Raw genomic sequence first — 60,948 nt, 5'->3', positions numbered from 1 at the left:
AGGAGACAGAAAACAAACAGCAAATTATAACAAAGAAACTAAATAGTGTGATAGAATGTTGTGCACTGTGAACATAGAAATAGAGCAGGGTAAAGTATATAGTGACTGTGAGGATTGGGATGCAAGTGATTTTAAAGTGGGTGGTCAAGGCAGGCTTCATTGAAATGACATTGAAAAAGAAGCAGAGGAGATAGTTAACCATGCAGGTATTTGTAGGAAGAGCATCCAGGAAGTGGGAATAGCTTATGCTAAATCCTAAGGTGTAGGTGTGGCATGTTTGAAGACTAACAAGGAGTCCATTATGGCTGGAGTGAGATAGAGTGAGCCAGGGATGATGAGTTCGGGGGGGTGATGGGAGCCACATCAGGAGGGCTTGTAGGCCATTGGAAGACTTTCGGTTTTACTATGAGTAAAATGGGAAACGATTTAAGGGTCATGGACATGTGTGAGACATGACCTGTGTTTGAAATTGATTATAGGAAGCAAAGGTGTAAGCTAGAAAATGAGGAGTGAGAATAATAGTTCATGAGAGAGATAATAGTGCTTGGAACAGGGTGCCAATAGGGGAGGTGTTTTTAACTACATACATGTATATGTATACTTTTGTGGTGATATATGTGTGTAATACATACCTACATGTGTTATGAATACATATAATCTAAAGAGGAAACTTTAGGTTTATATCTCATTTGCATACATAGATACATTTCTTGGCCCTTATTTTTGCCTTTTCAGAGAGCTTTTCGTGTATTATGATGCAAAACAACAACTAAATAGAGAGAAGGGGCTGGTACCATTATCATCCTCCTCCTATGTGTCGCCTTGATGGAGAACTTTATGGGGACAGAGCCTAAGTGGAAATTGTGCTTAGAGTCCTTGTGGCCCTGCCACCACAGAGATGGGGATTTTAGGGCCTGGCTTCCCAAGCACTCACAGGGTCTTAGAGAAAGAAACTTAATCAACAGAGTTGAATGGGTGGTAAGATGAGTTCCACATAATCCCCAGTCTCATCGAATCTGAGCATCTCTTAATAAAACTCACAGTTGTTGTGGGGAAGGGATATGGGGCTACAGCCTCTTCAGCCCGCTGAGCTACCACCTGCTCCCGGCAGGGGCTGCACCGTTAATCCCCTGAGCATCGTAGCTTATTTCCCAGACTGCTTTCCCTTCCAAAAAGAAAATAACTGCTGGTCTGTGAGCTACATCAGAAGCTCTCTCCAAATGCCATCAGAGCCTCTGGCTGCTGCCTGTGCCATGCTTCCAGTGACCCCAGGGTGGACCACTTTCACCAACATTCCTTTTAACAATACCTGCTTGCTCATGTTTCATTGTCTCAGGCCTGCCACAGTGAGGGCTGCTTCCCTCCTCTACACCAGGCCTCAGTTTACTTCTGTTTATTTTATTGCCATGTGATGGTGATTGCTGGATATGAGACCAAGACTGGCGAAGAGCATTTCGCAATCTTCCCTTAATTTGTTGTTAGATGCTGGGTCAAGAAATCCCCACATCTTGCTGGCGCTGATATGAATCTGCCTGAATGGGCTGTGTTTGGTTTTCCTAGTGTGTCCCCAACAACTACTGGGCAAATACTTAATGATACCAGTTACCTCCTGCCAATTAGGCATCCAGCCCTTTCTGAGAATATTCACTCTTTGACGAGCATGTTGCAAACACCTCTGCAGTTGGCGGTTTGTCTTTGCTAATTGTGCTGATAACACTACATCTGCTGCTCCACCACTGTCCTCTTCTGCCCTTCACTATCCTGCTATCTGCCCTGGGATGCTGACCCTTGCATCCTACATCCCCCCAGACTCCTTTGCAGTCCTCTGTCTAACTCCCTGTTGGCTTCAACCACAGTGAGACACCAGCAGGATGCTGGAGCTGCAGGAAGGAGAGAGAGGTCAAGGTGTTTCTTCCCTGCTCTCCGGCTTTGGACAGCAGTTCTGGTGTGACCATTTCTCTATACTTGCAGCTCCTAACAGCTGGGCCCTCTTCTAGGGTTCTGGCTCTCACTGGGTTCTGGTAACATCTTTCCTCCCGCCCTTGCCCTTTTAGGCTAAGGGTGGCAACAGCCCCTGCTATACAAATATTTGGGTGCCTTGACATCTCTTGTTGGCTTCCTTAAATCTGCATTTAATCCCATGATTAAATTCTTTTCAAAATCCCAGCTTGATTGCCTTGCATTTCCTGCTGGAGCCTCATCAATGAGAAGTTCTCTCTGAAGGTAGGGGTGAGATTTGGCCATAGATATGGGGGACTCTTTCTATTATGTCACCCAAGGTTTCTCTCCTTACCCTTTTCTGGTGTACAGTTTGATTAGGAGACTTTACCACATCACTTCCAGGGATGGGAATGAAGGTCATCTGCCAATGAGGGCACACTGGTGTGGGCTTGAGGCAGTGGGGGTGGGGGGCTGAAATGAGAATGTGTGAGCAGTGTCTTGGGGAACCCACAGACTGGCTGGGGATATAAGACATCACATACCATCAAAACAATATAACTAATGATCATGAAAAAATGATATCCTTATTTATTGAGCACCTAATATGTGTTAGGCACAGTGGCATATAGTAGACTGTATGTAAATTGTTGCTGATTCTCACAGTACCTTGCAATGTAAGTATTATGACAGCTACTTTACAAACAAAGAAGCCTGATACCCAGGGCACCAAGTGACTTGCTAGATACTACTGTAGCTGGATTTAAAACCAAGCTTTTTGGGCTCTAAACCATGATTATTTTTGCAGCTATATCACATCTACTCATGACATAGAAAATCATACAGGTTAATGTGTGTGAACCAGGGTGCCAGTGGGATGCAGCTCAAACTCTGTGTGCAATAGAAGGTCATACCCAGGAAGAGCAATGTGGGACATGAGAGATTTCATTAGACAGCAAGATTTGATCTGCACCTTGAAGGAAAGAAATGAGGACATGTGGAGAAAGAGAAGAGTGATGAGGGCACAAATGCTAGTGCTCTGTCCAGAAGTAATGACTCTCTGACTTAAGGAACTGAGGAAGTGGCTTCCCAGGCCTTGTGACTCTCCCTATCTTTCTTTATGTTGCCTTTAGTGCTGAGAATTATCACCCTTCTCATCACTTCCTATTCACCTAAGTCCTTGCAGCCTTCCCTTACTAATTCTTGGAAATATAGGTGAATTCTCCATGGCTTCCAGGTGGCTGAACTCGTAGGAGTTTTTCAGTTCTTATCTTGCTTTCTGCAATAAATGAGCATAAACCTCCTCCTATAGGATCTTAGTAAACATCTTTCCTCTTGTGATCTCCAGACACCACTTTCTCTGTAGTCTCCTTCTTTCTTTCTGCCCACTCACCACATTCTTCTTTCTCCCTCTGTTCTTCTTCTTTCCTATCTCAACTCCTAATCTCAGTCTGGCTATCATTCCCCATCATGGAGCAAGCTCTGCCATCAACATGAAGCAGTGGTTAGAAGTGTGAACTCCAGACCTAGTTGACTTGGGTTTGAGCTTTTGAATCTTCCATTTGCCACTTCTTAATTGGGCAACTTATCATACCTTGCTGTACCTCCACATTGGGACAGAACCTGGCACACAATTAGCACTGATGAACATCAGCTGTTTTCCATTCAGTTGTCCAAGCAAGAAACCTAGATGTCACCCCAGACAGCTCCTTCCTCCTCATCCCACCTCTCATCCAGCACCAAGGATCCCGATCTTCTGATTGCCTCTCAGAGCTGCCTAGTTTTGGTTTTCTTCAGATCTGCCCATATCAGAGCCTCATGTGGGGTTTGAGTCTTAACTGTTCTATTTGCTTTCAGCTTTCCTTGCCTTGATCCAATTTTTACTTTGAAGCCAAAGTAATCTTTCTAAGAAACAAGTATGACCTCACCCATGCTTAAAATCCTACTGGGATTGCTACTGCCTTCAGGATGGAGTCCAAACGCCTTGGAATGTAATGGAGGGCCCATATGCTTCCTTCTCCCTTCCAGTCATACTTCCCATCTCCTGCAAGCTTCCCAACATCAATTCCATGACCTAACCGTACAGTTTCCTAAAGCTGCTCATTAAACATGGATCCAATCCTGCTGGATGAGACTTACTGGCACTGAGTGCCCCAGGAACCTGCATGTCTGACAAGTACTGTACAAAGTCAGCCAGTTTTCACTCTGCTGATAGTTCTTGGTTCTCTCTCTCCTCCTCTCCCTGCTTCCTTTTGGCCTCACACACTGAGCAGGGCCAGGTTTTATTCTAGCAAACTTGGGTAACAATAGATATGATTGTCAGCCTCCCTGGGGCTGGCCAGGTTTTTATGAAATTAGACATATTTGTCTTGATGTTTAGGAGCGAGCATGAAATTCAAATCTGTGTGTTGGCATTCCGCGGGCTGGGCCTTTAATATTCAATGACATAACTTCATTGCGGGTTTGACAACACTATATAGAAGTTGTGCTTACCATTGAAAATTAAAGCCACTGAAAGCGTTGACAACAGCAAAATTGTGAATGCTTCCCAGCTCCCGAGGTGATTGCTATTCCAGTTTGTCTAGAAGTGCTTATTGTGTTTGTAATACCGTCAGTTCCACTTAAAGATGACTTGAAGTCGATGCCATACAGGTAAGTACCAAAGAAATCTCTTCCTTCCTCTCTCCACTTCTCCATCGCCTCCCACACAATTTTTCTACTCAGGGTCTATTTGCCTTTAGTTATAGAGCCCCTGATTCCCTCAAATTCTGAGCCAATTGATTGTATTTCTCTTTCAAGTTCCCGGGTTAGCTAGACTTTCATTTTTTCTCCTGTTCCTTTTCTTTTTTCCCCCCTTTTCTCCCACATGATTATCAAGGAAATTGAGTTATAGTGACTTACTCCACAAATCCCTTGTGTGTGTGAATGACATTTTCTTGTGTGTAAAGGAAATGTGTGGGGTGATGAGGAGTATTTGGCATCTGAGGTAGGATTATTTGAAATTAATGCTAAGAATAAGGAGAGACTACTGTATTAACTGACTTCATGTCAAAAAGGGTAAAAAGAAAACTTAAAAATAATTGTTTAATAATGGTCTGCTTTGCTATTGGTGGTAGTATTAAAGCAGACAGATTGACAGACAATGCTGGCAAGCCAGCGTCCTTCTTAGGTCAGTTTCTTGGTTTGGTCTTTGAAGATTTCCTTCCCCTTTTGCAAACTGAGGCAGAATGGTTTTAATCCATTTTTATTTTATTTTATTTTATTTTATTTTATTTTATTTTTGAGAAGGAGTTTCGCGCTTGTCACCCTGGTTGAAGTGCATGATTGTGCTTGCAAGATCTTGGCTCACTGCAACCTCGGCCTCCCCGATTCAAGCAATTCTTCTGCCTTAGCCTCCCTAGTAGCTGGGATTATAGGCACCTGCCACCACGCCTGGCTAATTTTTGTATCCTTAGTAGAGATGGGGTTTCACCATGTTGGTGAAAGGCTGGTCTCAAACTCCTGACCTCAGGTGATCCGCCTACCTCGGCCTCCCAACGTGCTGGGATTATAGGCGTGAGCCACCTCATCTGGCCCATAAAATATTCTTTAGATAAACTTAAGCAAGCTGAGATCCTTGGAATGGTAAACTATGATGCAAATAGGAGAGCTGAGAGGACTGCCAGGGCTTTGAAAGCAGTGATCCTGGAGAGACCCTGTGGCTGATGGAGGGGCAGTATCTGCAAGAACAGTCTAGCATGAGGGAGCAGCTGTGTGGCACGCAAAGCAGCAGGCTTGGGGAGCCAGCATTTGGGCAACTCCCAGGCTCTAACTTCCTGCTTCCATCAGCATACTTCTCATTGTAATTCACTTTCCCACTTTTCCAGAGCCTGCTGGATAAGCAGTTTCCCACCACAGACCATGAGCATTCTTTTCTGTTGCCATCCAGCCTCAGGGTTTGAAAATTATGAACCCCATTGCCGGGGCAGAGCAACTTTGGAGTGATTTGAATGGTGATCAGCAGGTGCAAATATCTGAACACCATATTCTTCCTGGACACTTTATAATTCTTATTAGTTTGGCATAGTCTTTCCTGACTTTTCAGAAGGACCATGTCATTCAGTGGAGCCTTGCATTCAGATAACCTTCTAAGGAGACTCACTCTGGTACTTAGAGATACCATGTTTGTAACTCTTAAGCAGCCTGTTGAAGCCTTTAATGAGTTGCTGGCACCAAAAGAATTCGGTTGGATTAAGGAACATGGAGAGATTTTACATTTTTTATGTATTTAAAGTAGAGGATTTTTTGTTTGCGTATTTGTTTGTTTGCCTTTTGTAAACTTTCCCAGTCAACACACATCTTGGCTTGTTTGTTCATCTCTTTAAATGATACAGCAAATTTTGGTCTCATTCTCTGTCCGTGCCACTCCTCTCTGTGCATGAGGTGGGTGTTGTGGTCTCTTGGGTCGATCGGAGGCTTGGAATGGGCCTTGGTGACCATTTCCTGAGTTTTCCCTATTAAATTTGTTCTTTGGTGCCTAATTTCTCCTACTATTAGGACTATGATTTTTATTTTATTTTAAAAAGCTGGACTTTTGTCCCGAACTTTGAAACATGGCATTGTTCCATGGAACTTTGAATGTGAGTGATTTAGACATCATCAAAATGCAACTTTATTTTTGTTTCCTGACACTTGTTTAAACTTATTTAGTGGGAATAATTTTCCCTATGCTCAACAAGAAACTTGGCAGGTCTCCGGGCTTTTCAGCTAATTTGTAGACACTAGAGAGACCTATGGCCATTATCATAGCCCACAAACACAGGCTAGAGCTAATAAATAGTATATCTAGTCTCATGTGATGGTCACAACTCTGAACTGGAATTAACATTACATTTTCTTCCCTGCCCTGGCTTGGACTGCTTCAGGCTGGAAGCCTGGGGTGGGAGATGGGGGATGGTTCTTTGGCTCTCTCCTGTTTCCTGATTCTTAGCTCATGTTCTACTTGACTTAGTCACCAGCTGTGTAGTGAATCTCACAAGGGTGGAGGCATGGGAGAGAGGAGAACTGAGCTCATGAGACACTATCTGCTTTGCTAAGGGCATCATGGTCTCTGGTGGTGGCCAAGGAATAGAATTGATTTCATTCTCTTGAAAGCACTTTCATAGGATCTTACAAGGTTTCCTGCTGGGTCTTGTGACCTAAGGTTTTTGTGACCAGTGTGTGATTCCCTAACCTATCTACTTCAGGTAGACACTTGTGACATCTTCCTTTGCCATGGGCATCTGATGGTATAACTCCAGCCTCTTTCTGCTGATGGCCTGCCTTCCTCCAGGCAGCTTAATTAGTTAGGACCCAAGAAGGCCCCAGGCAGCTTCTCCCAGTCTGACCCACATCCAGTTCATGAGAAACACTCGTGCATCTCTTCCTCTATTCTAGAAGTGAAGGCCAATCCTGGTAAAGTGGCCCTCACCACTGGGGCAGTTGGTCAACTCCACCTTCACCCTGTAGATTTTCAGGAAGGGGTCAGATCATGTTCCAGTATCCTTGACCTTCACAGATATGTCAGTGGACATTCCTCTGTGTCTTTGAAGTATAGAAATACATTTCCAATTTCTGCAAGTGGTCCCATTGGATAATTCCTCCTTAGGCCTGGGGAAATCTATATGCTATATTTCTACTCTCCCTAAATACCTGACTGAGCTGAGGAGGTCCAAAAATTGAGAAACTACGTTCATTTGTTTTCCTTTGTAAATTCTGCATAAAGAGGTGATGTTGAAATGAAGCAGGATGTGTCTCATTCTGTCTTACTGCACATGTTTCTCTCTCACAAGGGCCTTACAGTCTAAGGAGGGGCTTAAAAAAACAGGAAAAGATTTAAAAGCTATAAAGAAGATGCTACAAGTCAAGTAGCCCCAAGTCCCAGTTATACAGACAATGAGTTCTATGGTTCAGGTTAGGGTTTGTGCGGGTTGTAGAAAGGGGGGAAATGAGATGGAGTCATAAGTGTGTGTTCAAAGCTTTCAGTTTTAGTCTTGTTGCAGTCTACTGCTTTCCTACTTGAAATTCAAGATTCAAACACTCTGAGATGATGAGCCAAGCTTCAAGGATTCTTCTGGCTGGAAATGACTGGCTGAGAAAATGTATCCAGGGTCCAGGCAACTCCTGCAGTGAGGAGCTGAAGATGATGAAATACAGCACTTATAGTAAGCACCACGTGCATGTGAACCTTGTCTTATCAGCCTACGTGCATTTTTGGCCAGTTCCAGAAGCCTCCTTAGATACTCGGTACATGGGAGAAGAGGTAAACTTAGATCAACAATATTCATTTTTGCAGAAGCACTTAGATGTCCCATTGATCATTGTTCATTCAATATACACATATATTCTCTCTCCCCCCTCCCCACCCTCACACACACATCATGCACCACTTTGCTCAAGACTCTATTCCAGGCATCGTGAGAGACAGTTAAAGTCTCCCAGGTAGCTCAAGAGATGATAGACACACAGCAAATAGCTATACTCACTGCTGAGGACAGAATATCTCAATGTGAGAACAGAGAGTACCTGGTTCAACTCAGCCAAAGGAGAGACGCCTTCTTCCTGTCATTATCCAGGAAAATTTTCCGAGAGAATGGCAACCAACTGTGTCTCACCTGGACTTCACCACCTCTCCAAGTACTGGTTTATCTTCTAGGCTGAGTCATGGCCTCTGGGCTCTCACAATGCACAGGTACTGATTGTATTCAGTGCTGGCAAGTCTGACAGGGCCTCTGAGTCACCATCCCCTACATTGGAGGAGTCTAGCACTCTGAGAATTTTTATGCTATGCTTGGTAAGTATCTAGCACATTTCCTGGCACATAGTAAGTCTTCCCTAGGGATTTGTGGGTTGATTGAGTGGGAACTTGAGAAGGAACTTCTGGGGTCATGCTAATGCAAGGTACCTCTGGCTTTGACTCTGACAAAGGTGAGGTCCAGGAGGTTTTGTTGGGGAAGACAAGGCCAAGCCTGTGAGGGTGGTCCTAACAAGACAGAGATGCCACTTGAGGACCTTTGTTCTCTGGGCTTTCTCCCCACCTTCCTATCCATTTTGCATGTATTGGCTTGATGTCTCCGTTGGGGAATTTGTTTTACAGCCTCCCTCCCTCTCAGAGGCAAATTACTATCTCTGTTTTAAAACTCTCACCGAGCCTCCATGAGGGGCATTTTGCATTCAGGTGGCTTTGGGGATAGTGACTGAGAACTACCTTGCCAGAAGGTTCTACTTTACATTCATACTAAGTTTCTCTTGTTGGAACTGAGAGTCAGTTTCTCCATTCCTGGTTTTATTGAACAACTTCCCACTGACCTCTTTTCTGGCATGGCTCACCTTCCCTGGGGTGCATTCAGTGATGAACCCAGAAGTTCTTCCCCAGCATTCTGCCTTCTGTGACCTTCCTTACAAGGGTGCTGGTGGTCTCCCTCCCCTTGGAATCAGCCAGTGAAATTCCAGGGTGCGTGGAGGATACTTTCCATGGGGCATCTGATTCACCATTGTCTGAATAAGGAAATCTCTTCTTATGTCAAGGTTGGGAGCCCCTGTGAGCAGCTGGAGGGGCTTTCCCTTGGAGTGGAAGATCCCCAAGTCCCTGAACTCATACTGCCAGGTAGGGTGACTTCCCAGGGAGCTCCGATCTCCACACTAGACTTAGCTGCCTCTCTTGCCACCAGTCTGAGAGGCTTCTAAGGTTACAGACTGAATCTACTGTTTAATTTCTAACCTCCCATGGCTCCTAATTTAGGACTCGCCTATGGGGTCCAACCACTCAATTAGGGCAGGCATTAATGACAGTGGCTGCTTCTACAGTGCGTTGCAGGAGGCAGCAGCACGTCCCCAGTCCAGGAGCCATTCATTCCTCCACAACGGCCGCCTTCAGGATTTCTTTATCAGGTAGCACCTTGGTAGTCAATACCATGGTAAACATCAGACAACATTGACTTGAGGACAATGGGCTAGGCCTTGAAAAAATGGGGCAGGTAGGGGAGCAGGGCACCAGGATGGAGGAAGGGGCAGCTAATGGTCAAACTGAAGGCAACAAAGAACATTTTCTCCAGTTTTGATATTTTGCCAAAGGTGACCCCTGCAGTCCATCACATCCCCTCTGCAGGGCTTCAACCACCTACTCTAATTTTCTAATAATATGAATAGCTACTCTTTATGGAGCACCACCTCTTGAGATGGAGTATTTTTTTTATTCCTTCTTCACAAATGAATGAATGGAGGCTCAGGGAGGTTAATGATCTTTTCAAGGTGGTACAGCCAATGGGTGGTGGAGCTGGTATTAAATCCAAGCATGATCTCAAAACTGTTGTTCTTTACCACAGTCATTTTTTCCTACTGAACTCTCTCTCTCTGGTGCACTCTCTCTCTTGCACTTTCTGTCTCCTTTTCTGTTCTGAACCTGGTACCGACATGAATTTTAAGCTAGGTTAAGATTACTGATCTGTCTGGACCATTCATTTGCTTCCATTAAGAGTCAGGCACGAAGAGTGGCAGGAATAACCTGGTATACATTTTACGAAAACCCCACAAGCTTTGAACACTCTGATTCTGTTCAATCTTTTCTCTCCCTCCTGTTCTTGGCAACTGTCCCTTAAGCCCGTCTGTTCTCTGCCTCTAATATATTATGCTGATATTTTATTACCAAACAATTACATCCACTAATTTGAAAAGGAAACGAGCAGGAAATTGCAATTATAAGAGTAAAAGCAATGCTCTTTTATTTCTCCCCTTTATGCATACGAAATATGGTTTGTCATTGCTGCAAAACAGACTTTTCTCCTCTTCCATGGCTCTTCACTGCCTTGTCTTTAATAATTGAGCAGAAAGCAGAGTAATAATTAGATTCCTGATACCAGGGGAGATATCCATAGATTTGCAGCATGTGGAGGCTCAGCTTGGAGCCATGGGGCCCACAACCATGCCTCCATGGGAGAAAGCATACTTCAGGCTGTTTCAGTTGAGTACCTTCCACATCCATGGTCTTCCATGTAGATTAAATATTTGCTCACAATTATTGTTTCCTTTCTGCCTTTGCCATGCTTTCCCACCCCATTGACTCTGGGCTTGGCCAAGACTTCTTTTGGTCAATGGAATATGAGTAGATGTGATGTACAGCTCATTTGTACTACACAGAAGCTTTCAATGTGCCTTCAATATTTAGCCCTACTTCTCTTGAGCAACACGCAGGATGGTGGCTGCTCCATCTAGGTCCCTGAGTGATTACGCTGCACAGAAACACCCTGCTGACTCCTGATAGATATGTAGTGAGAGCAAGAAATAAACGTTTGCTGTTTTAAGCCACTGAGATTTGGAGCTGTTTTTAAATCACAGCATAGCCCAGCCCATCCTGACTGATATATCTATGATCTCATTTGACTCTCATTATGTCCATGGGATAGAGAAAAGGCTGATCACTCTGGGTGGTGTCAAGGAAAAAGCGTGTGATGTGGAATCAAAGGGACCTGGGTAAGAAGGCTTTTCCCATCATTGCTGGCTGTGCAGGCTTATCCAAAACAACCCAATCTCTCTGAAATCCTTTTTCTTTATCTGTAACATGAGAATAATAAAACTTACCTTGAAGATCCCTGCGGATCAGAGTCAATGTATGCCAAAGGTCCTGGGTAGAACCCATCACAGAATAAGCAACTAATACAAGATAGTTGTTTTTTTAAAATTAGTATTTTATTTATTTTTATTTTATTTTAATTATCACTCTGTCAATCAGGCTGGAGTGCAGTGGTGCCCTCTCGACTCACTGCAACCTCTGCCTCCCAGGTGCAAGCAATTCCCCGGGCTCAGCCTCCTGAGTAGCTGGGACTACAGGCGTGTGCCATTACACCAGGCTAATTTTTGTAACTTTCGTATTTTCAGTAGAAATGGGGTTTCACCATGTTGGCCAGGCTGGTCTCTAACTCTTGACTTCCAGTGATTCACCTGCCTCGGCCTCCTAAAGCGCTGGGATTACAAGCGTGAGCCACCATGCCTGGCCAAAAATTAGTATTTTAAAATCTCTTTTTGACATTATTTCCATTGAACATATGGGAATGCTGAGCCTAAATCTGTCGCGGGGACCTGCCTAGGCAAATTAAATAACAGAGCTGGAATACAAGTTTTGATTTTCAGACTTTGTGTCCAGAGCTTTCTCCCTGGGCTGATAAGTATTGCCGGAGTTCCACACTCTGGAACTGTGCTAAGGAGGCCAGAGGGTTGCGGGGCAAGTGTTAAGAATGAAAACAATGCTTCTCCAAGGAGTGCAAAGTCTACATAGTGAGATAAGCTAAATAACAGAGTTAGTTCCAAAGAAGCAGCTGGTTTTTTTAGGGCACACAATATTCTGATTTTCTAAACTTTGAATGCATAAGAGTCACCTATGTAGCTTATTCAAAGGCAGACTCCTTGGTCCTGCCCTAGAGTTTCCACTTTAATACTATCCTGTATTAATCAGAACAGAGTGGGCTTTGGCACTAGGCTCCCTGGGTTCAAATCCCTCCTCTGGCACCTACAAATTAATTACACGATCTTGGGCAAGTTATCTAACCTCCTTGGGCCTCGGTTTCTTCATTTGTGAGATGGGGGTAACATTACCGGTTGTCTTATATGACAGTGAAGATTAAGTTAGGTAAAACGGCTAAAAGACATGGCACTTAGCAGACACTCAGTAGGTGCTACCCATTAGTATTCTGATGCAGGATTTCTAAAAACTGTGAGTCTGGGAACTTCCTTAAGGAATGGCCCAGGACAACCCTTTTCTTTGATGTCCTAAGTGAGTACCCTTTTATGGGGCTTCTTGAGACAATGGCCTCAACCCTTGTGGTGCCTACGGGGGAATTCCAATCATGGAGGCTTTGATTGTGGAGGCATAGTTGAGACCAGCAGTACATCATGATGACTTTTAAATCATATGTATGCTGCTGGCTTCTGCTCACCCATGCAAAGGTTTGTCCCTGGTAGAAGATGTCCATGAGCAAACTTCATTTGGGAACCATCTCTGGCTGTCAGATGGGCAACAATCCAGAGAGGTGCCTGGTTCTTGGTGCCCTGAGGCTGAGTCAGGCAGGATCTGTCTCAGTGGAAATGTTTCACTTATTGCTATTGCCCTGTGCCAAATGCCTCATTTTGCCCCTTGATAATCATATGATATTAGCGTCCATAAGAGTCACATTTACCAGGAGAGAGGTTTTCTCCTTCTTCTTTTTAAATGTCTTTGAATAATTCATGTCCAATTTAGAAGGATTAAATATGGTGTGTTCTCTCACTCCAGCAAGAGCTGGAGGTGAAAATCTGGTTTCTCAGACTGCAGGGGCCAGGCTGCTGGGAGCCCTCCCCGATTCAGCCTCTCTTCACTGCTGAGAACTGTTCGACTCAAGGCCTTCTGGCCTATTTTTCACTGTTGTCTCACTTGCCTGTGAGGGGCTCTCCAGTTTTTCTTACTTTTCAAGACCCACTCCTGCCACCTTCTACGGAACCCTTAGCAAGCCGTCCTCCCATACCCGCAGAGATAGGGAGCCTAGGCCATGGGAAGGCAGACTGGATCTTCTTTGGGAAGTACAGGGTCTGGAGCTGGGAGGGCTGTGCATTCCCTGGGCGAGGAGACTGCTGCCTCATATGTTCTGCTGTGGGCCCAGAAGGAGCTAAGGGACAATGCAAAGTAGGCTCCTCTGACCAGTCTGCCTACCTGTGCTCAAATTCTGGCTCTACAACTCCTTGCAGTTGGTGACCTTCGCCAATAACTTCATTTCTCTATTGCTTCAGCATCCCGATCCATACAGGAAGATTGAGAACAAGCCCTTCTCATAGTGTTGTCCTGAGGATGTAACACAGGAAATATAGAAACATAGCAACATGGAAAACATACATAGAAACCACTTAGAACAGGGTCTGTCTGACATTTGATAATCTCTCAATTAACATTAGTGGTTATTATTATGCATCCCTTAGATCAGAATTTGAAGTTTATAATGAGGTATAGGTTTTATTGTGTTTTATTTTTTCAATTAAAAATTAATTTTAATTACATAAGGAATTCATGAATACATTCTCCTTGTAAAAAATTAAAACATTACAGTGGAAACTAAATATCATTTGACTACCCCCGTTGCCAAGCTCCCTAGCAGTTATCCGTTTTAAGTTTGGTATGCAGCTTTCTATGATTTTTAAAAAGACATATATGTGTACATATATGTACTTGTAAAAATCATACAATATATAAATGTCTATTATAAATGATATCACACATGTATGCATTTTTTACTCAACATTGTATCTTAGAGATTATTTTCTTTTAGAACATAGAGATATGCTATATTCATTTTAACAGGTTTATGCTAGTCTATAAGGATACCACATTTAATTTAGTCATTGTTTAAAATTTCACCAGTGCTGCCATAAATATCCTTGTAGATGTCTTAATATATGAATATATCTTAAAGATTCCTCAAGGATTGTCATTTTGCTCATTTTTTAAAGTTCTTGTACAACCCAGCTTCACCATCCATTTATACTACCAAATTTAATTTTGCCAATCTAAGCAGTGTCAAAGAATATGCAATTTTATTGATGTTTTAATTTGAATTTTCCTTATTCCTTAATCCTAATAAAGTTGAGCCTCTATATATTTATTGCCTACTGGTATTTTTTGTTTTGCGAATGACCTGTTTGGTTTGCTGCCTGTTGTTTTATTGAGTTAATTTCCTTTTTCTCACTTTTTTTTTTGGAGTTTTAAAAACATATAATTTGGACAGTAATCTGTGTTATATTTGGTGACATTAATTTCTTCCATCCATTGTTTGTTTTTTGTCCTATGTATGTGCTTAATTTTGATTTGGCCCATTTATATTACCCTGTTCCTTGATGACTTTTGCTTTTTTTATCCTATTTATAAGAAGACTCTCCTTATCTTCAACATCATAAACGCAGTTTTCAATATTCTCTTCTATTTTTAAAAAGTATTAAGTCTTTCATCCATCTGGGCCTTATTTTAGTAAATGATGTAAAGTAAGATCTAATTTTATGCACTAGTCATTGAGCTAAGAGCTTTACGTGCGTGATCTCAGTCACTCACACTATCCGAAAAGTTTGGCACGCTCACATCCATCTTCCGAATGAGGAAACAAACTGAGAGAGATGCAGTCATTTGCCTCAAGGTCCCAAAGGTCAACATAGAGCGGTCACCTGAAATGACATCCACCACTGAGATGACCCAGGTCTGTGTGTACCCAAGTGCCTCCTCTGGAGTTCCCTGCAGGTTGAACATTGACGGATCACAATGAGAGGAGGAATTTGGACCAAGTAGAGAAGAGCCTCTCTCATGTAGGAACTGAAATTACTGAGCATCTCTGAAGACCAGGGAGACAAGCTCCAAAGCAGGCAGCTGACCTATGAAAAGGACAAAGAATCCCACAGTCTCAGCACCACCACTCAAATGTATCAGCTTTGGGCACCGCTAACTCTAGGCTATGAAAACTTCTTTGGGGGCATCCAACCCAGACAGGTCTTGCATTTCACTGAGTAGAACACCGGTCCAGGCTTGGCTCCTCTCTCTTTACAGCAGCAGGGGGCCAGCAGGCTGCGAGCACAAGCTCTCCTTCATTACCCATTTCTGCTGGGCCCCTGACTGGGGAGGCTAAATATGGGGTGGGGGTGTTCCAAGGGTCAACAAAAGGAGGAGGATGAAGGGAAAAGCCGGCCAGCTGAGGGGAAAAGCTCTTTCTGCTATTACTCTGCCCATCACACAGCCCCCCACCCACTCACCTGTATGGGCTGGAAGCCTGGCCCAATTGTTTCATCTTTCCCCAAAGAAGAGTGTGAAACACACACTTAGAATGCAGAGCGGTGGCTCCAGGCACCCTCGGCATTTACTGTAAATCACAGAGACAGGAGAGAGATGAGTCCCCACCTGCAGAATCACTGAAGCAGCTACTCTGGGCATATCTTACCTGAAAACGGTTTTCCTGCTTCCTCCACAGCCCATCGGGGTTTGGGGGCCAAACACAGAGAAGCTATTCCCTGGGGCAGCATTCTTGAGTCCTGGAAAAGTGTTTTTGATATGATCCTGACATCAAGACCCTCTTAAATGCTGGCATTTTCTGACCTTCCTTAGAACTATTTTCCCCTGAAACCATGCCTTCCATGCCCGCCCTCATGTCCTGTGGTTTTTTTTTTTTTTTTTTTTTTTTAATGTTCTGCCCTGATTATGTGTGTTTATTATCTTCTTCCCACTAATAGACGTTAAGCTCCTTAAGGGAAGGACTGGTCGTCTTTGTGGGAGATCAGTAAATTCTATTTAATTTCTTTTTAAAAAGGTACAAGGAAAAAATTCAATCTTCTTTTTAATAGATCTTTTCTCCAAATCAGCTGCTTTCTTCTCTCTGCTCAGAACAGAATGTAGTCATTCCCCTATTTAAGCCTTTATTCAGGCCATTCTCCCCATCTGGGATGCCCTTTCTTTTCTGAGTTGATGTTTAGACTCTCAGTTGTGTTGCTCAAGCTGCCCTTGATATGCTCATTTTAACTGCATGTCGTATGCTATATAATGGGAGGAGAAAGAAGAAGTGGCCCTTTCTGTGGGGCTTCCCCTGAGTCTCCCTCTTGGCCCTAGAGCTGACCTTGCGTGTCCCAGCCATGGAAGAGGCTGTGCACAGCAGCTCAGCAGGCCTGTGCTCCAGACCAGTCAGTCCTGCCCTCTGCTCTTCATACCCAATCCCATCATCATCAGGCGGGTGACGCCCTCTAGATGCTCCTACTCAAGCACAGATGCTGCTTGGAAGGGATGGGGGGGCTCACTGGGCCCAGGCTGTCAGCATACCAGCCCACCTCAGTTAATCAGACTAACTCGTGTATTCTGTTGGCTTTGTCACCTTGTGGTGGGCAGTTTCCTACCCAGATCCTCCAGCTTTCCTTCCTCGAACCCAAATTCACATGATAGAGCTTGTCCCCATGCAATTTGGATTTAGCAGACATCTCTACTGGTGGATTAATGGGAGAAAAGCAACATTTCCTTTACTAAAATGTGTTGAATTTAAAAAGATTAAAACATGATTTCCCTCCCTCCACCTACCTCAGTGAAGGTGTCTTCCCCTTAGATAAACGTCGGGCTTATTGATTATTGGATTATACATGTTGGTTTCTTGAGGTCATCAGGCAAGGACACACCTGGATGCCCTTTGTAGGGCGCCATAATTTCCAGTGTTGACTGCAGAGAAGTGGATTCTCTGCAGGAAAGGGGAACTTCGAGTGGGCTGGGCCTCTCTTGCCTTGCTCCCTTGGCCGTGGAGCTTGTGAGGGTCCCAGTGAACTTGAATTAGGTCCCATGTGGTGGGCTCTGTTGCCTCACACCAGCATCCTGTTTTGTCAGGCTATCCCAGTGGTGCCCAACCTCTTAGCTTATTTTGCTTATTTTACCCTGAGTCTGGTTATGTTCCAGTTTGGGCAGAATGCAGGTAAGATGTGTATGTGCCCAGCCTGGCTGTGAATGTGGTAGTGAGCGAGAGTCTCCCCAGGACAGCCTGGCTCAGCGGCAGGTGCAGGTGGTCAAGGTTCAACTTCTCCCTGTCCCTTGTGGGCAGTCTTCAGCATTGCCAGCCCTGAGCGATGTGGGTTTATGTCAGAGGGAGAGGTGGTTTCCTTGTCAATTCCCTGCAGGATTACTTTAGGAAGAGTCCATTTATTTTCCGCACCTGCATGAATGATCGTATGGGAAAATGTGGCATAGGGTGTAGTTTTACAGCAGGGCAGATAGAGACAAACTCTGCTGGGGGAATGGAGGGAGATTTCAGGGGTTTGGGAGGTTTGAGAGTGAGTAAGAATTTGCCGAGGACAGAACCGCAAGAGCACATGACCATTGAGGGCATGTTTTGTCCCCAGAAGAGAGCTGAGCCAGTAAGAGGGTGGAGGCATCTGGGGAAGAGATAGGAGGTGGGGGTGGGGGAGTGAAGAGCCTTCAGGCTTTAGTGACACACAAAACCTTGAGTGTGACCAGGAGTTTGGATTTCTGTCTATAATAGAGAGTGCCCTTCTGAAGGCAGTATAGGTTGGTTTGATTTAGAAAACCCACCTAGGAGGCTGGAGTGATGAAACTGGATTGCATTTTTCCAGGAAGAAGACCTCCTTGAGAAGAAGGTGGGTGAGTGAAGGCAACAAGCAATTGACACGGATCGAGCATCTACACTGGGTAGCTTTGTGTGCGGCTCTCTCAGGGCTTGTGGTCATCTATAGAGGAGCCCAGCAAGTGAAGAGTTTTCTAAATCAAACCAACTTATACTGCCTTCAGAAGGACACTCCCTTTTATAGACAGAAATCCAAACAGAATTCCAGCATAAAGAGGAGTTCAGCTGCACAGCAATGACTTCTTCAGTCGCCTTCGGTTCCTTGTTGAGGGAGGGTCTGTGGTCACTGAGGGCCAAGGGCCGTAGCTCTCAGGTTTTGGAAGTGGCCCCTTGAAGAAGCCTGTGGGAAGTGATTTGCAGCTGTGATTCAAGTCAGGTCAACCAGGAGTTTCAGAGTTCATGATGAGCCCAGGACACCCTCTTTCCTGGGGGTCAGCTGAGGCAGTAGAGACTGCACACCTGCACTGGGGGGCCCATCCTCTGTGCAAGGGAAACAGCCCAAATGCCCAGGACTTTAATAGGATGGCAGTGTTGCTTAGACTCCCAGGCAGTGCTGTCTAGGTGGGAAATGGGCTAGGACACGGATAGGTGAGATCTGAAGAGGTAGAGAGCACAAAATGCAGGCATCCCTCAAAAGAAACACATCCAAATGGTTTTGCAAGTACCATTAGCTAATGTGGTTGAGTGTCTTTATGTGTAGAATTATGTAAGGAGTACTGAAGGCAGGTCAAGACCAAAGTGAAATGGTGCCCCTGCTTTCTTGGGGCCCACTTGCTATGGAAGACACTATCACTCATTCATTCATCCCACAAATACTGAACTCTCACCATGAGCTGGCTGTGCACTAGATGTGGGGACATGACCCTAAAAGGGAGGGAAGGCATAGCAAACTAATATAGTGAAGGGGATAATCTGTATTGGTTTGAAAGGGGTAAACTCTCTAAATAATACCTGTGAGGTCTTAGGAGGCTGGAGTGATGAAACTGGATTGCATTTTTCCAGGAAGAAGACCTCCTTGAGAAGAAGATGGGTGAGTGAAGGCAACAAGTAATTGACACGGATCGAGCATCTACACCGGGTACCTTTGTGTGGCTCTCTTGGGGCTTGTGGCTGTCTGTAGGGGAGCCCAGCAAGCAAAGGGATACTTGTCGTACACCATGATGAGAGTGACAGTCACACATAAAATAGTGCTGGGAAGAAGGGAGGAGGGAAGGAGGGAGAGCAAAAGGAAGGAAGGACTCATTAAGAGACCATCGGTGGGCTGTGTGTGTGTGTGTGTGTGTGTGTGTGTGTGTGTATGTTATAGGGAGGGGCCGCCTCAGGGGACCCTGTGTTTCTGTTAGTCTCTGTGATGTTGACACTGAAGCCATGAACACACAAAGATCACAGACAGAAGGAGGAAGAGCTCTGGCTCTAGTTCCTGTGAGCTACTATGTGTTTCAGAAAAAGCATTAGGGAAGTAGGGAAATGGCTTTTTGATGCTGCTGCTGCATAAACAGGTTTCCCAGGTACAGGCGAATTTTAATGTGATGTTAAAAGACAAAGAAGGAAGAGATGAAGTGCTCAGCCTTTCAGGCCTCTGTGTTGCCTCCTGAAAACCCATCTCATGAAAGTAGACCCAGGAAAGGAACCCACCTGGCGGCAACTCCTGGGGGTTGAGGGGCAGGCTGGAGGAGGGGAAGGCAGGAAGGACATGCTGACCACTTAGGTCTCTGGCATCACACAGGGAACTCTTGGCCAGTCCTCCAGGGAAATCCCTAGAGGCTGAGGCCTGGGAAACCAGCTTCCTAAAGGGCACCCTGTGCCTCAGGTTCTGATTTTTCATTCAGTTTACATAGCCTGTTTGCAGAGCCATCTTAAATATCCTTGCAGTGCATCTGGGGCAAAGCTTAGGGCTGCCAGCAAGGTCTCCCTGCTCCGTGCCTCTGCCCATCATTCTGTCTTGGCTCTGTGAAAGGCTGCCTGAGGTATTTTTCTTGCTTGGCTTAAACATTATATCATTTGGGTTAAACATCACCCTCTTTGGGACCCTCCTTAAGTCTAATTTATGCATTGTTTTTTTCTGGGAAGGCTTCTAGAACTACCCTACCTTCTGCCTTGGGGCTCCCAGGGCTCTATGGGAAACATGATTACTGCACTAAATAGGCAGTCCTATAGGGGTGTGCTGACTGAAATACTGCAGCCTGAGCCCCTCATCCCTCCACATATATTATAGTTTCTCTGCCGAGGCAACCAGTGCCTGTGCCCACCCTGCCTGTGGGCTCTGAAGGCTGGCATGGGCCCTACTCCTCACTGGGACCCTGAGCCATCCTCAGTTGGTGCTGGCTTAAGGCCCCAGCACAGAAAACACATTCCGATTTGTCTCCACAGAGTAACTATGCTTACTGCACACCTTTCATTCCTAATAGGGAGGATGAAAACAAGCATGAATGCATAGGAACATATTGGATTCCTAAGGATTGGGGTGATAGAGACAGTGAGGGAATTAATTAGAGAAGGGCTGGGGATCATCAACCTGATTTGCTTTCTAATTTTATAACCCTGTTGTGCCTCCCTGAATAGCCGCGGTAAACACAATCCCCTGGTGGTGGCAAGGGCTTTATATCTAAGAACTGGAAAACTACCAAAGGGACTCTTCCCCTGAATCTCTTCCCTGGAGATCCATTCGCCCCACAATCCAGAGAATGTCAGTCTTCATGGGATGCTGAGATAGCTGACTCGATTCCCCACCCCCTCAACCCCCATCCAACCCAGAGAACTCAGTCCTGAAAAACAAAAGCATCAAGTTTCGGGGGAATCTAACTGTACGCACTGGTCACATGTCGGGGGTGCAAAGATTCTTTTTCCTATTAATTTCCATTGTGATTTTAGAGACATTCTATAAATGTATTAGACCCCCAGCTCCTTAAAAAGGTAAGAGAATATAAATTATTAATTGCATACCCCATATCCAGTATAGTGCTTAGCACGTAGTAAGTGCTCATTTTTGTTATTTGCTGTTAAATTTATAGTATCTTAGTGGGCTCTGGAATTAGATGGGCCCATATGTGTACAGCAGATACTATGGGGAGCACACTCCAGTAGATGAAAAATGTAGTGTTCAGAGGGTGTGACCGTTCAAGCAAGCAGCCCAAGGGGAAACCACTGTGAGGAAGCTCACAGTCCCCACGTATTTGTGCATCTTGCACTGTTCTTAGCACTCTGCATGTGCTAGTTCCTTTCCTCCTCTCTGCCGACCTGGGAGGCAAGTGGTACTCATCTTTCTTTTACAGATGAGGAAGCCAAGGCAGAGTAAAGCAATGACATTCCCAGGTAACACAGCTGGTAAATGGTTCTGGGACCTCACCCCAGGCTAGCTGATTGGAGGGTTCATGCCCTTAACAACTTCCTTCTACTGCTTCTCTGCAGAGCATGGCCCTAACAATCGGCAGCGTGAAACTGAGGAACACAGCAGGAAGCCGATTTAGGCAAACTTAGCAGGCAAGCATGGGGTTAGTCAACACAAGGGCCATCTCCATGACTGGCCACTGGGGTCTGGAGCAGGGAAGGTCTGGATACTAGATTGATGATTGAGACAGGGATTCATGCATGAGAGCAAGACAAGAAGGCAATGGCCAGAATCAAGCAAGAGAGCTCCCAGGGCTCAGCATCTGGTTCATACTAAAGCACACAGTGCTGAGTCCCAGGGTCTTATAATACACTTCTGAAATACTCCTTCTCTAAGCTCAGTGTTGGCTAAATTCTAGGGCAAGGCTGAACATCAGTCTCAGAATGTTTTCTTAAACATGGGAACTGCCTGAATAAGGGTATGGATAAAAGCAGAAACGATCCAGCTTTATCCAATGCACAGACTTGCTCTGTTCCCTTACAGTGAATGCATTCTCTTTAGGCCCACCCTGTTTTTTCACACCATCCAACTGGAGCCAGTGTTTATTTCCAAGGTTGTGTTATATGATGGGGAAAAGTTCTCTGGAGGAAAATTCTGGGGCTCATTAAACAGTGGGTAGAAGAGGAGGAGAGAATGAGGGAGGGAAGTAAAGAGAAAATTATAGCAGGATGATGTTTTCTTTTCCTGTAGGAAAGAACCTAAAATAATTGCAAATCCTGTTTAGAGCATTTTTGTTTTTCACACTTCATTCCTGTTTATGCAAAGGAATGGGTTAGGAGATTGCGTTCTTAGGGGGAAACTCTCCCCAGGAAATACACTGTTGTGTCCACAGGACTTTTTCGGTCATTGAGGGAATGGGTTGGAAACCAGTATTTATTTACGGTGGAAGATAATTGACTAGAAGTTCCTCCCATTCTCCTTTGCTTTTAAAACACTTTGTGTTTATGATATTTATTTGGACAAATTGATTGGCCTCCTTTTGAGTGTAACTGAGAAACCTAGGAATGCTTGTCTAAGATTGCTTAGTGCAAACGCAGGCTGGGGAATACTCCCTGATTATTTGCTGGGGGACTTATGGTGAAATAAGAAAGGGAATAGTGGCCAATACTGTCAAGCAGGCAGCTTTTGCAGGCAACAGGCCTTCTACAAGTCCAGCTTTTTCTTTGAAGTGACTAATGCCTTAATTCTCTCTTAACAACCATTAATCAAACCAACCCATAGGACACAACTTCAATAGCAAATTGAGCCTAAAGTATAAACAGCATATAATGGTTTTGTTTTCCTGTCTCTTTGGCATTGGCATTTTAACAGAGTCCTTGACTAATACAAGAATGTCCTGGATGGTTGAATTTCAGCAACTGGCCAGAGGCTGGTAGGAGGATTATTATGGGCAGGCTGGCTTGCCCATAATACCACCACTCCACACAGAAAAGAACTTCTCTTATGACTGCCCTCTTTTCCTCATAAATCCCTCAATGAGTTTTCTGAGAATGGGCCCAATGGGCTGGCTGTTCTGGAAGGACTTTAATCAGCTTTCTTCACTGATGGACTGGAGGGAAAGGTGAGAGAACGCCAGGGAAACAGTTCTGCAGTTGCTTTCACTGATTTTTCACAAGGATGAAAGTTTCCTTAGCTCTGTCTTGTGATATCAGCATTTGAGCCGGGAGACTTTGAGAGTGTTTATGAACTTTGGTCTCTGGGAGAAGTGAAAGAGTAAACTGGGGAGAGGAATTGAGCGAAAGAAGAGGGGTTTGGAGTTGAGGACTCTGTTAGTTTGCTAGGGCTGCTGTAACAAATACCAGAGAATAGGTGGTTTAAACAAAAGAAATGTGTTGGAGTCTGGAAGTCAGAGATCAAGAAGTTGGCAGGTTGATTTCTTCTGAGGCCTCTCTCCTTGGCTTGTAGATGGCCATCTTCTCTCTGTGTCTTCACATGGTTATCCTTCTGTACATAACGATGTCCTCTTCTTGTAAGGACGCCCATCACATTGGATTAGGGCCTATCCTAGTGACCTAATTTCTACTTAATTAAAGGCCCTATCTCCAAATACAGACACATTTCAAGGTACTTGAATGGGATGAGGACTTCAACATACAAAATTTGTGAGGATGCAATTGAGACATAACAAGGAGTGAATTTGGGGAAGCTTCTGCAACCAGAAGTCATGTACGTCCTTCTATTCATAGGGGAGCCAGCTCTTGGCTACAGAGCATAGACACTAGAAATCCAGTACCATGGACATTAGAAATCACTGAGGAGAGGCTCTAAGGCCCATATATTTTTCCATTGGTTTTCCAACTTGGCTGCTTATTAAAATCACCAGGAAGTTTTAAAAAACACTGATGCCTAGATACCCACCCTTTGAGACCCTGATTCAATTGGTATGAGATGGGGACCAGGGATAGTAATTTTCAAAAACTTCTCAGGAGATTTTAATGTGCCACCAGTATAAAAGAAACTAGAGGCTAGAGAAGCTCGGTGACTTGTCCAAGATCAGAAAACGCATGTAGACTAGTACACAGGGCTCCTGACTTGGGTTCTATGGCTCTTCTGCTAGTACATTTCTTTCCATTTCTGAAATACTGATATTCCATTAAGTTTCCTGTGATGGATGTCATGGTGCCCCAGACCTCCTGTCCAGCACTGAAGCACTCCTTCCCCCCGCTGCTAGGGGCATTAGTACACTGGTCCACTGTGTAGAGACTGCTGGATGAAGATGTATGAAGACAGGATAATTCTGAAGGGCCCTTTCACCTGCAGAGCTCCCTGTAGTCACTGCATTGCAATTCAACTACTCTGTTTGCCCAATCCTCCTTCTCCCACTCCTGTCAGGGGAACTTGTGGATTCCAAAAACACCCTCCAACAAATTCCTGCTGCCAGTTTTAATCTCAGAGTCTGCTTTCTGGGAAACCTGACCCATAAAAGTTTCTTCCTGTTCATAATTCTTCTGTGAGAACTTAAGAGTGCTTGCCATGTTGGGTTCTGTGCTAGGTGCTTGGAATATGAAGAGAAATAAAACCCAGTTTCTACTTAAGTGGTTTGCCATCCAGCAGAGGTGCTGGTCAACAGCCACCTCCAATGCCCTGTCTGAGCTGCTGTAATAGCAATGTGAAAGTGGTATGGGAGCACTGAAGAAGGGGATGTTGATGTCCTGGCTAAGGAGGTCAGCCAAGGCCACTCTGGTCTATACGTTCTAACTGTTCTTAGTTGGCTGTTTAGGAGGCTGAATCCCTTCTTGAAACAACAGTCACTCTTACTTGCCCCTACCAACTTGTATGTTCCAGATAGTCTTTATTTCACTTTAGGTGGGCTATAGGAGAGAAAGTGGTGAGTAGAGGAGAGACAATAAAGAAAAGAAAAAAGTGCAAGAACCAAGGTATATAGGACATCATGATGGTTAATTTTAGATGTCAACTTGACTGGGTTAAGGCATACTCAGATAGATGGCAAAACATTATTTATCAGGATGCTTGTGAGGTGGTTTTTGGAACACACTTGCATTTAAATCAGTGGATTGAGTAAAGAAAATTTGCTCTCGTCAATGTGGGTGGGCATTACCTAATTCGCTGAGGGCCAGATAGAACAAAAAGGCAGAGGAAAGGTGGATTTGCTGTCACTGTTTGAGCTGGGACATCCATCTTTTTCTGCCCTTGGACATTAGAACTCCATGTTCTTGGGCCTTTGGGGTTTGGGACTTAACAGCAGTGGCCTCCCAGTTTCTCAGGCCTTTGGCATCACATGAATTATACCACCGGGTTTCCTGGTTTTCCAGCTTGCCAACAGCATATGGGACTTCTCTGACTCAATAATCACGTGAGCCAATTCTCATAATAAATACACTCTTAGCTATCTATCTATCTATCTATCTATCTATCTATCTATCTATCTATCTATCTATCTATCTGTCTATCATCTATCATCTATCTATCATCTATCTATCTATCTATCTATCTATCTATCTATCTATCTATCTATCTATCTATCATATATATCATATATATCATCTGTCTATCCATCTACCCACTCATCCATTCATCCATTCCATTGGTTATGTTTCTCTGGCAAACCTTGAGTAATACAGATACAGTTTGAGAGTTCAGTTTGGGCCTCTCATCTGCGACTCACCCTTCCTTCCCTGGAGGATTTTCACCATCACCACCACCAAGACCAGGCCCCCAGAGATCTCATATTCAGCCCCTCGCACGAAGAAGCTCCGGGATGAGAGCTGACCTGTTAGGGACATAATATCAGAGTCAATGTGACACCTTCCAAGGGAGACTTTCCCTTTGTGTCTTAAGTGGTAGAAGAGAAAACAGTCATCAACCAGCAACCAGTGGGTGAGGTTTAGGAGCATCCAGTGGGTCCTCCTGATGCTTCTGACACTGGACCTATGTGGACCGATGTGTGCAGATGAGGTTATGCAGTCCTGCACCTCCAGACCTGGTGGTGGAGAACAAGTAGGGCTGGGTCTTTGTGACAACTACCCCTCTGTGTGCACTGGCTGAAAAGAGGATGGCCAGTACACCAGTACTTAGGAGGAAGGAGGCCCATAACCCCACTAACCTCAAACAGTCTTGTGCCACCTGCATAGCATCCCCTGTGGGCCAAGCCCTGGTGTGGGCCAGACAGAGGGTGCCAGTGAAATAGAAGTGAAGGCCTTAGCCTTCCAGCAGCCTCCAGCTCAGGTGGGTTGACAGGCACGTCATCACCAGGTGTCTCAAGTCTGGTGGAAGACAATCTGCACCCTGGGGAATCTCAGGCCTCCTGGCCTAATTTGAGAAATGTGGTTTCTGCCACAGACCAGTATTTAGGACAAACATACATGTTTAAAAGGCCCATGAAGAGACACAAATAAGACATTAACATGTGCAAATGGTTCCAGCTGAATAGCTAATGTCAGTAGACAGGACAGACAGAGCTGAGAGCAGGATGTCCCAAACACGTGGAGTCAGCCCATCACCCCTCAGCCAAATCAGGTGATGATGAGGGTGGGGGTGCGGGAGGAGCTCCAGGCAGCAGGAGGTACATTGTAGATAAAGCATTAGTTATTGGAAAACCCAGTGTCCTCCCTAATTGCAGGCAGTGAATGTTGTACGATACTGAAAGTGAATACTGTGCAACTGTATTGCATGTATATGTGAAAGAATGAAAATTACCAAGGGGACATGTTTGAGGGAACTCTAACAGCATTACTCAGGTGTTTTGTATGCATGAGTTTATGATTTGTGAGCATCATTGTGTGTAGAATGTGTGCATGTTTCTATGTGTGTGCTTACACTTGTGGGGGCTTCCTTTCTGTTGGGGGAGGCTGAAGATGCCCATGCACTAATCATCTAATCTGCTCTCTTTCTTCTTCTAGGAAGTATTCCCTGTGAACCCATGAGACCTCATCCCTGTGTTGGTCTGGCTGGCTTTCCCTGTGAGATACAGTTTCCTCCAGAAGAGCTGGAGCTCCATTCCAGCCCTGGACTTCTCCTTGCTTCCAGACTTCAAGATGAGAAGCATTTTTCCAGTCCACAAGTGTTAGAGGACGCTGCCGATGATGTGTGTTTTGCCCAGGCTGGACTCAGCTTCTTTGGGTAAAGGTTAAGTTTTCTTCAAAATAAGAGGAATCTAGAGAAACTGAGACCATTAAGCAAATTTTTAGAAGTAGATGAGAAGGAAAGTTGGAAAACAAAGCACACTTGCTTACAGAGAAACTAGGAGATCACCTTTATTAAGAAAGCACCTTAATTTGGGGCAGAGAGGGGTTTATAGAAAGTTGGTTGGAGAGAGTGGAGCTTGAAGTAGAGCTAATTTCCTGAATTATTGGGTTAAAGACTCCCCATGGCATCCCTCCCCAAAGCAGATAGCAGTAAAAGGAGCAGGTTTGAGCCAGGGAAGCTGATGGTCTGGCTGCACGGCGGGCAAAGGACCCTGGGGCCTGGATAGCTCGCTGCATGGCTCTTTGCTGATGGGCCTGGAGGAGGGAGAAAGCAACAGCACTGGGTGCCCACGCCCGACTCCCAGGGCATTTAAGGTATCTGAAGCGCAGGCAGGACAAGGGGTGTGGAAGATGCAGTCAGCTTTGGTTTCCTCCTGCCTTCACTCACACAACCCTGGCTTTGTCTCTCACCTGGGGCCCCCAATACTAGGGCAGTGATCCTAGTAACTATCACCTGCTCCTCTTCCTGTCCACAGATCCTCAATGCCTGGGCCCTGCTCCAAGGCCTTGCTCACACCTTTACATCCACCCAGAGTGCCCTTCACTGCTCTACACTGATTTAAACACCACCCAGTTTCCAAGGCTTGGTTTGAATACCGCTTACTCCAGGAAGCCTTTTATGATATCTTTAGTTCCCCAGTGCTCTTGGATTCTGGACTTTTCTGATTTTCCTCCTGCTTCACTGCCCATATCTCACTCACTCCTCCTCCCACCCACCCGAATGTTGGAATACCTACAGCATCGTGCTGGGCTCTCTTTTTTCCTTTACAAACACTTCCTCTTTTTGGGGAAATTTCTTTACCTTGTGGTTTTAATTACTAACCTTATATCAGTAACTCCAAAATTATTCAAGTGTGTATACCTGGCCTTTTCCGTGATCTTGAGACTCAGGTACCCAATTGTCTTCTCTTCACCTCTACTTGTTCATCTAATAGGAATCCCAACCCTCAGACATCCCCAAAGGAGGCTCTGTTGCCTTCTGTAACTTCTTTTCCAAATCTCAGTAAATGGCACCACCACCACCATATACCTAGTTGCTCAAGCCAAGCAGAAGCCTAACTCTAATCTATCTCATCCTTCTATTCCCTGGATATCTTTCATTGACAAATCCTACTGACTTTGCTTAAAAACATAGTCTACGTTCTTCTAAATTGTTCTCTCTCAACCCAGGGCAGGCGACGATCTTCACAATCAGGAACATTGCAAAATCTTCTTTTCACTCATCCCCTTGGCTTCACCTGTTACCTAAATCCACTCTTCACAAAGTCAAATGGTATTTTTAGGACATAAATGAAACCATGCACTCCTCTGCTCAGAACCCTCCAGGGTCTTTCTATTATGCCGAGGATAAGATGCAAATTTCTTATCCTGGCCCACGTAGTTGAGTTTCCTGGGGTCTGGCCCTTGCTGGGTTCTCTGATGTCATCTCTTGTTCTGCTTCCTCGTTTGCTCATCCCACTCCACCTACTGGTTCTCAGAGACCCTGAGGTTGTCCCCACCTCGGTTCCTTGGCACTGGCTGTTTCCTTTGCCTGGGATGTCTTGCTCTACGTCTTCCTAGGGCTGGCTGCTTCCTGTCAGGCAGGTCTCAGATCAGATGTCACTTCTACCAAGAGGCCTTTTCTGACCCGGTTAAAGCAGCCCCTCACTCATCCTCTCTCCTGCACCACACTGCTTTATTTTCTTCATAGCACTGATGACACCCGGGCACTGTGTTGCCTGTTTGTTGGGTTTATTTTTTATTGTTCATCTCCCCACACCAGCATGGAAACTCTATGAGGAGAGAAAGCCCTCCTGACTCACTCCCCAACTCTATCCCAGCCTTTAAAGTGATGCCTGGCCCAGAGCAGGCACACGGCAAATCTTTACTTAACGTCTAAATAAATAAATGGGCCCCAAAGAGATGCTGTTTGACTTGGAAAGCTTTGATTTCCTTTTTGGGAAACAAGTTCTAGCTGACTACAATTTTTACTCAAAAGGATATATATAGTCTGTGTATTTTACCCAAATAACATGCATTGCAGTTTCTGTCCTTTCCCTAATATTTTGACACAACTATTACTATGTATTATTTATTTGTTATGAAAGAGATGGACCATATCAGGTCTCCATGTTTTTGTTGATAAACTCTCAAGCATTGGGACATTTATCTCCAATGCGTCTTCCTCTCAGCATCCTGGCAAAGAGGCAGTGCTGTGCCAGGAAAGAACACCCAGGCAGGACTCCAGGGTGGGGACTGCTAATCTGGCTTTGCCACAAGTGAGTTAAAACCCATTTGGGAAAGTCACTTTTCCCAATCTGGTTTTCTAGGCTGCAAGATGAGCTTAATAATTGTAGCCCTTCTGCTCTGATGAGGCAATGGGAAAGAGGAAGGAGATAGTAAGCGTGTATATTTAAAGGGAAGGTAGTTGTCACTCTTTATTTCTTCACTCATTCATCCATCAAATATTTCAGAGCAATGCACTGGACTAGCTAATGCATGGATGAAAGGATGATGGGATGGGCACTTTTACCCCTCCCAGCCTCACGTGTCTGGTAGGCTTGATGCACACCAATGATGATGGCTGAGAGGTGCAAGGTTACATAAGAGAGGTGCAGCACTGTGCTATGGGGTTCAGAAGTGGGATGGTCTCAGCTGGGAGGCTCCTGAGATAGGAGAAGATGTTGCCTTGAGGAAGCCAGACCTAACCAAAACCAACCCCTCAGGGGTCTGCAGAGTACCCAACCCAGGGGCCAGCACAGCTCCAGCAGGCTGCGGACAGTAAGGTGATATCTCCCAGCCAAGGTCATCCTCCATGACCCTTCAGTGTTGAAGCTTGAATTGACTTGACTGGCAGATCCTGAGGCTGTGGAGCAAATATTTCTCCTTTTCGAATAAGACTTTAACATTCACACAGAGATAGAAGAAAAAAAAAATACAGGCATTTATTGTCTTATATGTGCTGTTAATTGATTGATTTTGAGCCTTTTTTGCCTTGCCTCAATGGGGATTCAGTCTTGTTTTCCCTGGGGGAGCCAGGCTGCAGGAGGGCCTGTAGAGTTGCACTGGGTTCTTTGGATCTGATCTCGCTTACAGCTACTATTTCCAGTAGGCAAAATCTTTTGCTCCAATTAACACCATCTCTGTTGCAGCCCAGTTCCCTCTGTTCTTCTTTCCCTGAGTAAAGCTTCCCAGGCGTAGGGCAGACAAGAGCCCTGAGATCAAGGCCCTTCTGGGAGTTGCTGGAAAAGACCAGAGAGGTAGCTGAGGGTATTTCTGCCAGCGAATCTCCAATTCTATGTTTGCGCGATGCACACGGAAAGGGAAGGCATCCCTGAATTCCTTCCATTACAGATTGGAATGGCCTTTGACAGAGAGTTAAGGTGTCAGCATAAAATGAAGGACCAAGTCTCTGGGGGGGGGGAAAAAAAAAAAGAAAGAAATGTGACAAAGCTTTATTTTTATTTTTTAAAAAGGAAAGTACAAGTTCTATTTATTTGGCAAATGGAACGAATGCTGTCTGGAATAACATGACTGCTTTCCTTCTTTTTTGCATAAACAAACTTTTGCAACACAGGTGGGAGGAAATCAGGGTGAATTTGTCCCCCCTAGCGTTGCCAAATTTAGCAAAGGAAACTACAGAATGTATAGTTAAATTTGAATTTCCGATAAAGAATAATTTTTAGTATAAGTATATCCCATGCAATATTTGATATTGAAACTAAAAAAATAATTTGCTCTTTATCTAGAATTCAGATTTAGCTGGCTGCTCTGTATCTTATCTGGCAACATTACCTTCCATAGGCCTCAAGTTACTGCTGAGCCCACTCAGGAGCTCTGCTTCTGGGGTTGTCCCCTGCCCAGTCCTCCAAGGATCTGGTGCTGCCTTCTTTCCAGATTCTTATTCCAGGGCAACACAGCCAGGGTTTCTGTGGGAGATTCTCCTCCTCGCAGTACTTATCCCACAGTCCCTGGCTCCTGGGATTACCCAGAAACAATCATGTAGTGAGGTTTAATAACACATGCAGGTGTGGTCTTCCTTCCAGTGGCCCAGAGCACAGGACTGTCTGTGTTGGTTGCACAGTGGAAATACGGGGGAGCTTTAAAAAAATACTGATGCCTGGGTCTCATCCCCAGAGATTCTGAATTAATTGGTCTGGGATGTGGGCCACCTACTGTGATTTTTAAAAATCTCCCCAGGTTATTCTAGTGAGCACCTAACACTGAGGACCAACCTTAAAGCCACCAATGCAGAAAAGTGCAGTCCTGGCCTGAGGTCTCATTGACTTAGAGAGAGCCTGAGTATACTCAGGGTTACAATAGAGAAGAAAGCCAAGTAAATGTCTTGGATGCACTGGAATCTACAAATCATTTTTATGGCTCTGGTCCTCAGACATGTGTGAGGGATTCAAGGCAATGAGCTCTGAGACCTCCGCTGTCCAGAGTCACAGCACACATGGGGAGAGATGCTTCCTCTTCTCCATACCCCATCAGTGCTGAAACACTACCTTACATAGAGCCACGGACTGGGGACATCAGAGTCCAGTGTGTGTGACGGAGTTGGGGCTGGAAAGAGAGGTCAGAATGTGCTGCAAGCCGGGGAAGGCTGGGCAAGAGCAAGACCAGGGCGGCCTCAATGGCCCAGATGCTCATTGCACTAGTGAGATGTGAGAAGCTTCAATCCCTCCTGAAGTGGGGAGAGATGATGCCAGGAGAAAGTGACTTGGTATGTGAGGGAGGAAAGGAAGGCAGGCTAGTGTGTGAGCTCACCATCACAGCTGACACTTACATGTATGCGCTAGAAAGGCAGAGAGTATGAGTGTAATGACAGTAACAAGAGCTGTTATTCCAGTACTATTGAATCTTATCATAATGTCATTATTACATATAATATATTCTTATTTTTGTTAAAAAGTATAATGATATTAATGATAATTCTGGTCTACAGTTTCTTGTCCAAATCCACGGGACCATACTTTTTTCAAAATCAAAGTTTGCAGATTTCCCAAAGGCAAAGCGATAAATAATGTGTATAAAGCAAAACCCCAGTAGCAACTGTGGCAGTATTCTAACCAAACATACTCACACTTTTGCAGCAAAAGTTATGAATATTGATCCTAAGTGGGGTGAATAAGCATTATAAAAAAACCTAATGTCTCTCCAGGTCAGGTTATAAAAAACCTTTTGGTTTTTTAGTTTTTTTGGATTCTGTGATTGTGGGCTTGTAATACCTACCTAGATCATTTGTGGAACATTAACTATTTGGTAAGCAGTGTGCCAAATACTTCAAATACATGATCCCATTTAAAACTCACAGCAGCCCTGTGAGGAAAAAAAAACAAACATTATTATAGGTGGAAATTGCTATTTCCCCTATTTCACAGATAAAGAAAAGGAAGCCAGCAAGGTTGAACAACCCGCCCAAGCTCTAGGCCCATGGCTATGGAGTAGAAAAGTTAGAGCAGGAATTCAAATTCTGTTCTGACTCCAGAGCTGAACTACCCTGCCAGGGGGAGCTGCCAGTGGGGATGCTTTGGAGAGGGGTACACATAGTGCCTGGGTACACACAGAGACATGCACAGTCATGGTAGTCTCGGCAGAGGTGTGTGTCTATATGCAGAACATGTGCGATTGCTCTTGTGTGAAGCTGTGCGGATGAGTGTGTGTGTACCATAATTTGTGTGCTTGGGCGTCTTTCTGTGCTCCTGCATATCTGTGTGCTGTGGGAATGTCTTCTTGGTGTAGGGAGTGTATGGGCATGACACCCTGTGTCTTTGTGTTTGTGCCGTCTCTTCTTGACTCTGCATGAGCAGTTCTGGAACAAGGAGAGTTACTCTTGTGATATGTCTGGTTTCACAATGTGTGCAGCCCAGGGAAGAGGGCGATTGAGTGGATTTCAGTCATTCTCAGGAGAGATGGAGTGTTCTAAGGGAGACCTGGTGATGAAGACTGAGTGCAGGCCCCAAGTGGATGAGTTAGTCAAGGTCAGTGCACAATCACCCACGGGCCCAGGGAGCTCCTGCAAGCACCTCGGTGCGGTCAGTGAACTTCGTCTTGGTTCAGTTATTTTTGAGGGGACTGTCCTCTGGATAAATGAAAGAAATCCAGATGTTCTCAAAGGTTCTTAGGAGAAGGAAGAGATAAAGATGAAAGCCTTTTGTGGAGACCTTGGTTTTGCATTGTTGGTCTGCATATTGGGCAGCCAGCAGGGCTGCATGCAGTAGGTGGGAAGGAAGGCTGCTGCACAATTGTTTTCTGTTTTCCTAGAGCATGCTCTGGAGAGTGAACCTGGGGAGGACCCAGGCTGAGACACCCTATGCCCTGGCAAGCAAGTTCAAGTAAGCAATGACCCTGAGAGTCGGAATTCACAGCTCAGGCCTTGGGCACTGTGGATATTGGATGGCAAACTTCAACACACCAACTCAGGGACAAAAAAAAAAAAAAAAAAAAAAAAAAAAAAACCTAAAACCACAAACAAAAAAAACGACTGTATTGCTTAGGGTTCATTGTCAGTCTATACTCTCTATGAACCCCTGACTGGTACTACAAGGAGAGAAAAAAAGGGAAGAAGCTAACACATATTGTCTAATGTGCCAGGTGCCTTGTTAGTCATTTTTCATGCTGTATTTTGTTTCTTCCTGAGAGCTAATTCTAAGGTAGGTATTACTATTTTATTTGCATTTTAAAGAAGCTCATGAGGGTTAGATAGCTTATCTCCAGTCATCCTGCTAGCTGGGATTTGAACCCATGACTCTCTGACTACAATCCCTTTATACCACATTGCCTCTGAGTTTCCTCCCTTCTCAGAACACTGTTGCCAGTAGACCCTGAACCATAAACTGCAAACACATTAGTTTGCATTGTTGTAAATATTTCTTGTGTTTTCTTTAATACAATTATAAAAATTTCAAGTACAGAAGAGATCTGATACTATAGTCGAAAGTTCCCTAAACTGGAGCTCAGGAAAACTGAGTTCTAGACTTAGTCCTTTATCACTTCAGATTCCCTCATCTGGAAAACAAAGTGGTTGGCAAAGATGCTGGTATAAACCCTTTTTAGTTAAAGGTGGGTTAGGTTGTGACCCTGAGAAGGGCTTTGTCTTACTTCTGAGTTACCTGAGAGTCTGTAGCACAGAGTCGGACATAAGGTGACATTGGTAAATGCACTAAATCCTTCATTATATCAAGTGTTGTTAATTCACGGTGATTTTTAAAACCAACAAATGACAAAACACTAACACCTGAAACACAAATTGACAAATAGTTGCTAATATTCCCTGAGCTCTTACTTGGTGTCGGGTGCTCTTTTCCAAGAATGGAGTCAACAGGGGGGCCTTGTAACTATTGTGCACTGTGACTTGCTTATTTAACCTCTGGGTAAAAAGGAAGCTGATGGACCTTCCAACCCTGCTGAAAGCCACCCACAAACACATTGTAGTCAATATCAATTTTCCAATGTATTACTGATTCTAACAGGCATTAATTTCAAAACAAACAGTGGCTTCCTTTGGTGATTTCCATACTGCAGATACAACTACCATTTTTGCTGACCTGCTTCTTGTCAGATATTTTTTGACTGTCTATAGAATGAAAGAGAATTTATTTTTGGATGTATTTATTGAACTGAACTGGGAGAAGGAGGATAGGGAATTATAAGTGGGAGAATTGTTAATAACTGTCTCCGCCCCACTCCCCACTGCTCTGCCCAAAGTTGATGTAAAACCCCTATATCCATAGTCCCTGATTCCCCTCCAATATGTGCTTTAAATTGCTTTCCTCATTTTGCCAGCACACATACACATCAATTGCATTCACCTTTGGCCTCTATTTCATTTTTGTTTGGCATTGCAAAAGCCCGTAAATGCTGATATGACTAAGGACTTATCTGTGAAGCATTCATTCATCAAATATGTGCAAGGAGCTTAGGTCTGAATGTAAAAAGTAGAGGTCAAGGTCAGAAGGGTCATTGAGGTAGGAGACTGGCCCTGGCATTAGCCCCACCTCCTTCTTAGTGGGATGGGCCCCAGGGGCAGTCTGGGTCCATGGAAGTTGAGTTTCCAGGAAGTCCATCCTGCCCATGTGCCCTGGGATGGAAATTTGTAGCCCACCCCAGGGACCTACTCCTGCTCCTTCCTCACTCCCCCTCTTTTATTTTGCCATTTCTCTGGCAATTGCATCCTCTCATAGGCTCTAGTTATTATTGCTGTACTGACCGCTTCTGAACATATACTCCATCTCAGGTGTCCATTCTGAGTGTATACTGGGTGTCCTGACTTGCAGGCGTCTCAAACTCAACTTCTCCAAACCAGCTCCCCACTGTGTCCTTTTTGTCCTCTGTACACCTAACCCACTGATGCCTAAAGGAAACATAGGGGTTATCCTACAGTCTTGTTTCCTCTCATTTCTACGTCTAATCAGTTAATGACAAAAAAATCCCCCTTTAATTAAAATTAATTAAAGTAATTAATTAAATGGTAATTAAACTATTTTTTAGTTAGTAAACTTTTGTTAAAGTATAATATCTATGCAAAAACTTCCATAAGTGCACAATATGATGGGATTTTTTCCCAAGTAGAATATGTATATCTATAACCACAATTCAGATAAAAAAAATCAGAACTTTTATAGAAGTACCCTCCATCACCTCTCAATCACTGCCCCACAAAGGTGATTATTCTCCTGACTTCAAACGTCAATGATAAATCTTGTTTGATTTCAAACTTTCTATGGATGAACTCACAGTATACGTCTTTTTGCCTGGTGTCTTTCACTCAACGTTATGCTTGTGAGATGCATCCATGCTGTTATGCATGATCAGTTGTTTATTTCTCAGTGCTGTATGGTATTCTTGTTGCACATCAAGGGAGCATTATTATAAAGTGTGTGTCTTCATGAGGCTCTTTGAAGACATGCTGGATAGAGTCAAATCATGAGAAGTTTCATTTCATAGAGTACATCTTTAAAAGAAAGGCATACCATTTTGTGATATCTAATTTTTTAACCTTTATTTTACAATGTTTATTATTATAATGTTTTTTGAGACAGAGTCTCACTCTGTAGCCCAGGCTGGATGGAGTGCAGTGATGTAATTATAGCTCACTGCAATTCCTGGCCTCAAGCAATCCTTCTGCCTTAGCCTCCCAAGTAGTTAGGACTACATGTCCTAGGCATGTGCCACAGTGCCTAGCTAATTTTCTAATTTTGTTTAAAGGTTTTTGTAGCAATGATGCCTTGCTATATTGCCCAGGCTGGTTTTGAACTCTTGACTTCGAACAATCCTCCCTCCACGGCCTCCAAAAGTGTTGGGATTACAGGCATGAGCCACTGAGCCCTGGCTATGATGTTTTAAGCTTGCCAATAAGGAAGTTGAGGCACTCTGGAGAGAACCAGATAGATAAGAAGCCAGAAAAAGTAAAAGTGAAACTTCTTCTATTTTCTGGAGTTTGTGCTCTTCGTTGTAGTTTTGAAAGAAAAGTCATGCTTCAATTAATAACAGACAACGGAGTCAATATGATGGGAGCAGAGACAATGATGTGATCAAATGCCAAGAAATGACTGACAGCAGAAAAAATATCATGTGAGCCAAAGCAATTTCACTTGACTTCTAACTTTATTCATCCAACGAATAACATTTCATCACAGTTTTATCAATGGAATGCAATTCCACCCAGATCATTCTGTCAACGACAAGAAACAGCATCAAATCATTCTGTCCACACAAATAAATCAATTGTTGATTATTATATTCTTCTATTTGGGATACAAGGAGGATCAAATATTTTGAGTAAAACAAAGGAAAGGAAAGCAGAAAAACTTTTTGTTTTTGTTGACAGATCCAGCTGGGTAAATGCAATTTATGTCTTTTGAAAAAAGTCATCCTGATGTGAGGAGGGATAAACTGTTTTTAAACTCGAACCAGGGACAAACTGTAATAATAAACACACTGGAAGAAAATGCAACCATTTATTGGTTCTTGCAGACAAAATAGCATTTCCAGTTTTTTTTTGCTTATGTAGTTCTCCTTACTGGAATTTCCTCCCCCATTCTTTGAATGTATAATCACATTTTGAGAAAACACGAAATTTCAGGGTCTTACAAAATCCAAAGGGGGAAAGTGTCATTTTTAAATGACAAGCTGTGTGCGGAGTGCTTTGTTTATGAATTAGGCTCTTTTTCCTAGTATTGCAATTTCTTCCTGCCACCATTTTGATGGTGTTGAAAGCCCTTTATCCAGACTCGTCAATTGGTGGTGCACTACTGAATGGAAAGAAATCTGGTTTTCACAAATTTAATTTCATATTCATGCTACATATGACAAAATTTTGCATCAAGCTTTTTCACTTAGTGTGTTATGTCATGAGCATCTTTGTCAAATTTTCCCTGGGAGGGAGGAATCTTTCAGCAGCATCTGTGTGGAGAATGGTTCTCTCTCTGGGGCCATCAGGAAAAGCTTGCCCTTTGCTGTGATTCCCTGGGCTGCAATGCTTTTAGTTAACAGGCTCAGTCCCATTCATAGCTGTCTCCTAAGGCCCCAGATATGGTATCAGCGGGGGGTCTAGAGTCTCTCCTACTGTTTCTTTTTCCTCCCCAGGACCACTGTGGGAGGAGGTATTTTCTCTTTGTCAGAAGCACAGAAGCAAATGGTCTGCTTATAGCCTTTTATCTGATGATGTGCTCTTTTTGCCACTGCAAGGGGAAAAGTCATCTTTGCCTCTCCATTTTGGTTTATCCTAAGAAAGACCAACACTATGTCTAGCCAAAAGAGAGAAACACATAACATAAATACAAGTTAAATCTTCAGTGGGACATCAAGTTCCATGTACAAGGCTAACCTAGAGTATAAAGTCCTTGAAGTGAGTGAGTTTATTATATATCTCTATCTCTGCACACACCGCTTGCATGAAATGAAGAAAAGCTTAATAAAAGTGTCTTCATAATGACAAAGACAGGGATGATTATTTGTAGGTACAATATTTAAAGTATAAATACGGTTCAAGAAGATTTGCTTCTAATCAAAACACTTCCACCTAAATAAGAATCCTGATGCAAATAATGACTAGTTTTTAAATGATACCTTTTTTTCAGACATTACAAGCAATGCTTAGTCATTAAATTAAAAAATAAACACCCTGTATGATTTAAGAAGAAATAGAACACATCTCTATTCCCACCACTTAGCTAACATATGGTGTGCTTATTCTCTCTGTCTCTGTCTCTCTCTCTGTCTCTGTCTTTCTCTTTCTCTTTCGTTGTCATTCACTCCTGTCCTCACCTCTCTCTCTGTCTCATCTATCTTTGTTTTGATTTTACAAATTTAAGTCCATATTCATACTATACATGATTAAGGTTACACACTTAGCTTTTTCACTTATATCACGAACATTTTTGTCAAACTTTTAGGAACATTTTACCAAAGCCCTGTTTTGAAGACATGAAAGATGTTCTTCATTAATTTTTAAATTAGGGATATATCATATATGGGAATATTTATACACATATTTTGGGGCACATTTTAAATTGTTTCCTTAGGAAATATTGCCAAAAGTAGATTTTAAAAAATATTAAAAGTGTTTGATAAACATTGATATACTCCAGAAAGTCAACCAATTTAAACTCCCATTAACAACCTTTGTGCATATTTCCATTGCAACCTTGTTAAAAAAGTACTATTTTGATAAACAGACAAAAAGGAAATCACAGTTATTTAATTTGCATAAAATACTAAATACATTCTTATTATTTTTGTGTTTTTTTTGGTTCCCTTTTGTGAATTGCCTGCTTACATTCTTGTCCATTTCCTAATGATCTGTAAATGCTTTTTAAAATTTCTTTGGAGAACTCTGATAAATGCTATGAATATTTTTCCCAGATATTGCTTTTGTTTAAAAATTAAATAGTAATTTCTCCCCATAAACAGACATGTCTGATATTAAAATGTAGGTATTCCTCAATAATTTTTTCCTTTGTTTTTAGATTTCAATCCGATTTTAAAATAACATACATTTTCTTCTGTTTTATTCCTTCTCCTTCCCTTCCTCTTTCTTTCCCTCCCTTCTTTCCTTTTTTTCATTTTACAACTAATTGGTCAGTATTTCTGGGATATGGTATAGAGCAGAAATCTAACATTCTGTTTTCCAAAAATGTAATCAGTTGTCTAAAAGCCATTACATTCTCTTCTCTTTCCCTTGATTTTAAATGTGCTCCTGGTCAAATGCTGAACTTTAATTAGTATGAGAGTCTATTTCTGAAGCTGCTTCCCTGTACCACTGGTTCATTTAATAATTTTTGCTTGAGCACCACATGGCTTTAATTACTGAGCTTGACAATGTGGTAAGCGTCGTTTCCGGTAGTGTTAGTCCCCTTTCATTACTCTCTCTTTGAGGGGTTTCTGTGTTTATCCTTCTAGATGAATTTCTACATTCATTTTGAAGAAAATTTTGCCATTTTGATTAAAATTTATGGAAACATGAATTCTTTTTGGAGAAAATGATATACTTACAGTATTAAGTCCTTTTGAAAAATTATTTCTTCCTACTCAGGAATTCTACTAGTTTCTCCATTTATTTAAAAGTCCTTCATGCTCCTCAGTAAAGTATAACAATTTTCTTCATTAAGTGCTACCTACTTCCTACATTTATTGCTAGATATTTTATACATTTGCTGATATTCTTGGTGGAAAGCTCTTGTGGATTGTGGAGTGTGCTGCGTGTTATATGCATTTTGTATTTGTCCCTAATATTTTAGTTTCTTCTCTGAAGTTTTCCTTTTACTTATTAAAATATATATTACTCATGCATTTTGTTTTGTTTTGTTGCATTGGTTAGAACTTTCAAAGTATTACGTAAAAACAGGGACACTGCCTGTATTATTTGTATTGCTACTCATTCTAAGGTAGATGGAGGAATCATAAAGCTGGACTTTTGGTTTCATCATTTAACCAAGTGTCCAGTTTTAAGAGAGATTTTTTAGGAAGAAAGCTTTATTCTTAGTGTATGTATATAATTTACATATACACATTTACATGTATATATACATATAATATATGTAAATTTACATAGAAATGATTTTAACCAGGAATATTATTTTTTATTTAAATATATTTTTTTCTTTAATCTTTAAATTTCTGAAGTCACATTTACTTGATCATGTGTATTGATTTCTATCTTCAATATCCTTATGATTCTGGTTTGCGTTGATATTTTATTTTGGATTTTTGCACTTGTAAGTGGGGCTTAGAGATGTGTGTATATGGTGTTTGTGGTGTGTGAGTGTGTGTATTTAGGAGATACTTTCTTCATCAAGTTTGGATATAAAGGTTATGGAAAATAACCTAGAAATCTGTTAAAATATATTCTGGAATATTTTATATCTCATGGAGTTTTAAAGAACCCACATATTTTTCTGTGCCATTTAGGAGATAATAGGTATTTGCCTTTTGAGATTTTTCTCTGTATTTTTGATCAGTTCGGATAGTTTTGCTCTTTATGATTAAGCTTTGATTCACTTATGTTTCCCTAGAAAATTGTTCTTTTTATCATTGTTATACAATTTTTTAAAAAGTATATGAATATATTTGCTTCCTCATTTTTAATTTTTTGTTTTTGTATCTTCTGTATCATTTACTTGCATATACTTGCTAGATATTTAGCTATTTGGCTTCTCCTTCCAAAGATCTATTCCTAGGATTTATCAGTTTTCTCATTTTTAACTCATATTTTTAAATGGATTTATAAATTTCTGCTTTTTTTGAGTTTATCTTATTTTTCTTCTGTTAACTAAGTTGGACGTTTTGTTCATTTATTTTCATATTTCATTTTAAATTTTGTAGGCTTTTAAGGCCTCAAATTTCACACTGACAGCATTTTTGGTTGTCACACAAAAGTTTTATATATAATTTTCCATTTGTTATAATTTTCTCAACAGTCGTAAAAAACATTTAATTCCAGTGTGATTTAGGAATACCTTTAAATTTTCCAAGTGGTTGTGTTTTGTTGTTACTTCTCTTTGCTATTCACTTGCAAAATTTCTTCTCTTTGCAATTTATTCAGATTTTTATTATGACTTAATATAGAATGCTTTTTTTTTTTTAAGTGCTTCATGTGTGTTTGAAAAGATACAGTGTTCTCTGTTGGTAGTATCTATAGTTAGATATATTTCTGCAATGGGATACCCAAGATGAAATTTAATTCTAAGAATTTCAAAAACATAGTAGAAAGTAAAAGTTGTTGGATAGCACTGATGAGACCAGTGGGCTGGAGCACACACAGCCATTAGAGACATGAGTGATTCCATCTGAAGCTGACAGACCTTCCCACAGTCAAAGCAAAAATTATTAAATGAACCAGTGGTACAGGGAAGCAGCTTCAGAAATAGACTCTAATACTAATTAGAATAGACTCTAATACTAATACTGACAGTCAATCAGTCAAGGCTGGGGAGGCCAATATTATCCTGGAGAGTGCAGTAGAGCACAGCTGTACAGAAAGGTCCAGCTCTCAGGAACAGAGTGAGGCAGGGCAGGGAGGGTTGCTGGAGGAACCCTGAGGGCAGGCCCTGGTTGAGGCCTCCAGAAGTGGGTACATCTGTTGACAAGGATAGTTGGTTCTCTCTTTCCTTCTTTATGAACTCTCAGTAAATCCTTGCTAAAGCTGTTATCTGCTTTGGTATCTTCTAGACCCATGCAGAGAGGGAAGGGGAAATGAGACCTCTGCCAAGGTGAGGGCAGCCTTGGTCCGGTGGCAGGGTACCAAAGATGGTGGCCAAGCAGCTGGAGGTGGTGGGGGTACACGGATGAACAGGAGGGCTCAGTCCTGGGGACTGATGAAGCAGACCTGGGATGAGGAGCCCTGAGGGGCTGTAAGAAACATCAGAGTGCACCTTGAAATCATTATTGCTTCCTAGGGTAGGTGGGTGATTAAAATGATCATGACTGGAGCCATCAGTTGAATTTTATTTTAGACCAGGCTAGCCAGGTTAGAAGACATTTAAATTAGAAATGTTTTAGATAGGCATTATTAGTCATATTATTTATAATTCTCCACCCTTTTCTGACAATGTAATCAGCCATAACCTGAGAGAAATGTGTCCAACTTTTCTGCGGTGACTGTATGACTCTTGGTTTTCTCTCAGTTGTCAGAGATTTTGCTTTCGTTCTATTATGCTATAACAGTGTGAAATGAGGTTGTGCGTTTTTTTGTATCTTAATTGTGGATTATACCCATAATCAATCTAAAATGCCCCTCTTGGCCTGTTTAATGCTTTGTTTGCAGTTTCTATCCCTGTTTCCTTTGTGTGTGCATACATCTTGGCTAAGTGCTTAGCCTTTATTTCTGACCTTGTTTGAGTTGTAGCTTAAGTATTTTGTATTTTGACCAAACAAAAAAAAAAAGCCTTTGTCTATTAGTGAGGGAGTTAATTACACTGACAGTGATTTTCAAAACTGATATGGGTAGTGAACATTGCTATTCCCTGCCCAGAATCTTTTCCTTCCTGCCTTGTCTCAAGTGAGCCCAGATATTTATAGGAATTCAGTCCTTGCATCCCAGGAGAACCTGACTCCACTCTAGCTCCCAGGGTGAGCTGGTTGGTCCAAGTGCAATCCCAATTTGTATTAGTGATTGGCTTAGGAATGGGCAGGTAACTCAATTCTGGATAAGACACTGAGAAAGGAAATGGCCTGGGAGGCTTTTCTGGAGAATATGTTTTTGCTCCTAAGAAAGCCACAGGAATAGGTGGTCTTTCTGCTGAGCGGGATCACATTGAAATGGTACTCCTGGAAATGTGATAGGTAGCAGCCTTGCTGCCTGCCTTGGGGGAAGTCCTCAAAAGGATGACAGGGGGAAGGATTGGTACTCTTGAAAGTATCCCTGAGCTTCTAAATCAATGGTCTGGTGGTGGTTCTACATCTTGTGCTCCTGTTACATAAAATTAGGCAATTTTTTATTTGTTGTTTAAGCCAATTTATTTTATTTTATTTCTTTGAGATGAGGTCTCACTTTGTTGCCCAGGCTGGATTACAGTGGCACGATCATGGCTTACTGCAGCCTCCTCCTCCCAGGCTCAAGTGATCCTCCCACCTCAGCCTCCCGGATAATTGGGACCACAGGGGCGCACCACCATGCTCAGCTAACTTTTTTTAGTTTTGGTAGAGACGAGGTTTCACAATGTCACCCAGGCCGGTCTCAAACTCCTGGGCTTAAGTAATCCACCTGCCTCAGCCTCCCAAAGTGCTGGGATTACAGGCGAGAGCCACTGCGCCTGGCCCTAAGCCAATTTAAATCAGGGTTTCAGCTGCTTATAGAAGGAGCACCCAACTCACACAATATGTTCATTTTAAATCTTTTTACCTTCATTTCTTGCTTTTTATGTACTATTTCTCTTTAGCTTTTGGTTTTCTGTTATATGTATGTAGATGATATTTTATTTGCGTTTGTTTTCTCCTGTGAATTGCTAAGGATGCATCTTTTTTATTCTACTAAAAATCAAGTAGCTTAATATATACTTGAGCCTGTATTTTTAGAAGTATAAAAGTCAATATAATATTGATAATTATAATTATCAGTTAATGTTTTTTGAGCTCTTAATACATGTCATGCTATTGTGCTAAGCAATGTATGTATATTCATTAAATTAGTCTTCAGAGCAGGATTTAGAGACACAGAAAGTTAAGTGACTTGCCCAAGTAAAGCAGAAGCTGTCAGTTGCCTACTCTGTGGATGAAGACATTAATACAGTTTTACTTTATGCCATGCCTTTAACTCTCCATTCATTTCCTGCTTTTGTTGTTATTGGGGAATTTCAGAACTGGAATTTTAATAATTAATTATTTTTACATTACCTATGTTCTTTAAATGTTTTCTTTTTTTTTGAGTCCACATTTTCTATAATCATTCAGACTCAATTCTACATTTAAGTGCTTTTGATACTCGCACCATTCCTCTTGAACTGTAATCTTTTATTCTAAGTTATTTAACACAGTTCCTTTTTGGATTAACTGATCGTTTCTGAGTAATTTTATTCAGAAGATATGTTGTTGTCATAGTCATCACAGAATAACCACTGGGTTGGTTATAGAATTTCCCCCCAAATTCTATGTATTTCTTTTGAGTCTTCTCATATTTAGTGCTATACAGGAGAAGTTTGAGCCTGTTCTTTATTCTTTCTTCTTCTTTTTTTTTTTTTTTTTTTTTTTTTTTGTCTCGTAGTCCATCTGATTCATTTCTACCCAGATGCTGGTAGTGTTTTTTGTTTTTTTACACAGTTAATTTCCATTGCACAAGTAAGATCTGAAAACATTGTTCTTCCAAATATTAAAACTGTAGAGATATATAAAAAAACTCTCTTTGATCTCCCTTTTCTGAACTCAAACCTCCCCAGAGGTAACTACTGTGAGCATTTTGCATGAATCTTTCCATTAAGTTTTCTATGTATTTACACCTATATATCTGTAAATGTGGAAAAGTGTATACTGATATACCTGTAAATGTGGACACAGTATTATTCCAGGGAAAGTATAACCTGAGAGTATATGTGAAATGCATCAGTGAGGAATTCTGGGGGCTGGGTGTTGGGGTAGGGGCCCAGAACAACTCTTGATTACCTAAGAAAGAAGGCCCCACTGCAATAGCGGGTGAGTGGGCCAGGGTCAGATGAGGTAGACCTGTACTTCTGATTCAAGACTTAATTTTCTCCATAGGAAAAGATGAGATCATCTTTTCAAGCTGTGGTTTTGTTCTCCTTGTCAGGCTCAGGTACCAAGTCAATAACCCCCTCAGCTCCAGAGCTCATAGAACCAGTGGAGCTTCTCCCCAGATTCTGACCAAGGTGTATGTATTAGTTAGCACTGTTAGTCTCCTCTTTTCTCATGTTGTTTTCCAATGGGGCTTTAGAAAAAGTGAAGTCCTATACTTAGGTAGGAAGAGGCCATCTTGAGGAAAAAAATAGTACAAATTGCTCTTAGTGGCAGTACACCTGGAATCCCAGGAGAGAACGGCTGAAACAACAAGCCCTACCCCAGTGCACCTCTAATCTTTTGATTAGAAAAGAAGGAGGCCTCTTTTCGTGAGAAATCAGATAGTCCCATGAGGATGGTGCTCTCACACTGATGGAGAGCAATTCAGGGAATGAGTTTGGGCCCTACCTCCGAGCTCTACAGAAACGATGCCCGGACTCTTTCTCACCAAGTAGGCCTACTGTGTCCAGCTTCTTATGGATCTCATAAGATTTTGTTTCCCAAGTGAACCAGTTTAGTGAAAATATGTTTTCCCATTTTAACTGCTCCCTTAACTTCCAAAGAGCGTATGATATTCCAGATTATCACACTAAACTGCTGTCATTCCTGGCAAGAGCAAAGAAGGCTCTGTTTCATGAGCCAGAGGAGCTTGCTGTGGGTAGACAACTCGAGCCAGGCTTTTAGAAGCTTTGAAGATAGAGCAATTTACTGCTTTTAATGACATTCATTTTGGTGTCTTTCATATTTATAAAAAAGGAACAACCAAATAGACCAGGGGAGTGCTTACGTATACATCTGTTGGGTCTGGCACCTCCTGGTCATGCTCTCGGTAGGGAGTGCCTTCTGGAACCACCAGTCTAGTGGTCCTCTCCCCACCCACATCCCTCTCCATTTTGCCATCTGCTTTATTCACACATAATATGTATGGTCTATACTTATCTGATATATGCGCTTCTTGCTTGTCCTCCCCCTCAGGAATGTACACTTGATGAGAGTAGGGGTCTTGCCTGTCTTATCCACTGCATAGCTCCAGTCAAGAGAAGTCATTGCCACGGAAAAGGCACTCGACAAATATGCCTTTAACTTGTTGAATGAAACCATCAAATTCCTGATGGTGGAAGTCTGGACACTGGAGTGCCAGGTGGGGAAAGAAACCATGATGCAATAGGACTCCAACTACACAGGGGTTCTGCTTATGTTAGAAAAGCTTCCTGACTTTGTGTGCAGTCAAGTGCTGTGGCTTGTGGCCAAGGGAGGATCTTTTCTTTTTTACCCATGAAAGATGACATTGATATGTTGGAGTAATGAGCCAGAGGATAAACATGAATACAGACAAATTCTGAATTTGGATTCAAATAACAAGTTGCACAAAAACAAGGTAGGAGAGATGTTTCTTGACAATCATTTGTAGAAAAAAATTATGTTTTGGCTGACTCATTGTGAATTAATGGCATGAATAGCTGTTAAAATTTTATACTAGTAATGGAGTATCATGTCTAATAATACAAAAAACATCAACATTCTATGTGGCCACCATTTATGCTGCACTAACCATGTACCAAGTACTGTGCTTAATGCTTTTATTATATGACTACGACTCCTGAAAACCACATTACTATGTTCATTTTATGAATGGAGAAACTTAGGTTCAAAGAGTTTAACTTGGCCGGGACACAGAGCGAGGACATGATGAAACCAAGTATATCTGACCGAAAAAGCTGTTGTTCTTCACCACTGATTTTCTTGGTGCTCTGTGTGGGCCTGAACATATCTAGGACATTTGGACTCAGTTGTAGAAGATACATTTTAAGACAGACAATAACCAAACAGTGGCTTCATAGGGAGGCTATTAGCATAGTAAAGAATATGGAAACCACAGCATGTGGGGAATGTTCAAAGAGAAGGAGGATGTTTTGTGCAGAGGAGAGACAATGGGAGGTGGAGGTCAGGAATGAAAGGGTGTCAAATGGAAGAGAGCAGACATGTCCTGTGTGACTCCAAATGGCAGAACTGGAACAGCAGATGGAAGCTACAGTGAAGCAGATTTCAGCTTGACACAAGAACTAACTTTCTAAAGAATAGAGATGTGGGATGAAGCTCTTGAACTCATCCCCCTCCTCCCTCCAAGCCTGTACAGCCATCTGTCAAAGATGTTGGATTTCAGGAAAGAGATCCTTCCACCTCTAAGAGTCTGCGATTTTCTAGATGAGTTTATAATTTATTTAAAAGAAAGGTAAAGACGATTTGAGCTGATTTAACACGAATCTTGTCTAGGGGCTGAGGGATTACATTAGACTCTGAGTTCCTTTCAGCCTTTTGAGCAGGTAACTCTTCTATTGGGGCCATAACTGAGGCATATTTTAAATCAGAAAGGAAGAATATTGTTTTTGTCCTGAATCTAAATCCTCCGTAAAAATAATAATTCTTGGATGGTATTTTTGTATTTAATTCATTTCAGTCTTTCCTGTGTGTTTATTTTGTGTTCAGCCCTGCATAGGTGAAAAATTTGTAACCATACCCCCTCTCTAGCCCATCCCTCCTTAGTACCACTCTAGGACAAGACCATGAATAGTCCTGCTTTTCATGGCCCCTCCAATTCCTCCTTTCCCTGAGGTACCTACAGGCATTGCGCAGACAGAAGTTACCTGTGTTTGTAATTCACAAACCCCAAAGAGCAGTGAAGAAAAAAGGAATGAGTCTTACGTGATTACAAGGAAGGAGGGGACAAAGCTGGCTCCAAGTGCATTTCTACACAGTGTGGGTTGAATTTTCTCTAGAGAAAGTGTGCTTATTATTGGTTTCCCACCAACCTTGTGGTGCAGAGGGCATCTACGAAGTGCTAGATGAAATAGGATCATGTGCAATTTCACAAGGTGTTCAAAGGGGATATAGAATCTTGGTGTAAGATTTGAAGAGCCCCATTCCCTGAAATTGTCCTTCTATGGACCTGAAATTTTACAATTTTAACACTGTTCTTCTGAGTTAAGCATTTCCCTAGCTATTCTTCTAAAGGCAATTCACCTGGGAGATAAAATACCTTAGCTCCTGATGTCAGTACTGGAAAGGGAGTCTTCCTCCAGGAGGTAGTAGTAGTTTATTGATTACTTGCTTCATGATAGGTGCTGTTCTGAGCTCATATTATTTTAATCTTAGTTAATATTCACAACAGCACTATAATTATATATCATTACTGTCTGCATTTTACAGAGGAGGAAACTGAGCCTTAGAAAGGTTAAGTACTTTGTCTAAGTTCACACAGCTAGTAAACGGTGGTGTCTGGATTTGCCTTCAAAACCTATATTCTTAACCAGTATGTAACACTGTTGCTAGTGCTCTCTAGATACAGTAATTATCTGACTCTCAGGCACAGGAGAGAGCCCAGCTTAAGAATGCTATGTGTGTGTGTTGGGGGAGAGGGGGTAGGAGACACAGGAAAGTTTTATTGTGAATTAACCCTAAATCCTAACCCTAGGTCAATTATTAATCTAAAATTTATCTGAGGTGGTTAATGTAATGCTGACTTCTGACATAGTAAGGTCATCATTAGCATTTTACTATTTGCCTCAAAGTCAACTGAAGTACATATCAGTAAGTAATTACTTATGGACTAACCCAGCTACATTCTCTCTCCCTTCCTCCCTCCTTTCCTTCCTTCTTTCCTTCTTCCCTCTTGTTTCCTCCCTTCTCAGGTACTCAATTATTTCTGAGTATTTGCTCTGTGCCTGGCACTGTGCTATACGTTGAGGATATGAAGATGAGTAAGTCTCAGTCTATATCTTTAGAGATCTCACAGCCTGGAAGGAGAGTTAAAAAATAATTACTATTCGACATGGCAATGGTTATAAAGGAGCAGATTTTCCAAACTGGTGTTTCAAGGAACATTCTTTGGCAGGATGTTAAGTAAGTGTACCATGAAAAATAAGTATTTTGAGTTAAAATAACTTGAGGAAATGCTGGGTAAAATAAAATTAAGTAAGTTTTTTCTTCCTGGGGAATTTTCATACCCTTTAAAATGCCAATGTGCACTGTGAATCTCCAAGAAGGGAAGAGAACACATTTTCCAAACTCATTTGACCTCATAACCTTCTTTTTACATGACATACTTAATGAAATATTTGCTCATTCTTCCATCCATCCATGCATCCATGCATCCATGCATCCATCCATCCATCCATCCATCCATCCATCCATCCATCCATCCATTATCCCTCCACCCATTGTCCATCCCTCTATCTATCTATCTACTTATCCATCCATCCATCTAAACATCTATCCATCCCTCCAGCACTTCATGATGACCCACTATGTGCCAGACACTGTACTACATCCTGGGGATCCAGCACAGAGTTTAGTATTCTCTTGGGAAGATAAGAAAGCAAACAAACATATACAATTGTCAGAGTGTAGTAAGATTCATGTAGGAAATAACTAGGATTCTATCATGAGAAAAAAACAGGGTGATCCACTTAAGTACGTGGTCAAGAAAGCCCTCTGTGAGCAAAAGACATTTCAGGCAAGTACCTGGAAAAAGAAAATGAGCCAGCTTTGCAAAGAGCAAGAAGAGCCATCCAGGAAGAGGAATCAGCAAGTGCCAAGTCCCTGGAATGCAGAAAGCCTTGGCAAACAGAAATTTGAGCTTCCTCCAGGAGTGCAGGTCTTCTTAAAGGCAGAAGGCTGGACCTGATATTAAAAAAATTAGAATCTCATCCTCATAATATCACAGAGTTGGAGGAGACCCTGGCAACATCGATTCCAAGTTCTTATTCAAGAAGGTCCCATCTTGTAACATACAGGGCTGTCTGCCACACTTGGCTGTTTATAGGATTTTCCTCTTTAGATGGGAGGTTAACTTCAACCTCCTAATGTAGCTGGTGAGAATGTTGCTTGTGACATTTCTCTTTCATGTGAAATGAGGACCAAAGAGGATTCAACATATCACTATGTTTTAAAGGAGAAACTTCTCTCAGAGGTGCAAATCCCAATACAAATGATCTTAACTGGTAAACTTTGTTCTCTGTTAGAAAAGGGAAACAACAAGCCTGAAAAAGGAAGTTGATGAAGAAACAATTTGGTTGTTCTTGACTCAGTGGCCAAGGAGGGAACACAGGTAACCCTGATTCTTGAAGCCTGAGTGCCCTGCTCCCCAGGCTTTTACCTTCCAGTTCTCCCTGCAAGATTAAACATCCCCAAACACTATTTTTGTGGTCTCTGCCCTGGTTCAAGGAGTTACAATGGATCTTCTTTATTGTCAAATCAACAGAAAACCTCTCAGCAAGACATTCAGGACTATCTATTATTATCATCATTTTCTTCTGGCTGACCCTCTTCCTTCTCATTCACTTCCCCCAACACATAGGTGCTCTCTCTTTTTCTCTTTCTCTGAACGCGTTTCAGCATGGAATTAAGGACACACATACACACACAAAAGAAAAAAATTGGGCTTTGGTATTGCAGCTGTAGCTTTGATCTTCTTTTTTAAAATTTTTATTGATTTATTTAATTTTTTTTTTTTAGTTTTTCTTTATTTCTTCTAAAAAATGGGATACATATGCACAACATGCAAGCTGGAGCTTTGCTCTTTCTTATGCTGCTTGCTGTTTGCCTGACTGTGCATCTTGCAGACCTTTAGCTTCTTCATCTGCATTCATAGGTAGTAGTAAAAGTAATAATAATAATGGTTACACAAGACTGTTGTTATCTGAACTCACCTGTCACAATATCTTCCCACTATGGGCTAGGACAGACTCCTTCCTCTGGAATCTAATTCTTCCATCTTGCTTGCCCTCTGCTGAGGTCCTTTCTCTTTGGAGACAAGAGAATCTTTCTGATTCTCCCATCCCATTTGGACTTCATGGCCCTTACTTAGCTATTTAGAGTTGGCCTTTAAACTGGCAGACTTTGTTTCCCATTTGCTCTACTTTTTGCTATCAGAGGCCACCCAGCTTTCCTCCATTCCCAGTTCTTGTGTCCAAGCTAACACAGCCTGTGTGAGAGCCTTTGGCTCTTGCTTACTTTGGAGGGAGAATTGGAAAGTTATTCTCTGAGGTCCAACCTTGGTAAGCAGAGACAATGAAGATCTAGTCCTATTCCCTTGGCCAGTTTTCAGTCAAGACCTCTTCTTTGTTAGCTACACAAGGAACTCTGGTATTGGTATCTGGTCTACCTCTGTAGCCTCATGGTCTGGTGACTCTCACATGTCACTGGACACACTCTGAAGCTAGCCATGACTTCTAGATCCTTGACTTACTATAACCTCAGCTAATTCAACAGGAAGATAGAAGAATTTCATTCAGAACCTAGAATCCAGCATGTCTTAGCTCTTGCCATAGCCCTCGCCACATCAATTGACATTCCCAAATAAGCTTCTGCAGGTCATCTATACATCCTTCCTCTTTTCTACTGTAGATGCCACAAGTTCACAGGTAACGAGATGTGGGTTGCTTATGTCCTTTTCCTGCTGTTTCTCTGGTTGGGGAAGCACTAGAGAAAGAGGAACTTCTTCTGATGCTCAGGGCCTCTGTCAAGACTGCTTGGATGGCAATGTGCGATGGCAATTTGCAATGGCTCGGGTTAGCATGGTGGGGTCATAGCACCATCCAAGGCTCTAGCACAGACCTAGTAGTGGCTCTGTTAGGGTCTGAATATCCAAAATTCATAGGTTGAAATCCTAAACCCCAATGAGATGCTATTAAGAGATGGGAGGTGATTAGACTATGAAGGCAGAGCCCTTATAAAAGGGATGAGTGCCCTTATAAAAGAGGCCCAAGAAAGCTCATTCGTCGCTTCCACTATGTAAGGACAGAGTGAGAAGGTTCAAGCCAGGAGAAAACAGGCGATCACCAAACACTAAATCTGCAACTCTTTGATATTAGACTTCTCAATCTCCAGAACCGTGTAAATAACTTTTATAAGTAACTCAGTTTATGGTATTTTGTTATAGCAGTGTGAATAGACTAAGACATTCCTACCTAGAAAATGCCTCTTTCCTTGTCACTGGCTGGAGAAGAATGATTTAGAAGAGTGTATCCAATTCTGGAACAGATTCAAGGATGTTATTGTGTATCAACTGGTGATTTCAATACTCTTGTCCTTGCTGCAAGAAAAAAATGCGTTGGAACTTGGGATGTGTGTAAAGGAGGAAGGAGTGCTTTATGTATTTCTCCAGCAGAATTTCGCTAATATCTCATTAGTTACATTGTTACATGATCACCTCTAATAGCAAGGAAGGCCAGGAAATGGTCTTTGAAACTAAGTGCTTTGCCTCCCTGAATTAAATTGGAATTCTATTTGTAGGAAGGAAAAGTGATAGCATTTAGTAGGCAACTACAGTGTTTATCATCTCTAATGACACCAGTCAACCTACCTTACCTACCATTTCTCTGAGCTCCTTCTCTTGGAACATTTCATCCTATAGCTACCTTTTCTCTGTGTTTTTTCTCAGTGTTGCCAGAACCCAGGTCAGGATCTCAATAGAGTGCAGGCCACCTTAAAGGAACTATAATGTGCTTCTGGTGGTCTCAGGATCGGTGTAAAAAGCATTCTGACCAGTTCTTAGTCCCAGAAGTCGTCTAAGAGGGAAACAGTGATTAACTCTTCTTCTTAATGAGATGCTGGAAGACCATTTGGAGCCTTGGAATAGTGATGAATAGTTTAGCACCATCCCCTTGGTGATAAGTGAGTTTTGCTCAATTAGTTTGCGGGAGATCTGGTTGTTTGAAAGAGTCTGGGACCTGCCTCTTCTCTCTCTCTTGCTCCTGCTCTTGCCATGTGACGCACTTACTCCCCCTTTGCCTTCATCCATGACTATAAGCTTCCTAAGGCCTCACCAGAAGCAGATGTTGGCACCAGACTTCCTGTACAGCCTACAGAACCATGAGCCAACAGGGACCATCAACCTAGTGGTGTTGCAACCTAGTCCACTCACATCATTTCTCATGTCTTTCCTGTTCAGCTCACTCTGAGCCCCTGCTGTCCTAGGTTACAAGCTTCTTATGAACAGAGCTATGACTTAGACACCCTCATGGGTACAAACAATAGGCGTACATTAAGCATGTCATAGACTAATTAAATGGAATCCGTAGCAACATGTTGGGTTGCAGAATTTTGCCTCTTTAAGAAAGCATTTACTAATTAAGGAAAAGTAGGAGACACATCTTTCGTCTCTTCCTTCGCTATGGTTTGGATGTCGTTTGCCCCACCAAAACACATGTTAAAATGTGATCCCCAGTACGCAGTGTGGAGGCGGGGCCTCGTGGGAGGCATTTGGGTCATAGGGGTAGATTCCTCATGAATAGATTAATGTACTCCCTTGTGGGTGAGTGAGTCTTAGTTCTCATGGGAATGAATTAATTCCTTTGTTAGTCCATTTTTGCATTGCTGTAAAGAAATACCTGAGGCTGGGTAATTTATAAAGAAAAGAGATTTAATTGGCTCATGGTTCTGCAGGCTGTACAGGAAGCATCTGCTTCTGGTGAGACCTTAGGAAGCTTACAGTCATGGCTGAAGGCAAGGGGGAGTAAGGGCATCATATGGTGGGTGCAGGAGCAAGAGAGAAAGAAGAGGGAGGTCCCAGAGTTTTTTCAACAACTGGATCTCCTGTGAGCTAACTGAGAAAGAACTCACTTATCACTAAGGGGATGGTGCTAAACTGCTCATGAGGGATCTGGCCCCATGATGCAATCACCTCCACCAGGCCTCACCTCCAACTTTGGAAATCATATTTCCAAGTGAGATTTTGAGGGGACAAGCATCCAAACTGTATCAGTTCCCATAAGAGCAGGTTATTAAAAGGAGTCTCACTTCCTTGAATTTTCTCTTCCCATGTGATCTCTTTGTACATGCTGGCTCCTCTTCCACTTTCCACCGTGAATTCAAGCAGCAGGAGACTCTCACCAGATGCAGTTACTTAATCTTGTAATTTTCAGCCATCAGAATCATGAGCAAAATAAACTTATTTTCTTTATAAATTATCTGGCCTCGTGCATTCTGTTAGGGCAACACTAAACGGACTAAGAGACCCTCCTTCTATCATTTAAATTTATAATACTCGTGACTTTCTTTCCATTCAGCCCCATTGCTTATCATATATTTTACTCTATATAGGGTTGTTGGTAAGGTCTTGCTAGGTGAGTTAGCTAAGTGGGCTGGTGCAGGAATCAATTGAAGCCATGATCTGAGGTTCGGTTTCCTAATGGACCATTTATCCATGATCTTGAATGGTGATAGGCTCTAGACCTTGGTCTTCTCAGTGGAGAAACCTATTCTTGTTTCAGGTAAAAATACTCCAATATGTGCTACATAGGTAGGTCAGAAGCATTGTTTTAAATCAAGGCACCACATTATTTATGTGTGCTTCTTGGGTGGTCTGAATCAGGACCCCAGGATTAGCATAGTGCTAAAAAAGTAGACTTGCTGCATCATTCTGGAGGCCCACATATTTCTCTATTATGTAGCCACTGACTAACTCCTTACACTTGCAACTCTAGTCACAGAACACCTTTTAACTTCAGATATAAAGGATACCTTAGTTTGGTCACTCTGTGACACTGTAACTTAGGGCTTCTCATCAAAGTCTTGGCCCTGACCTCGGAGTTCCAGGATCAGTGGCCTCAGCTAGGGCCTAGTTAGTGACATTTTTAGATACCCTCCTTCCTCAAGTAATACTAATTGTGCATCCTATAGTGTAAAACCACCTCAAAACCCCAGTGAGAAACTGAACTGTAGACTCCATTAACCCCAGTCACAAATAAGCTCCCTGAAGTCATTCACAGTTGATCCCGACTTCAACACACTGGCTTCTAAATCTTGTCAATCACTGATACGATGTCATACCAGACCCAACATGCCATCCACCCCATGTCACCACAGAGAAAATCTAAAACTTCCTTTCCATTTGGTCACATGTTTGAATTTTAGCTCTGGAAATATATAATTCTGTAATTGATGGCATAGACCATCTTTAATTCCAGAAAGAATGACCTCCTACTTTGGCTACAGTTTCTTCTTAATTCCAGCTTTGGACCAATCTCTAAGGCTGGCCACAGACTGAGCCCAAGACCAGACCCAAGTTACCCCATAATCATGATCATCCACTTTATATTTTGTCTGACCACTCCTGGATTCTTTCTTTGGTCATAGATTGCTCTATACTTGATAAATTATAAATGTATAACCCTAGCCACAAATGGAACCCAGAGCTTCAGCCTCAGTCCATCCTCAAACTCTAGCCATAAATTAACAACCCAGAAGGACTTCTCTCTTTGGCTAACTAAAAATCAGAATTATCATCAATTTTTAAATGAAAAATTTAAATATATATAAATGTCAAGAAACCAGTATAGTGAGCCCTAGTATGTATTTCCCAGCTCCAACAATTACCAGTACATTCTTTTTTTCATTCATAACCTTACTGACTCCTTTTTCCTCCCTCTCTTTGATTATTCTGAAGGAAATGCAGACATCATTATATCCTATCATCTGTATGTGTTTTGGTTTGTATCTCTAAAATGTAAGGGCTCTGTTGAAAAAGATGGACAGGTTAAAACCATGACATAATTGTTACACCTAAAACTTAAAAATTCCTTATGCACAAATATCTAGCAAGTGATTTTATTTCTCCAATTTTTTATATGTAGAATTTTCAGTTTGTTTGATCAAAATAAGTTACTTGTTATTTGTTAAATAAATACATTGTTATTGGTTGATATGCCTGTGTCTTTTAATATATAGGTTTCCTCTTTATTACTATTGTTATTGCATTTTTTGTTGCTGTTGTAGGAACTATTAACTGCCAACTATTAAGCTCTAAATATGGGCCCACACTGATGCTTAGTTCTGGTCACTGATGCACCAGCACAAACTGTCCCAGAGAAGGAAGGCTCTAATCCCAAGGGATGCAAGCCAGGGAGTGGGTGGCATATCCTTCAGTACAGCCACTAACCATGAAACTCCACAAAGCTTCTGCCCTCCAACTAGTGAGGAACATCTGGCTGGCATATCAAACGATGGCCAAATCTTGCATTTATCATGGTCATTCTGTTCTCTCACTGCTATTTCCTGACACAGAATCGTGGCAGCAAAGATGAAGCTAAACAGCCTTTGTATACATATGGAAAATTTAAATTCACATGGGCAGGATAGGCTCATGCTGTCCTTGCCCATGCTTAGTCTGACTATGGCAATAAAACTCACACAAGACATGATTTACAATCCAGAGCTACAGTTGCTAAGATAAGCCACTAAGGTGGACCATTAAGGTGGCAGTGTCAACATTTGCAGGAGTTTAGAGAAGGGAAAGAAATTAAGGCATCACCCAGTGGGAGAGAGAAGTGTACAGATAGCTTTCATCGTGGAGAAAAATAACCCTAATGTCAAAATGACCAGGTTTTGGTGATGAGGACTTGATTGTTTCTACAAGCAGCTAGTTTATATTTGAGTGCTGAGATTTTTGAAGCATTTGGCATGATTAGCATTGAGTGAAGTAGCAAAAATCAGCATCTTCAGCAACTTGATATGGCCTTCAGAGAATGATGCTCAAACTTCTTGGCCAATATTCAAGTCTCTGCCCATCATATTCTCACCTATTTTGACAGCCACATCTCCTTCTGCTCTACTGGACTCTTCCCCAGCCAGACTGAGCTCCTCTCTGCTTCCCAAGCAGGACATGTACTTTTCTCTATTTTTGCATCATCTGCTCATATTGTTCCCTTACTCTTGGAATGCCCTTCCCAAGCCCTGTGCACATGCTATCCAGGAACTTGGATGATAACTCTTGGACGAAACAGGAACTGTTAAGAAGCAGCAGGAGGTGCTCCTTAAACACAGAAGAAACCAAAAGAAAGATTTGTTTAAAATGACCCGGAGCTTGGGGCTAGGAAGTTCCTGGATACCTAGACAGCTGGAAGAGGAGCATGAACCAGGAGGTCAGGAGAGAATTCACTCCAACCTGGTGCCCTCACTATGGCACAACTCATCCAAAGAGAAAAGCTCCATGAAAACATGTTAAGCAAAATTATTCGTTCTCATTTCTTAATGTAGCTTTCTGATTTAATAGGAAAAAAATGCTTGTTTTGGTTTAAATTTCTCTAGTTTTTAGATACCATTTTCTCTCCCAAACTAGGTCATTTGAATTATCTGCTGATAGTTCAAATCTGTAGATAATTTGCTTTTACTCACATTCCTAAGAACTAATTACCTGTACATATAAAATGATGAAATCTCATTATATTTTCTTTTAAAACTCTGACATGCATTTAATTACATTAGTCAATTATTACTGTACATGCTGAGGATTTGCTATTGACCAGCTCGTGCTGGAATATTTACTGCACAGATGTGTTACTTTAATTAAACAAATGTGATTACACACATATCAATTTTTATTTGGTTTCAAAGCCCAGAATCTAAAAGTGACGCAGTTGGCAGAGCTGTGTGGCGTGGTGCTGGTTCCCAGGAACACAGCAAGAGGCACTTTACTGAGGGAACGCTGCGTGCCTGCAACTCTGCGTGGGAGACTTCAGCCACAAGTGGGTTTTTGTCTGTGTGTAAGTGACATTGAGTGAACCCAAGAAGGGAACAAACAAACCAGCCCTGAGTCTTTCTAGCACATCTTCAGCTTTGCTCTCTTATATATAGGAAGTGAGGGACAGTGCTTGGAGAACCTGCAGGAAAACTAATCTAAAAGCCAGTCCATTTGAGAGTGGGAGTTGCTTGGAACTGGTCCTTGGTTAAATAGGCCAGCTGGTATTTCTCTTTAAAATCAGGGATGAAATTGGACAACACTAGAACATTGAACTTGGTCTCTTGGGCTTTTCCTGCCATATCCTACAGCAACTCCCTAAGCCATGAGGTTGGCATCAAGAAAGAAGTCCACCTCCCAGTGCCTAGTCCCAAGCAAGCAGTTTTGAGGAAAAATGTGAAGAATTAGATGGAAAATATGAACGTGCTTTACAAACTGGAGAAATGTAAAATTATCTACAACTCTTGCTAAAATGATTACACATATCAGGCAAAGAGGAACTAGTCTTGGTTATTAATAAAGGCAGTAAGTCAACTCATTAACCAGCAAACACTGAGCACTGTATGAACTGGTTTCTGGTGGGCACAAACAGAAAGACAGGAGTTTGTGCACATGAATGAAGACTAGTTGTTTTCCTTGGCCTTGGACACAAGGGATTGCTGTGTTGGTTGTCAAGGGTATCTGTGTCTGGGATGCATGGCTATGGCACCTGAAGAACCAATTCAATTGGTCAAGTCAACCAAAAGTTCTGCTTAAATAGTTTCCAGTCATTTTGGATCTAGGTAGTGTCTCTGAGGATGAGATTGGGAGCCAATGAGATGGGACACGCTTGTGCTCCCAAATTCACCCTGAGCATCAAGAATTCACTGAAATGCTGGAGAGCATGTCATCCACTCCAGGCTCAGAGAGAGGTAAAGGAGAGGCAGCAAGTTGTTGCGAAAAGTAAAGAAAGTGCAGGCTGGAGGTGAGACAGAGAAGCACACGAAGAGCAGGTGCAACACCCAGATGTGTGGCTTCAACCACTTATCGTGACAGTGCCCTATCTAACAGTGATGATGAAACCCATCTCATAGTGTTGTTACGGGGACTATGAACCATATATGTGTGATGCCCAGAACTTAGTACATTCTCAGGAAATTGCTGTTGGAGATGATGAGGATAATAGGGTTGGTGTGGAGCAGCTGGGAATGATTAATTTTTGGGAAAAAAAAGTTGTTTTCATTCACTTTGCCTATGCCATTCTTCTTTCAGCATTTGGCGCAGCACTGACCCATTCCCATTCTCACCTCCAGACAAAAGCCTACATAGGTACCTTTGCAGAGCATTAAGAGAAGGAAAGTTATCTGGTCCAGCTCCCTTGAAATGAATTGCATAACTCTTTCAGCTATGTAGTGGCAGAATTAGGAAACGAATCTGGGTCTCTTACTTTGAGGTAAATGCTCCTTACCTTGCATTTCTTTATGGGATGAATATTATACATCACCTACAGAGATATGCATTTAAAAAGAGAAGTATGAGGAAGGCAATAATTAACCCAAACTAGAAGTGGTATTTCAGACATTTCTGTTTTATCAAATGAGACACTGTTGGGATATTGCTGGCATATACACCCTCCTGGTAGCTCTTGGAAGGGGCCAGCATTTTCCTATGAATTAGACTTGAGGTTTCCAACTCATGTGGGTTGAAATATTGACCCTTCAACCAAGTGGAGTTTGGGCTTCTTCAGGTTCCACATTCTCTCTCTTTCACCCTGAGTACCTTATGCAAATATGATCATTTTCTGTGAGTGCCGTGAAGTTAGAAAGTCTGGGAAGCATCAGCTTAGCTGGACTAGCTGATCCATAAGACCAGGCTTTGCCTGTGAAGAGCTAAACAATCAGCATATAACATTATTTGAGCTTCAGTTTCCCTGTCAGTGAAATTGATATAATTCTTATCTGGCAGTTTTGCTGTAAAGATTCATTGAGATAGTCCAGTATAGTGTCTAAAATAGCATAGATGCCTAAATTCACTGTGAGTAGAATGTACCACTATTTATTTATTTTTGGTTTGTAATTTTATTTGTTAAAATAGAGAACACAAAGAACTTCTGGCTTTCCACTACTGTCACAGCTGACTGATTGAGCTTTGAGCTTTGGCTGTGACCTGTTTCTACCTTACGTCGAGTTCCATTTAATCCACCAGCAAAGACCTGGTCTGATGTGGTCACTATGGCTTAGGGTAGCAAAACTGGAGCTAGGCTCTGCTGTCCTCACTTCCTCAAAAGCACCCAGGGCTCAGCTCAGGCCTATCCCTGCACCCCAACCCCACCCCACTCCCCAGCTGCTGATCTCATTCTTTTGCCAGGGCCAATTATAATTAAAAGCAGATTTGTAGGGAGAAACATGCGTGCACACACAGCCAAAGCCTGGAATTGCTTACCCAAAAACAAGTTCCCTCCTCCTTCTGCTCCAGTTCTTCCGCCTTACCAAGAGTAGGGGAGGGAGGTGGAGAGAAGAAATGGGATTTGCATTGGGTGTGCTGAAGCAAGGTGATCCTGGACAAATGACAGGCAAGCAGTCATCCTCCACCTCGCTGGTCTTGGACTAGCTCAGGGCAGCAGCCTCAGGTTGCCCAGTGGAGTCCAGCCCAGCAGTAGCACTTGGCCTTCCCTCCCTTGGGGTGGGTCACTGTGGGTTGAGCCCAGCACCATGGGGGCCAGGGCTGGGCTGCTTGCCCACTGTACCTCATTATGTATTCCTTCATTGTTTCCTATGCAAATTAAGTTAATGAGAATTAGGAACATAATGGAGCCCATTCACCGTTCTAGTCGCTGGAAAATGGGTTTGACTACCAATTTTCCATTACAGCTGTTTTGTAATTACCGTGGAATACTCTGAATTCTAATGGAGACGCTGAGCTGCCTGACAGCCTCTTGACTACTTTTTTTTTTTTCCGGAAGGTTGAAAAAAGGAAACTCAAACCCTATAACATAAAAGCCTTTCTATCAGAGTGGCTTGGTTTGCTTCTCCTATGGAGCTGTCCTCCACTGTTGCAGGAAGGATCTGCTCCCATCACTGGGGTCCTGACCTTTGCTGTGATTAGACTAGTTAACCTGTGGTGCCAGAGTTATCCCTTGCCTTGCAAGCAAGCAAAGCAGAGTTTGCATGTACACTCAGCCAGGAGTGGCCCTATGGGGCAGGCCAGGGCAGTCCAGGATCCAAGTGCACCACTGCTCCTTGATCACCTGCTACCCAGCCTGCCTCTCCCACCTAGGACTCCAACAAAACACCTCCTCACTCACCTGTTGCTGTTTGAGACACTTAGGAGTAGAGGGGTTACCTTAGTCCATTTGGGCTGCAGTGTATTATAGACTGAGTAGCTTATAAACAACAGGAATTTATTTCTCAAAGTTCTGGAGGCTGGGAAGTCCAAGATTAAGGTGCCTGCAGACTCAGTGTTCGGTGAGGGCCTACTTCCTGGTTCATAGATAGCTGTCCTCTCACTGTAACCTCACGTGGCTGAAGGGGTGAGAGATCCCTTTGGGTCTTCTTTTATAAGGGCACTAATCCCATTCCCAAGTCACCT

At 42.5% G+C, this 60,948-nt stretch overlaps 1 long non-coding RNA gene across 1 annotated transcript; it reads left to right on the top strand.

Annotated features, from left to right (window-relative positions):
- Positions 1–19,046: 19,046 nt before the first annotated feature.
- LOC102142574 (uncharacterized) lies at positions 19,047–48,832 on the top strand. Its single transcript, XR_006693988.3, has 3 exons — positions 19,047–19,140; positions 26,811–27,030; positions 48,554–48,832. It is a non-coding gene; the product is annotated as an uncharacterized lncRNA (long non-coding RNA).
- The last annotated feature ends 12,116 nt before the right edge of the window (positions 48,833–60,948 follow it).

Source organism: Macaca fascicularis, chromosome 18, assembly GCF_037993035.2.
Source record: "Macaca fascicularis isolate 582-1 chromosome 18, T2T-MFA8v1.1".
Classification (NCBI taxonomy): Eukaryota; Metazoa; Chordata; class Mammalia; order Primates; family Cercopithecidae; genus Macaca; species Macaca fascicularis.
The sequence above is the reverse complement of the archived record's forward strand: the minus strand, read 5'-3'. Positions and strand labels throughout refer to the sequence as shown.